This window comes from Salmo salar, chromosome ssa01 (assembly GCF_905237065.1).
Source record: "Salmo salar chromosome ssa01, Ssal_v3.1, whole genome shotgun sequence".
Lineage (NCBI taxonomy): Eukaryota > Metazoa > Chordata > Actinopteri > Salmoniformes > Salmonidae > Salmo > Salmo salar.
This window is the reverse complement of record NC_059442.1, coordinates 51,539,883-51,611,971: the sequence shown is the minus strand read 5'-3', so window position 1 is coordinate 51,611,971 and position 72,089 is coordinate 51,539,883. Positions and strand designations below refer to the sequence as shown.

Below are 72,089 nucleotides of genomic sequence, written 5' to 3'. Positions count from 1 at the left end.
AAAGCTGTGAACGATCTGAAAGACAAGGCACAAAGGGCCTTCTACACCATCAAAAGGAACATCAAAATCGACATACCAATTAGGATCTGGCTAAAAATACTTAAATCAGTTATAGAACCCATTGCCCTTTATGGTTGTGAGGTCTGGGATCTGCTCACCAAACAAGAATTCACAAAACGGAACAAACACCAAATTGAGACTCTGCATGCAGAATTCTGCAAAAATATCTTCTGTGCACAACGTAAAATACCAAATAATGGATGCAGAGTATAATTAGGCCTATACCTGTTAATTATCAAAATCCAAATTCTACAACCACCTAAAAGGAAGCGATTCCCAAACCTTCCATAACAAAGCCATCACCTACAGAGAGATGAACCTGGAGAAGAGTCCCCTAAAGCAAGCTGGTCTTGGGGCTCTGTTCACAAACACAAACAGACCCCACAGAGCCCCAAGACAGCAACACAATTAGACCCAACCAATCATGAGAAAATAAGAAGATAATTACTTGACACATTGGAAATAATTAACAAAAGAACTGGGCAAACTAGAATGCTATTTGACCCTAAACAGAGAGTACACCGTGGCAGAATACCTGACCACTGTGACTGACCCAAAACTAAGGAAAGCTTTGACCATATACAGACTCAGTGAACATAGCCTTGCTAATGAGAGAGGCCGACGTAAGCAGACCTGGCTCTCAACAGAAGACAGACTATGTGCACACTGCCCACAAAACGAGGTGGAAACTGAGCTGCACTTCCTAACCTCCTGCCAAATGTATGACCATATTAGACACATTTCCCTCAGATTACACAAACCCACAAAGAATTTTAAAACAAATCCAATTTTGATAAACTCTCATATCTACTGGGTGAAATACCACAGTGTGCCATCACAGCAGTAAGATGTGTGACCTGTCCCAAGTGGCAGAGCGGTCTTGAGGCCTCTACAGACCCAGGTAAAATCCCAGGCTGTGTCACAACTGGCCGTGACTGGGATTCCCATAGGGCGGCGCACAATTGGCCCAGCGTTGTTAAGGGAGGGTTTGGACGTGGGGGGGCTTTACTTGGCCCTTGCCCTCTAGCGACTCCTTGTGGCAGGCCGGGGGCCTTCAGGCTGACTATGGTCGTCAGTTGAACAGTGTTTCCTCCGACACTGGTGCAGCTGGCTTCCGGGCTAAGCGGGTGGGTGTTAAAAAGCGTAGTTTGGCGGGTCATGTTTCAGAGGATGCATGACTCGACCTTTGCCTCTCCTGTGCCCGTTGGGGAGTTGCAGCGATGAGACAAGCTAGCAATTGGATATCACAAAATTGGGGAGAAAAAAAGGGGTAAAAAAACTAAAACAAAAAATGTTGTGTGACCTGTTGCCACAAGAACCCATATTTATTTATGCATTGTCTCGGCTGTGTGCTTAGGGTCGTTGTCCTGTTGGAAGGTGGACCTTCACCCAAGTCTGAGGTACTGAACGCTCTGGAGAAGGTTTTCATCAAGGATCTCTCTATACTTCACTCGGTTCATCTTTCCCTCGATTTTGACTAGTCTCCAAGTCCCTGCCGCTGAAAAACATCCCCACAGCATGATGCTGCCACCACCATGCTTCACCGTAGGGATGGTGCCAGGTTCCCTCCAGATGTGATGCTTGACATTCAGGCCAAAGAGTTCAATCTTGGTTTCATCAGACCAGAGAATCTTGTTTCTCATGGTCATAGAATCTTAGGTGCCTTTTGGCAAACTCCAAGCGGCTTCTGTCTGGCGACTCTACCATAAAGGCCAGATTGGTGGAGTGCTGCAGAGATGTTTGTCCTTCGGGAAGGTTTCACCATCTCCACAGAGGCCCTCTGGAGCTTTTCCAGAGTGACCATCAGTTTCATGGTCACCTCTCCGACCAAGGCCCTTCTCCCGCGATTGCTCAGTTTGGACTGCGGACAGCTCTAGGAAGAGTCTTGGTGGTTCCAAACGTATTCCATTTAAGAAAGATGGAGGCCACTGTGTTCTTGGGGACCTTCAATGCTGCAGAAATGTTTTGGTACCCTTCCCCAGATCTGAGACTTGACACAATCCTGTCTCGGAGCTCTACGACAATTCCTTTGACCTCATGGCTTGGATTTTGCTCTGACATGGACTGTCAACTGTGGGACCTTATATAGGCAGGTGTGTGTCTTTCCAAATCATGTCCAATCAATTGAATTTACCCCAGGTGGACTCCAATCAAGTTGTAGAAACATCTCAAGGATTAACAATGGAAACAGGATGCACCTGATCTCAATTTCGAGTCTCATAGGAAAGGGTTTGAATACTTATGTAAATACGATATTTCTGTTTTTTTATTTTTAAAAACCTGTTTTTGCTTTGTCATTATGAGGTATTGTGTGTAGATTGAGGAAAAAACATGACTTAATCCATTTTAGATCAAGGCTGTAACGTTACAAAATGTAGAAAATGTCAAGCGGTCTGAATAGTTTCCGAATGCACTGTGTGTATATATATATATAGGCCACAGACTTCAATATATATATATATATATATATATATATATATATATATATATATATATATATATATATATATAGTATGTTATGAATAACATATATAAAAGACAATATCCAAAGATAAAAGTTTATTATCAATATCATGAATTAGGCATCCTATTTATAGGACTAATGTCACAACATCCACAGAATGGGGCGCCTCTCCTCGGTCGAGCGGCGCTCGGCGGTCGTCGTCGCCGGCCTACTAGCTGCCACCGATCTGTGTTTCAGTGTCTATTAGTTATGTCTGGTTTGTGTTTGCACCTGTTTTGTGTTTTATCATTAGTGGGGGGGTTATTTAGTCTGTCTGTGTTTAGCTAGGATTTTGTGCGGGATTGTTCGTTGTTACGTGTGGTGTTACTTATATTATCTAGGCATTAGGGTTGCCGGCCTGCGCCCCGTCTGCTTTTTGAACGGAGCTTCTTTTGTAAATTTTTCTGACTGTTATGCTCCCAGCCGTATGTGAAACTTACCCATGGATTTATTAAATTAAGATTGTTCCAACGGACCTCAGTCTCCTGCGTTTGACTCACTCCTTAAACTGTTCATTCCGCTCGTGACAACTAATGGTAACTACTTCCAAACGAACCAATCAAACATGGATGAATGACAGTATACCTAGCTTCACATTGAAATGATGGTCCTTTGGGCAAGTCAGATGTTAATGTACCCTACATAAACCCATCTTCACTCCGAATTTACTGTCACATACAGCTTGTGAAAGAAAAGTTAGTTTACATTCAACTGTTTGTTATTTAGGTTGTCTATGCAAATGAGTATGGAAGCTGATCAAGAGCGACATGTGTTGACATGACAGCTCAGCTGAAAGGAACACAGCTTGTTTCTAAAGCTCAGCAGGGTATATAGAGGTAGGCATCTGGATGGGAGACTTGTTTGCACTGAAGTGCATTACCCCTCATATGTCAGTAGGAGGTGGTGGCTTCACAATTTATTTCAATTTACCTTTTTATTTAGGTAGATGGCATGATGTTGATTTAAACATACCATTTTTCTTTCAACATTGAAACCAGGTCAAATAAAATGTGTCTAATCAAATATAAATTCAACATAATTTCCACCGCCCAATGTTTAAAATAGGATGAGCATTTTTGTTTAAGTTTCACTCCAAGTTCCAGTCCGTATTAGATAGAACATTAGTATTAGATGGAAGATTATGCCTGCCTGTGCGGAAAACAACCTGTGGTTACCTAGGTTACCTCATTGGCTCACAGCAAAAACTTTACCTTTTTAAAATGCAATTATCTTGATACAAAACTACATTTAAGAAAAGTACAACATTTAAATATATATATGCATATCTTTATTAAATATACTACTCAAAAAAATAAAGGGAACACTTAAACATCACAATGTAACTCCAAGTCAATCACACTTCTGTGAAATCAAACTGTCCAGTTAGGAAGCAACAGTGATTGACAATAAATTGCACATGCTGTTGTGCAAATGGAAGAAACAACAGGTGGAAATTATAGGCAATTAGCAAGACACCCCCAATAAAGGAGTGGTTCTGCAGGTGGGGACCACAGACCACTTCTCAGTTCCTATGCTTCCTGGCTGATGTTTTGGTCCCTTTTGAATGCTGGCGGTGCTTTCACTCTAGTGGTAACATGAGACGGAGTCTACAACCCACACAAGTGGCTCAGGTAGTGCAGCTCATCCAGGATGGCACATCAATGCGAGCTGTGGCAAGAAGGTTTGCTGTGTCTGTCAGCGTAGTGTCCAGAGCATGGAGGCGCTACCAGGAGATAGGCCAGTACATCAGGAGACGTGGAGGAGGCCGTAGAAGGGCAACAACCCAGCAGCAGGACCGCTACCTCCACCTTTGTGCAAGGAGGAGCAGGAGGAGCACTGCCAGAGCCCTGCAAAATGACCTCCAGCAGGCCACAAATGTGCTTGTGTCTGCTCAAACGGTCAGAAACAGACTCCATGAGGGTGGTACGTCCACAGGTGGGGGTTGTGCTTACAGCCCAACACCGTGCAGGACGTTTGGCATTTGCCAGAGAACACCAAGATTGGTAAATTCGCCACTGGCGCCCTGTGCTCTTCACAGATGAAAGCAGGTTCACACTGAGCACATGTGACAGACGTGACAGTCTGGAGACGCCGTGGAGAACGTTCTGCTGCCTGCAACATCCTCCAGCATGACCGGTTTGGCGGTGGGTCAGTCATGATGTGGGGTGGCATTTCTTTGGGGGGCCGCACAGCCCTCCATGTGCTCGCCAGAGGTAGCCTGACTGCCATTAGGTACCGAGATGAGATCCTCAGACCCCTTGTGAGACCATATGCTGGTGCGGTTGGCCCTGGGTTCCTCCTAATGCAAGACAATGCTAGACTTCATGTGGCTGGAGTGTGTCAGCAGTTCCTGCAAGAGGAAGGCATTGATGCTATGGACTGGCCCGCCCGTTCCCCAGACCTGAATCCAATTGAGCACATCTGGGACATCATGTCTCGCTCCATCCACCAACGCCACGTTGCACCACAGACTGTCCAGGATTTGGCGGATGCTTTAGTCCAGGTCTGGGAGGAGATCCCTCAGGAGACCATCCGCCACCTCATCAGGAGCATGCCCAGGCATTGTAGGGAGGTCATACAGGCACGTGGAGGCCACACACACTACTGAGCCTCATTTTGACTTGTTTTAAGGACATTACATCAAAGTTGGATCAGCCTGTAGTGTGGTTTTCCACTTTAATTTTGAGTGTGACTCCAAATCCAGACCTCCATGGGTTGATAAATTGGATTTCCATTGATTATTTTTGTGTGATTTTGTTGTCAGCACATTCAACTATGTAAAGATAAAAGTATTTAATAAGATTATTTCATTCATTCAGCTCTAGGATGTGTTATTTTAGTGTTCCCTTTATTTTTTTGAGCAGTGTATATTTTCCTTTATTATTTTCTCCTAACCCTACCACCCCTCCCCTAATTGGAGTAAACTAATGGACAACAACACTTAGGATTCTACTTCCAGTTTATACATACTATATCATGTTTATGGACACAAACTATTTTACAACAGCTATCCTTTGTTTGTTTTTAATCGCACCCTTCAGCTCCCATCAACCCCTCCCTTCTATCTCTGAAGACCATCCAGTTTGATGTTCTATTTTTCCAAATATTTTTAACTATGCTGTTTCACAAAAGTTCTGAACCTATATACATTTTACTGACACAGTATATTTTACATTAGTTATCTTGTAGGTTTTAACCCCATCCTTCAGCTAACTCAACCACTCTCATCTATCTCGTAACACCATCCATTTTCTATTTGCCATATATTTTTCAACTGTGCTGTGATGTTCCACAAAAGTTCTGATCCTTTCTATTCTCATAGTTTCTACAGATTGTAAATTAAAGATACATTTTTTTTGCTAAAAGTATTGATCGATTGACAATGACTTTTCAAATCCCCCAGGAGTGCTATCTGCAGAGATAGCTCCAGGTGAATGTTGCACTTCTTCAACCATTCATGGACCTGCGACTGAAAACAAGCTACATATGGACAGTACCAAAACAAATGATCTAATGGTTCCGGTTCTTCACAGCAAAATCTGCAGAGCTGGGATGGTTGTATCCCCCATATATATAACATTCTATTGGTCGCAAGAATTTTGTGTAATAATTTAAATTGGAAATTCTAAGTTTTCAATCCGGCGTTGTTTTGTGTATCAGTTCATAAACTATGTGCCATATAATCGGTACATCGAAACTCTCTTCCCAACTATTTTGCACTCTATATGGCACAGCTGTAAAATGTTTGTTCCTTAAATGAAACGGGTATACTTTTTTTATTTATCACAATTTTCTTTAACCAATTTTGTTTTTTAATGCAGGGCCAATAGACAAGTTCCTTAATCCGTCCCTTTTTTTCAATTTTCGCCTAAAATGACAAACCCAAATCTAACTGCCTGTAGCTCAGGACCTGAAGCAAGGATATGCATATTCTTGATACCATTTGAAAGGAAACACTTTGTAGTTTGTCGAAATGTGAAATGAATGTAGGAGAATATAACACATTAGATATGGTAAAAGATAATACAAAGAAAAAAACATGTGTTTCTATGTTTGTTTTTTATACCATAATCTTTGAAATGTCATAATGTATTATTGAAAGGCCATAATGTATTATTCCAGCCCAGGCCCAATTTAGACTTTGGCCACTAACTAGCAGCAGTGTATGTACAAAGTTTTAGACTGATCCAATGAACCATTGTATATCTGTTCAAAATGTTGTATCAAGACTGCCCAAATGTGCCTAATTGGTTTATTAATACATTTTCAAGTTCATAATTGTGCACTCAAACAATAGCATGGTATTCTTTCACTGCAATAGCTACTGTAAATTGGACAGTGCAGTTAGATTAACAAGAATTTAAGCTTTCTGCCAATATCAGATATATTTATGTCCTGAGAAATGTTCATGTTACTTACAACCTCATGCTAATCACATTAGCCTAAATTATCTTATCAGTCCCGTGGGGGGGACACCGATCCTGTAGAGGTTTTAATGATCTTATGTAAGGTATTTACTTACCAAGGTTAGGCGCTTACATGCATTATAAAATAGTTCTGTCCAGATTCATTTCTAGGCTACAACCAATTTACCTCTGCTAAGTGCAAGAGAGATTAACACTAACAAGTACAATAATATTGGTAATTTAAGTGTTAATGAAATATATATCATTACAATTATATCAAGCTTTAAATATTAAAATGAAAGATGAAATCACGCTTTGGTTTGATTAGATGCCACTGTCTTTCATCGATCATTGATTGTGAGATAAAATGCAAAAGGAAAAGCGCTGGATTCCTCCTTGTAAAAACCGTTTGACTCATCCCAATATTGTTTATTATGTTCTGGATGGTTGAAATCCACCCACGTGTCCGCTGAATTCCCATGCCAAGTGGACGATGTGGATGTTGAATCGCCCTCAGGTGAGCTCATACTTGTTGGACTCCCCATATGTTCCATGCAAACCTGTGATACGGGTAAGTACGCCTCATGGTGGGGGTGAAGGTAGTCAGGAATTTCACCGAAGTGATCAGCCATGCGCAAAGTCTCAGTCAGTGCCCAAATGTAGTTGTGCGCAAGACGCAACGTTTCAATCTTGGTCAGTTGGGCATCGTCCGGCAGAGCAGGAAGGATGCTTCTCAGAACATCCAATGCGGAGTTGAGACGGTGCATGCGATGCCTTTCCCTGTCGTTTGCCTTCGTCCTACGATTTACCCTCTGTCTGGGAAGTTTCATCCCCGTTTTTGATTTCATTCGATTTTTGTATTTTTCCCCATGATGTGTCACTTTTTTTCTGTAATTACTGATGTTGACCACAGTGAATTCTTCTTCGGGCTTGTCCTCTGGAGAACTTACGTCAGACGTCACTGCTTCTTTAGTTAGGCACCGCTTAACAGAGTCGCACAGCAATTTGGGTGACATTCTGCAAAATAAAATCATGATATGGCATTGAAACGAGATCATGAAAATAATGAGATTAGGCCTACATTAAATTATTACTAAAATAAATTGAAGTGTTTATAAACAAAATCCCAATTTGTAAGTCGCTCTGGATAAGAGCGTCTGCTAAATGACTTAAATGTAAATGTAAATGTAAATGTAGCCTTTACAAACATAAATGGAGGAAAAATGTATATGTGCCGTGACGTACAACATCACTTACCTATGACAGATACAGCTTGGGTTGAGTGGGAAGGAGTCGCGTGTCTTTTGGCTTCACTTTGTTGATGCACTGCCTGGCTGTATTCATTTGTGACAGGCGTCCGTTCTCTCATCGCAGGGTTCTTCTGTACCTTCTGTAGGCTATATAAGTGCTGCGGACAATGGAGAGTTGATGCGCAACTCTGCCATTTTATGTCCCCTTTATCTTATCTGTCTGTATAGAGTGCGCCTGGATCAACAGCAGCTGCCAAGTGCCTAATTTGCCAAGTACCCTAAGTTGCCAAGTTTACCAAGTAGCCTAATTTGCATTGCTTGGAGATGTATAAAGCATTTTCCTAATGATACATCTAAAATGAGTTTAAGCAGCTATATAGCAACGTTTTCGGGTGGTTCTTAATCTAAAACCAGTAAATACTGTTAGATACTACTGCACTGTTGGAGCTAGGAACACGAGGATTTCGCTACACCCGCAATAACATCTGCTAAATATGTGTATGTGACCAATACAATTTGATTTGATTTGAAATGATGTATGTACCAATAAAGTGATACATATTTAATTACTCCACTTGGATACAAACTGATGGTATGTGTTTTTCCTCCCAATACGCACACGACCAAAGCAAAATAAGAGTATTCCCTCTGCTATGCCATCGTTAATTTCGAGTTTCAGCACCTTTTCGTGCTTTTTTATCTGTGAGTGCAGAACATAATTGCTATTCAAATATCATCCACTACCCCGTATCATTTCATTCATTTTGGATAAATTGGACACAGATGGGTAGCCTACATAGGCCTATATATGGTGATTTATTCATAATGATTTGTTTCATTAATATACAGCACAACCGTTCTCAAATTTTCACTGTAATTTCTTGTATAATTCCCCCCAAATCTCAAACATCATTAAAAGTTCACATTTGATCACTGGGTTTGCTTGGAGACACTGTAGGGGCCGTGCGCCAAACTGTTTGGCACTTTAGTTGAACTGTGATAAACAACAGATTTCCTCTAGCAGTTATGATTTATGTTTCGAACAATTTGGCGCTTACAAAAATGACAAAAAATGCACATTCACAATAATCCATATGATACGGTATGTGTGCCCACAAAGAATTAATCCACAAATTTGCTTTCGAATATTTACATTTTGAAGGAGATTGCGCTTGGACAGGTGTTGTGCTGCGCGACATTACGCAGGGGCTCACGTCACAAACAATTACTGAAGGAGTGAAGCGTTTGGTTTGTGGTGACAAGACAAAGGTTCTATCTCTTTGTCTAGTCCATAAAAGCTTTGTGTATGCTTTGACATGGTAGTGATTCTGTGCGCTTTGACATCTCCAAAAAAACAGTATCACCTGAAAATCAAGAGCGCATTCTATTTTTATAAAATAAAAATACATTTTAAAATTAAAACATACTTCAATTGTATCTTCATTATCAAGATATATGTTCCCCATTCTGTGAATGATATAGAGAAAGCGTTTGGTAGCCCTGTAAGACAAACAGTATAGGCTATCATTTTAGATTGCCTTCAAGTGAACACAAAAGCAAACCTTAACTTTCTATCTAAATATGTATTTTGGGAGCACTCTGATAACCATATGCTTTCAATAAAATGGACAAATATGCCAAGTAGATAGGAGATGTTGCCTTGCTGTTATAAAAGGCACGAAAAGTCCAAAGTAAACTAAATATTACCGCTTTACAAATAATCTTTGATGCCAAATCCATATTCGGATACAATGGACAGGTGTGAGCTGTCAGTCTTCCCCCTTGATTTTTATCAGTGTTGTGTAGTGTCTTGCTTGTTATGCAAAGTATAGGCAAACATAGAAAGCCCAGTTGCTGTGGAAATGGGAGATATCGGGAAAGAGTTGGTACGAAAGTGATTTAACAATATTTAACAATAAACTAAGCTAGCTCGAGAGCAGGTGATACCTGCCCCAGTCTCGTGATTAACACTTCTACTACTTCACATCTGTTGTAATTATTTATTAAACGAAATCTATTTATTATTATTTTAGCAAACAGAAGTACCAGGTGGGGCTTTATTTTCGTCTTAAGCTTTTGTTTGAAGGACCTTTGGAGAGGGCAATCAAAGTCTAAAAACTCGCTGACCAGATTGTTGCCATCCATTTGGTACAAACTCGCGGCGAACCAATTGAATTTGTCCCCTCTTGTTCAGACACGAAAAAGGGCTGCATATAAAGAACAAAGGGAAACATCTTTAAGAAAGAAAAACTTAAAAAAAAAAACATTTAATTACAACCCGGAGGCCATATGTACACATTTTTGTGTGTATCCTAACAACGTCTCTCCTTTAGAAATAGTATGTGCGCCTTTGGAGACGCGTGCGCTTTGGAGAGAGGTGTGCGCATCTTGACCAGAATGACCCTGAGCACACTTATCGCAAGAAGTAATTCGGTTTTGATGTGCTTTAGAGATTTATTTTAACATGCTAATGTATTCCAATACCTATAGCTTTTGATGACAATACACCAATTATAGAGGAATAGCAAACCGACTCGTGCTTGAACATGTTCTTTGTGGTCTCAGGGTCAAATGAATACAGTTATTTTGTCTGCTTGTACAGGTTTGAGGCCCTGCGGTTTGAAATCTAAATGGAATAATGTTTTAACGAGTACTGGTCGATCTCGCTCAGCACGCAAGCAAACTGCAAGTTTCTTCCATCTTTATTATAACGAACTTTACGATTTTATCAAGGGGTTTCGTCCATAGTCAATGGACAAAAACATACAATGTGAAAAGACAATAACGATTTTGTTAGACTTTCCATACAACAAAAGTGTTCCATTACATTTGATATTTGATCCTATGAAACATATTCTTAACTGTTGGCCGTATTGGAGTCCTACAGTGGAATTAATAACTCTTTGTAATACTGAGCTGTAATAGTCTCTCTATTTTATTTACAGTACCAGTCAAAAGTTTGGACACACCTACTCATTCAAGTGTTTTTCTTTATTTTGACTATTTTCTACATTGTAGAATAATAGTGAAAACATCACAACTATGAAATAACGCATGTGGAATTATGTAGTAACCAAAAAAGTGTTAAACAAATCAAAATATATTTTGTATTTTAAATTCTTCAAAGTAGCCACCCTGTGTCTTGATGGCAGCTTTGCAGACTCTTGGTATTCTCTCAACCAGCTTCACCTGGAATGCTTTTCCAGCAGTCTTGAAGGAGTTCCCACAAATGCTGAGCACTTGTTGGCTGCTTTTCCTTCACTCTGCGGTCCAACTCATCCCAAACTAACTCAATTGGGTTGAGGTCAGGTGATTTTGGAGGCCAGGTCATCTGATGCACCACTCCATCACTCTCCTTGGTCAAATACTGTTGCCCTTACACAGCCTGGAGGTGTGTTAGGTCATTGTCATGTTGAAAAACAAAAAAAATAGTCCCACTAAGTGCAAACCAGATGGGATGGCGAATCGCTGCAGAATGCTGTGGTAGTGTCACGACTGTCGTAGGAAGGAGCGGACCGAAGTGCAGCATGTATGTCGTTCCACATTTTATTTACACTGTGAAACTATGCAATACATAAATAAACTGAAAGGCAAAAACAACAAACCGTGACGCAGAGGTGAAACATACACTGACTCAAAGATAATCTCCCACAAAACCCAGCTGGAAAAAAACCCTACTTAAGTATGATCTCCAATTAGAGACAACGAGGACCAACTGCCTCTAATTGGAGATCATCCCAAACAAAACCCAACATTGAAATACAAAACTAGAACCTGAACATAGAAATAGCAAACATAGAGAGAAAAAAAACCTGTCACGCCCTGACCTAATCTACCATAGAAAATAACATCTTTCTATGGTCAGGTCGTGACAAGTAGCCATGCTGGCTAGGTGTGCCTTGAATTCTAAATAAATCAACGACAGTGTCACCAGCAAAGCACCCCCACACGTCACACCTCTTCCTCCATGCTTCACGGTGGGAAGCACACATGCAGAGATCATCCGTTCACCTACTCTGCGTCTCACAAAGACATTGCGGTTGGAACCAAAAACCTCAAATTTGGACTCATCAGACGAAAGGACAGATTTCCACCGGTCTAATGTCCATTGCTCGTGTTTCTTGACCCAAGAAAGTCTCCTGTTCCTTCAGTAGTGTTTTCTTTGCAGCAATTCGACCATGAAGGCCTGATTCACGCAGTCTCCTCTGAACAGTTGATGTTGAGATGTGTCTGTTATTTGAACTCTGTGAAGCATTTATTTGAGCTGCAATTTCTGAGGCTGGTAACTCTAATGAATGTATCCTTTGCAGCAGAGGAAACTCTGGGTCTTCCTTTCCTGTGGCTGTCCTCATGAGAGCCAGTTTCATCATAGCGCTTGATGGTTTTTGAGACTGCACTTGAAGAAGCTTTCAAAGTTCTTGACATTTTCCGGATTAACTGACCTTCATGTCTTAAGTAATGATTGACTGTTGTTTCTCTTCGCTTATTTGAGCTGTTCTTGCCGTAATATAGACTTGGTCTTTTACCAAATAGGGCTATCTTCTGTATACAGTACCAACACTACCTTGTCCCAACACAACCGACTGGCTCAAAAGAAATTCCACAAATAAACTTTTAACAACACACACCTGTTAATTGAAGTGCATTCCACGTGACTATCTCATGACGCTGGTTGAGAGAATGCCAAGAGTGTGCAAAGCTGTCATTAAGGCGAAGGGTAGCTACTTTGAAGAATCTCAAATATAAAATATATTTTGATTTGTTTAACACTTTTTTGGTTACTACATGATTCCAAATGTGTTATTTCATAGTTTTGATATCATCACTATTATTCTACAATGTAGAAAATAGTAAAAATAAAGAAAAACCCTGGAATGAGTAGGTGTGTCCAAACTTTTGACTGGTACTGTATATCTGGAATGTTTATGGATTATGGCTGATATGCCTTGAAATTGACTGAGCTGTTGCCTACCAAATCAAACTAGGAGTAAGGGCCACTGTGAAAAGGACTTAATCATTATGACTGTAAAATCAAAACTTTTGTTGCTTTTGTAACCAAATCCTGCAAATTCAAATAACCAGGGGAAAAAAAATGCAAATAGATGTCATTTAATTGAATATATTTTATTGATTTGTAATGGAATCAATATCCTGTACTTCTCTGCGTCTCTAGCAATATGGTTGTTTACTGTCATGGGAGACTATTTACTGTCAAGTTGCTGTAATGGTGTTAGTAAGGCCAGTAGGTGGCATTATTGTTGTTCCCCTTTAACATGGGTCAGACAGGATGACAACGTCAGAGAGCAGTGGCGGATAGCCTACATTAGGATGGCACACATTGAAAGGTCATGTAGGCCTCTATGGTGTCATATAAATGCTCCTATCAGGCCAATACTATTCTGGGAATAGTATAACTCCCCATGTTATGAAACCCAGAATAATTTAACATAACACCAGCAGCAGTAACAATTGATGTGCTGTGAGCATTCCCACAAAATCAATTGACTACCGCATTATTCCAGCAGGCAGCTTCACATTGACAGTAAATTAAGTGAATTACTGTGCCCCAGGACAATTGAAATATTCCATGCATTCCATGAATCCTTTTGGACTTCTAAAAACATGAACTTTTGAAAGCCTTAATAGTTGTGGAAATGATTTAGTTGAATATTGAATAGAACATTACTCGTCCTTTCTCTCAAATTAGAATATTACCCAGTGTATGCCAATTATTTTATGCACAATTTTTAAAAGTCTTCTCTATTTGCTCAAATAGATGTTTCTCTCAGTGTACAATGTCAATTATTAGTTACACTATCGTCTATCTATGTCCTTGTGTTATTATACTGTGGGTATAATGTAATGAGGCAGCCAGAGGGCATGTGCAGGTGTGTAGCTATACCAGTTGCTCTTTGCTCCATCTCTGATTCTCCTCAATATCAAGTGCGACTATAGGCTATTTAGTGTGGTGTCAATCAAATTATTCATAGTGTCACGCCTGCTCCCGTTCACCCCCCCTGGCGCTCGAGGGCGCCAGGCTGCCCTGCATTGCGCACTCCTGCCACCATCATTTACGCACACCTGCCTTCCCTCGTCACGCGCTTCATCGATATTGGACTCACCTGGACTCACTAAATCACCTGTTTATTACTTCCCATATATTTGTCAGTTCCCCAGCTCTGTTCCCCGCTGCTGCATTGTTTGTCATTGTGTATCTGTGTTCTGACGCTGTTTCTGTCTTGCTCTTGGTCTGTTCAGAATTAAATGTCAACTCCCCGTACCTGTTTCTCATCTCCGGCGTCGGCTCTTACACAGCCTATAGGCTACAGGCTACAAAGAGCATGCTTGGAGAAGCACAGATCAAAGTTAGATTCTTAAGGTAGTTGCTGGGATGGTGTAAATAAATCTAGGACGCAGTACACACTGCAATGGATATTCCAACCCTCAGCCCGGCCTGCTCTGCCCTTGCTGATCCAAACCTTTTTTGTGTTCTGTCTATCCAATGCTGTGCTGTGTAGGCCTACAGAAGCTGTTCAAGAGGAGAGTCAAAAGTTTCTGAATTTTTTTTTGTTGGGAGGATTAGGCCCTATTCCAAAAATTGCAATATATTGTGCGCGGACTAGCCTATAGCCTATGTTCTGTTCACTTTGAGAAGGAGAGCACAAAGATGAGAAGATCAACTTTGATAGCTCGCTACTACTATAATTTATTTGAATAAAAACAACATGTTTCTTCATCTTACCCATGATGTATTTATCAGAGTTATTGACCTCACAATAAGCCATATTCGAGTAACTTTGTGGTCCTGAAACTTGAAGCAGCAGCTGCACAATCAATCGGAAATGGACAGTTCATAGTGCTGAAAGTAATTCATTTTGAGTAGGAATAATCCATTTCAATGTCTTCATTTAAATTATACTTGACTAACAACAAGATAGCTTTGTGTTGGAGCTTATTTCTTCCTATTTAAGAAGTAAGAGGTAGGCCTACCTGTTTGACAAACGAACTTAAGCTATAGGCTCCATAGTAGGCTGCTGAGGGGAGGACAGCCCATACAGTAATAATGGCTGGAACTGAGTAAAAGGAAGCCATGTGTTTGATGTATTTGATACCATTCCACTCATTCCACTTGAGCCCATCCTCCCAAATTAAGGTGCCACCAACCTCCTGTGATAGTGTCACATCCTGACCAGCAGAGGGCGTAATTGTGTTAGTCTTGGTCAGGATGTGGCAGGGGGTTTGTGTTTGTTAAATGTTGTGTGGGTGATTGGACTCCCAATTGAAGGCAGGTGTGTTGAGTTGCCTTTGATTGGGAGTCCTATATAGGAGTGTGTGTTTTTCTTTGGGGTTGTGGGTAGTTGTTCTTGCATTGCGTTTTGTGTGCCTGCAAGACTGTTCCTGTCGTTGTGAGTATTGTTTATTGTTTTGCCTGTGGATGCTTTACTTATGTTTATTAAAAAACTATGAGTATCCACATACCTGCTGTGCCTTGGTCCATTTCTGAAGACAGTTGTTACAGAACTACCCACCACCAAGGGACCAAGCAGCGGACGAACGAGGAGGAAGGATGGACATGGGCAGAGTTAAGGATGAGCGTTTCCAGGGCTATGGAAGAGTTAAGTCAACTCGAGTGGCAGCCCCAATAATTTTTTGGGGGGCACAAGGGCAGTTTTGCGGGGCAGGAATGGAGCCCCAGGCCAGCTCCTCGCACTAGCCCTGAGGTGCGTGTCTCCAGGCTGGCACGTCCAGTACCAGCCCCACGCATCAGGCGTCTAGTGTGTCAGCCCAGCCTCGCCAGTCAGGACCTGCCAGAGCTTCCCGCCAGTCAGGAGTCGCCAGAGCCGCCCGCCAGTCAGGAGTCGCCAGAGCCGCCCGCCAGTCAGGAGTCGCCAGAGCCGCCCGCCAGTCAGGAGTCGCCAGAGCCGCCCGCCAGTCAGGAGTCGCCAGAGCGGCCCGTCTGCCCGGAGATGCCAGAGCGGCCCGTCTGCCCGGAGATGCCAGAGCGGCCCGTCTGCCCGGGTCTGCCAGAGCGGCCCGACTGCCCGGGTCTGCCAGAGCGGACCGACTGCCCTCCGGGTCTGCCAGAGTGGCCCGACTGCCCTCCGGGTCTGCCAGAGTGGCCCGACTGCCCTCCGGGTCTGCCAGAGTGGCCCGACTGCCCTCCGGGTCTGCCAGAGTGGCCCGACTGCCCTCCGGGTCTGCCAGAGTGGCCCGACTGCCCTCCGGCCCAGCCCGAGTGACCCGCATGTCTTCCGGGTCTGCCAGAGTGGCCCGACTGCCCTCCGGGTCTGCCAGAGTGGCCCGACTGCCCTCCGGGTCTGCCAGAGTGGCCCGACTGCCCTCCGGGTCTGCCAGAGTGGCCCGACTGCCCTCCGGGTCTGCCAGAGTGGCCCGACTGTCCTCCGGCCCAGCCCGAGTGGCCCGCCTGTCCCCCGGCACAGCCCGAGTGGCCCGCCTGTCCTCCGGCCCAGCCCGAGTGGCCCGCATGTCTTCCGGCCCAGCAAGAGTGGTCCGTCTGCCTGGCGCAGCTATCGGCGCCACCGAAGTGGGCGACGCCGAAGGTGGAGCGAGGTCCACGTCCTGCACCTGAGCCACCTCCAGGATAGGTGGGTTGGGGAGGGAGGGTGTAGCACAGTGCCGTCGTTGACGGCAGCCACCCTCCCTTCCCTCCCTTATTGTTTAGGGGTTATTGTTTATTGGTTTTGTTGGGGTATTGGGGATTTTTTTTGTGTTTTCTTTTTTTTAGGTGCATTCCGGGGTCTGCACCTTGAGGGGGGGTACTGTCACGTCCTGACCAGCAGAGGGCGTAATTGTGTTAGTCTTGGTCAGGATGTGGCAGGGGGTTTGTGTTTGTTAAATGTTGTGTGGGTGATTGGACTCCCAATTGAAGGCAGGTGTGCTGAGTTGCCTTTGATTGGGAGTCCTATATAGGAGCGTGTGTTTTTCTTTGGGGTTGTGGGTAGTTGTTCTTGCATTGCGTTTTGTGTGCATGCAAGTCTGTTCCTGTCGTTGTGAGTATTGTTTATTGTTTTGCCTGTGGATGCTTTACTTATGTTTATTAAAAAACTATGAGTATCCACATACCCGCTGCACCTTGGTCCATTTCTGAAGACAGTTGTTACAGATAGGCTAATAGCCACGGGAAGTAGGGTTTCTGAGGGTGCTGCAGCACCCCCTGATAAATCACAATTTAAAAATAATTAATATAAAAAAATTAAATATAAATACCCATCTTCCCATGGCAATGTATAGGAAGTCCATAGATTTGTAGGCCATATCCCTCCACCCAACATACGCTCTTTTAGTAGCCTGCCTCCATGTCAGTTAAGAAAACCAGGACTTGAATTGAGGGCGTATGAGAGGATACGCAATAGGCCTACCTTTTATTAAATAAAATGGACAAAAGCACAGGCCTACCCCTTGCTAGTTTAAGATTTTGAAAAAATATACAGCTGATCTGATTATATTAAGTGATCTATAACAGTGCTTTGGTCTGCGATGCTTGCTGGAAACAACCTGTAAAATACCCGGAAAGACATGACTCCAATGCATATGGGGATATCATTGTTTCATTTCTTAGACATTCAGAGGCAGTGCTACAAACCTCTATAGCCGAGGTCCAAGGAGACAAAACATGTTCTTTGGTTGGGAAGTAATCTAATTCTGTCACTCTCAATTGATTAAGCAATTCATTTTCTGTACAATAGAAGATGTTTGAACCCAAGACAGCTTTTACGTTAACACTTGGTATCGGCGCCTGGCAATCAACTTTATTGTGCATTGAAGCCTCCCACTGTATTGGAGTGCCCCTGCCTGCCTTCTGCCTGCTGTGCTAGCGGGAAGCAGGGACGGCCGGTAGACTGTGTCCTTCGCCCCCGCCTGTCGGGGCACAGCAAGCTAGCACAAGGTGTCACTAACTAGCAAGCTAGTTAGCACACGGGAGGCGGGGTTGACCAGTAGACAGTGTCCTTCGCCCCCACCTGTCAGGCACTGTTTTCCCACTGTTTTTTTTAAAGACAGCGAGGGCAGGCAGGAGTGAAGGAAATTCAGATAATAATTACATTTTCCTTTTGACCCACATTCAGAAGTGTCAGAAAATAGTTTGTCACTTTCCGTTGACTATAATGTAATATGCAAAAATGTCTCAAGTATATTAGAAAACACTGTAAAACACTCCACACTAACTCATATTACATCAGAATCCAATCAATCAAATGTATTTATAAAGCCTTTTTTACATCAGCCGATGTCACAAAGTGCTATACAGAAACCCAGCCTAAAACCCCAAAGAGCAAGCAATGCAGACGTAGAAGCACGGTGGCTAGGAAAAACTCCCTAGAAAGGTAGAAACCTAGGAAGAAACCTAGAGAGGAACCAGGCTCTGAGGGGTGGTCAGTCCTCTTCTGGCTGTGCCGGGTGGAGATTATAACAGTTCATGGCCAAGAGGTTCAAACGTTCATCGATGACCAGCAGGGTCAAATAACAATAATCACAGTAGTTGTAGAGGGTGCAACAGGTCACCACATCAGGAGTAAATGTCAGTTGGCTTTTCATAGCCGATCATTCAGAGTTAGAGACAGCAGGTGCGGTAGAGAGAGAGAGTCGAAAACAGCAGGTCAGGGACAAGGTAGCATGTCTGGTGAACAGGTCAGGGTTCCATAGCCACAGGCAGAATAGTTGAAACTGGAGTAGCAGCATGACCAGGTGGACTGGGGACAGCAAGGAGTCATCAGGCCAGGTGGTCCTGAGGCATGGTCCTAGGGCTCAGGTCCTCCGAGAGAAGAGAGAAAGAGAGGGAGAGAGAGAGAGAATTAGAGGGAGCATACTTAAATTCACACAGGACACCGGATAAGACAGGAGAAATACTCCAGATATAACAGACTGACCCTAGCCCCCCGACACATAAACTATTGCAGCATAAATACTGGAGGCTGAGACAGGTGGGGTCGGGAGACACTGTGGCCCCGTCCGACGATACCCCCGGACAGGGCCAACCAGGCAGGATATAACCCCACCCACTTTGCCAAAGCACAGCCCCCACACCACTGGAAGGATATCTTCAACACCAACTTACTACCCTGAGACAAGGCCGAGTGTAGCCTACGAAGATCTCCCAAACGGCACGAACCCAAGGGGGGCACCAAACCTGGACAGGAAGATCACGTCAGTGACTCAACCCACTCAAGTGACGCACCCATCCTAGGGACGGGATGGAAGAGCATCAGTAAGCCAGTGACTCAGCCCCCATAATAGGATTAGAGGCAGAGAATCCCGTTGGAGAGAGGGGAACCGGCCAGGCAGAGACAGCAAGGGTGGTTCGTCGCTCCAGTGCCTTTCCGTTCACCTTCACACCCCTGGGCCAGACTACACTCAATCTTAGGACCTACTGAAGAGATGAGTCTTCAATAAAGACTTAAAGGTTGAGACCGAGTCTGCGTCTCTCACATGGATAGGCAGGCCATTCCATAATGGAGCTCTATAGGAGAAAGCCCTGCCTCCAGCTGTTTGCTTAGAAATTCTAGGGACAATAAGGAGGCCTGCGTCTTGTGACCATAGTGTATGTGTAGGTATGTACAGCAGGACCAAATCTGACAGATAGGTAGGAGCATGTCCATGTAATGCTTTGTAGGTTAGCAGTAAACCTTGAAATCACCCTAGCCTTAACAGGAAGCCAGTGTAGAGAGGCTAGCACTGAAGTAATATGATCACATTTTTTGGTTCTAGTCAAGATTCTAGCAGCCATGTTTAGCACTAACTGAAGTTTATTTAGTGCTTTATCCGGGTAGCCGGAAAGTAGAGCATTGCAGTAGTCTAATCTAGAAGTGACAAAAGTATGGATTAACTTTTCTGCATTATTTTTGGACAGAAAGTTTTTGATTTTTGCAATGTTACAAAGATGGAAAAAAGCTGTCATTGAAATAGTCTTGATAAGTTCATCAAAAGAGAGATCAGGGTCCAGAGTAACGCTGAGGTCCTCACAGTTTTATTTGTACAACCATCAAGACTAATTGTCAGATCCAACAGAAGATCTCTTTGTTTCTTGGGACCTAGAACTTGCATCTCTGTTTTGTCCGAGTTTAAAAGTAAGACATTTGCCGCCATACATTTCCTTATGTCTGAAACACAGGTTTACGAGTGGGGCAATTTTGAAATGTACAGCTGTGTATCGTCCGCATAGCAGTGAAAGTTAACATTATGTCACCAAGAGGTAAAATATAAAGTGAAAACAATAGTGGTCCTAAAACGGTATCTTGAAGAACACCAAAACTTACAGTTGATTTGTCAGTGACAAAGAGACAAACTGATATCTTTCCAACAGATAGGATCTTAACCAGGCCAGAACTTGTCCATGTAGACCAATTTGGGTTTCCAATCTCTCCAAAAGAATGTGGTGATCGATGGTTTCAAAAGCAGCACTAAGGTCTAGGAGCACGAGGACAGATGCAGAGCCTTGGTCTGACGCCATTAAAAGGCTGAATGATGTCTCTGAACAAAAAGTAAGTTTTTTCCCCCGTGCCATAAATCCATATTTGAATTAAGCTGTTTACAACAACATAAATATACCTGCAAGCAGCCATTCCGGGGTTCAAGCTTTGGACACATTGCATCTGGATTAGTTACTTCTGTAGTCCTTGCCACCCTTACCAAATATCAGAACTCAACATCGAACAGATCATGCAATATGCTTTTGATGTATTTTAGACCGTTTTCAATTATGTTGACTATTTAAATGTCTTCTTCTCCAGAACTGCGGAACCGATTGACACCAAATTTGTTACATAGCATCTATGGAAGCACCTCTTTAAACACATTATTTTCATTTTCCAAGACTCTAGCTCGAACAATATGGCTGCTATCAGAAAATGAGCATGCAATAATGGTTTTCCTGTCAAACAGAATCAAACTCTACAGCTTAGCTAGACTATCCCTGAGCATGTCAAACAAATCAAGAGAAATAAACATGTCCCCGTTATAGCACCACCCATATAAACATGTGCCCATTATAGCACCACCATGTGGTCGATCTAAAAGTGATTGCATATGTTCCTGGGGTCCAGCAAAATTAAGGCAGTTATACAATTTTTAAAACATTTGTAATAATGGAGCTGTGAGTTGGAAGCAGGTGCAGGTGAAAAGTTTAATGAAACCAGGACTGAGACAATTGCATGAGGCTACACGCCGGTACACAAAAATAATACCAACTGGTGAGTGAACATAAGAGAGTGACATACAGTTGAAGTCGGAAGTTTACATACACTTAGGTTGGAGTCATTAAAACTAGTTTTTCAACCACTCCACAAATTTCTTGTTAACAAACTATAGTTTTGGCAAGTCGGTTAGGACACCTACTTTGTGCATGACACAAATCATTTTTCCAACAATTGTTTACAGACAGATTATTTCACTTATAATTCACTATATCACAATTCCAGTGGGTCAGAAGTTTACATACACTAAGTTGACTGTCCCTTTAAACAGCTTGGAAAATTCCAGAAAATGATGTCATGGCTTTAGAAGCTTCTGATAGGCTAATTGATATCATTTGAGTCAATTGGAGGTGTACCTGTGGATGTATTTCAAGGCCTACCTTCAAACTCAGTGCCTCTTTGCTTGACATCATGGGAAAATCAAAAGAAATCGGCCAAGACCTCAGAAAAAAAAGAATTGTAGATCTCCACAAGTCTGGTTCATCCTTGGGAGCAATTTCCAAATGCCTGAAGGTACCACCTTCATCTGTACAAACAATAGTACGCAAGTATAAACACCCTGGGACCACGCAGCCATCATACCGCTCAGGAAGCGGAGAGATGAACGTACTTTGCTGCGAAAAGTTCAAATTAATCCCAGAACAACCGCAAAGGACCTTGTGAAGATAATGGAGGAAACAGGTACGAAAGTATCTACAGCCACAGTAAAACGAGTCCTATGTCGACATAACCTGAAAGGCCGCTCAGCAAGGAAGAAGCCACTGCTCCAAAACCACCATAAAAAAGCCAGACGACGGTTTGCAACTGCACATAGGGACAAAGATTGTACTTTTTGGAGAAATGTCCTCTGGTCAGATGAAACAAAATTAGAACTGTTTGGCCATAATGACCATCGTTATGTTTGGAGGAAAAAAGAGGTGGCTTGCAAGCCGAAGAACACCATCACAACCGTGAAGCACGGGGGTGGCAGCATCATGTTGTGGGGGTGCTTTGCTGCAGGAGGGACTGGTGCACTTCATCAATAGATGGAATCATGAGGTAGGAAAATTATAGAGGATATATTGAATCAACATCTCAAGACATCAGTCAGGAAGTTCAAGCTTGGTCGCAAATGGGTCTTCCAAATGGACAATGACCACAAGCATACTTTCAAAGTTGTGGCAAAATGGCTTAAGGAGAACAAAGTCACTGGGTCCCCACAAGGGTGCGTTCTCAGCCCGCTACTGTACTCCCTGTTCACCCATGACTGCGTGGCCATGCACACCTCCAACTCAATCATCAAGTTTGCAGACGACACTACAGTGGTAGGCTTGATTACCAACAACGACGAGACGGCCTACAGGGAGGAGGTGAGGGCCCTCGGAGTGTGGTGTCAGGAAAATAACCTCACACTCAATGTCAACAAAACAAAGGAGATGATCGTGGACTTCAGGAAACAGCAGAGGGAGCAGCCCCCTATCTACATTGACGGGACAGTAGTGGAGAGGGTGGAGAGTTTTAAGTTCCTCTGCGTACACATCACGGACAAACTGAAATGGTCCACACAGACAGCGTGGTGAAGAAGGCGCAGCAGCGCCTCTTCAACCTCAGAAGGCTGATGAAATTCGGCTTGTCACCAGAAACACTCACACACTTTTACAGATGCACAATCGAGAGCATCCTGTCGGGCTGTATCACCGCCTGGTATGGCAGCTGCTCCGCCCATAACCGGAAGGCTTTCCAGAGGGTAGTGAGGTCTGCACAACGCATCACCGGGTGCAAACTACCTGCCCTCCAGGACACCTACACCACCCACAGGAAGGCCAAAAAGATCATCAAGGACAACAACCACCCAAGCCACTGCCTGTTCACCCCGCTATCATCCAGAAGGCGAGGTCAGTACAGGTGCATCAAAGCGGGGACCGAGAGACTGAAAAACAGCTTCTACCTCAAGGCCATCAGACTGTTAAACAGCCATCACTAACATTGAGTGGCTTCTGCCAACATACTGACTCAACTCCACCCACTTTAATAATGGAAAAATTGATGTAATCAATTTATCACTAGCCACTTTATATTATATAATGTTTACTTACCCTACATTACTCATCTCTTATGTACACTGCTCAAAAAAATAAAGGGAACACTTAAACAACACAATGTAACTCCAAGTCAATCACACTTCTGTGAAATCAAACTGTCCACTTAGGAAGCAACACTGATTGACAATAAATTTCACATGCTGTTGTGCAAATGGAATAGACAACAGGTGGAAATTATAGGCAATTAGCAAGACACCCCCAATAAAGGAGTGGTTCTGCAGGTGGTAACCACAGACCACTTCTCAGTTCTTATGCTTCCTGGCTGATGTTTTGGTCACTTTTGAATACTGGCGGTGCTTTCACTCTAGTGGTAGCATGAGACAGAGTCTACAACCCACACAAGTGGCTCAGGTAGTGCAGCTCATCCAGGATGGCACATCAATGCGAGCTGTGGCAAGAAGGTTTGATGTGTCTGTCAGCGTAGTGTCCAGAGCATGGAGGCGCTACCAGGAGACAGGCCAGTACATCAGGAGACGTGGAGGAGGCCGTAGGAGGGCAACAACCCAGCAGCAGGACTGCTACCTCCGCCTTTGTGCAAGGAGGAGCAGGAGAAGCACTGCCAGAGCCCTGCAAAATGACCTCCAGCAGGCCACAAATGTGCATGTGTCTGCTCAAACGGTCAGAAACAGACTCCATGAGGGTGGTATGAGGGCCCGACGTCCACAGGTGGGGGTTGTGCTTACAGCCCAACACCGTGCAGGACGTTTGGCATTTGCCAGAGAACACCAAGATTGGCAAATTCGCCCTGTGCTCTTCACAGATGAAAGCAGGTTCACACTGAGCACGTGACAGATGTGATAGAATCTGGAGACGCCGTGGAGAACGTTCTGCTGCCTGCAACATCCTCCAGCATGACCGGTTTGGCGGTGGGTCAGTCATGGTGTGGGGTGGCATTTCTTTGGGGGGCCGCACAGCCCTCCATGTGCTCGCCAGAGGTAGCCTGACTGCCATTAGGTACCGAGATGAGATCCTCAGACCCCTTGTGAGACCATATGCTGGTGCGGTTGGCCCTGGGTTCCTCCTAATGCAAGACAATGCTAGACCTCATGTGGCTGGAGTGTGTCAGCAGTTCCTGCAAGACGAAGGCATTGATGCTATGGACTGCCCCCCCCTTCCCCAGACCTGAATCCAATTGAGCACATCTGGGACATCATGTCTCGCTCCATCCACCAACGCCACGTTGCACCACAGACTGTCCAGGAGTTGGCGGATGCTTTATTCCAGGTCTGGGAGGAGATCCCTCAGGAGACCATCCGCCACCTCATCAGGAGCATGCCCAGGCATTGTAGGGAGGCCATACAGGCACGTGGAGGCCACACACACTACTGAGCCTCATTTTGACTTGTTTTAAGGACGTTACATCAAAGTTGGATCAGCCTGTAGCGTGGTTTTCCACTTTAATTTTGAGTGTGACTCCAAATCCAGACCTCCATGGGTTGATAAGTTGGATATCCATTGATTATTTTTGTGTGATTTTGTTGTCAGCACATTCAACTATGTAAAGAAATAAAGTATTTAATAAGATTATTTATTTCATTCAGATCTAGGATGTGTTGTTTAAGTGTTCCATTTATTTTTTTTAGCAGTATATATACTGTACGCTATACCATCTACTGCATCTTGCCATGTGATGTAATTAAATGTATCACTAGCCACTTTAAACAATGCCACTTTATATAATGTTCTCATACCCTACATTGCTCATCTCACATGAATATACTGCATGCTATACCATCTACTGTATCTTGCCGTCTTGATGTAATGTATCACTAGCCATTTTAAACAATGTCACTTCATATAATGTTTTCATACCCTGCATTGCTCATCTCATATAAATATACTGTACTCTATACCATCTACTGCATCTTGCCTATGCCGTTCGGCCATCACTCATTTATATATTTTTATGTACATATTTGTATTCATTCCTTTACACTTGTGTGTATAAGGTAGTTGTTGTGAAATTGTTAGGTTATATTACTTGTTAGATATTACTGCATGGTCGGAACTAGAAGCACAAGCATTTCGCTACACTTGCATTAACACCTGCTAACCATGTGTATGTGAGAAATAAATTTGATTTGATTTGATTTGGTCAAGGTATTGGAGTGGCCATCACAAAGCCCTGACCTCAATCCTATAGAAAATTTGTGGGCAGAACTGAAAAAGTGTGTGCGATCAAGAAGGCCTACAAACCTGACTCAGTTACACCAGCTCTGTCAGGAGGAATAGGCCAAAATTCACCCAAGTTAAACAATTTAAAGGCGATGCTACCAAATACTAATTGAGTGTATGTAAACTTCTGACCCACTGGAAATGTGATGAAAGAAATGAAATTTCACATTCTTAAAATAAAGTGGTGATCCTAACTGACAGGGAATTTTTATTAGGATTAAATGTCAGGAATTGTGAAAAACTGAGTTTAAATGTATTTGGCTAACGTGTTTGTAAACTTCCGACTTCAACTGTATAAAAGGGAGGAAATGATGAAGGTAATGAAGACCAGGTGTGAATCATAATGATTAACAGGTGCACGTAATGATGAGTGCCAGGTATGTGTAATGATGAATCCCAGGACCGGTGGTTAGTATTCCGGCGACGTCGTACGCCGGAGGGGAGGAGCAGGAGAAGATGTGACAACATTACAATACATTCACAACAGATTTCACAACACATTAGGTGTGTGCCCTCAGGCCCCTACTCCACTACCACATATCTACAACACAAAACCATGTGTACGTGTCTGTATACTGCGTATGTTATCGTGTGTTTGTATGCATGTGTCTGTGCCTATGTTTGTGTTGCTTCACAGTCCCCGCTGTTCATTTAAGGTGTATTTTTCTCAGTTTTTTTTAACCTAATTTTATTGCCTGCATGAGTTACTTGATGTGGAATAGATTCCATGTAGTCATGGCTTTATGTAGTACAGTGTTTTGAACATGTACATCAAGTTTTGTTATGATTCGAATAATGATTCTGATTTACATGCATTTATGTGCCAGACTACACCCATGTAAATGTTTCTGGTCAATAGCTGCCATATTGTTGGAGAAGCCAGCCTGGAAAATGTTGCCTTGGTCCATAGCTGCTAAATATCAAGTTTCCTGCAGATCGGTCATTCGGTGCCAGAGAAGTAGCATTTTAAGTGTTTTTCACAAAATATAAAATGGTGGAAACTCCATCATGGCAGACTTTATAGTCCTTTAGGCAAATATTTGTCATGTGAGGAGAGGGACCAATGTACCGAATTTCATGACTCTAGGTCACGCAGGGTGAGAGGCATGAGCTTTCAAAGTTTGCATTTACAATTGCTTGTTATAGCACCATCATGTGGCTAATTGGCATGGTATTGACTTGGACTATGGGTATTTAACATCCTTCCTAGTTACACCCTCCTAAACGTTACCATCTCAGAGGAATTTGTATGTTAATTTTCCGTGATTGAAGAACAGGAACAATAGTAAATATAGCTGCCAGCAGCAATGTTGGGGTTCAAGCTGTGGGCCCACTGTGCCACCGTCAGGACAAATTGGACACATCACCCTAGGAGGAGCTACTTCTGTACTCCTTACCAAGTTTGCCAAATATCACAACTCAAAATTAAACAGATCATGCAATATGCATATTTTAGAAAACATGTTATAAAGTTGACTGCTTTAAATATCTTCTTCTCCAGAACCGCTGGACCTATTGGCACTAAATTCTCCAAGACTCTTGCTCAAGCAATATGGCCGCAACATGCAAATGGAATGATTTTTCTTGTCCAACAATGCCCCCATGCAGCCAAACTTAACCATATTTTTCAGATTAGCTAGAGTCATATCCCTTAGCATGTGAGCCAAATGTAATCACTCTGAGTCAAACAGATCAAGAGATATAAACATGTTCTCGAAATATGCTTGCATATGTTAAGCCTTGACAGTGTTGGAACACGTGTACCAAGTTTGGTTACAATACAAATATCTGTGTCTGTTTTATATGCATTAATGTACCAGACCATGCCGACATTAATGTTTATTGGTCAGTAGCAGCCATGTTGTTTGACATACTAGTCTGGAAGATATTGCATTGAGACCTTGGACCATACATGCCATATGTCAATGCTCATCCGGATTGACCCAGTGGTTCCAGAGATGTCATTTAAAACCTCTACAGGATCGGTGGGTCCCCCACGGGATGTTTGAGCTAACATAGGCTAATGCGATTAGCATGAGGTTGTAAGTAACAAGAACATTTTCCAGGACATAGACATATCTGATATTGGCAGAAAGCTTAAATTCTTGTTAATCTAACTGCACTGTCCATTTTACAGTAGCTATTGCAGTGAAATAATACCATGTTATTGTTTGAGGAGAGTGCACAGTTATGAACTTGAACATTTATTAACTAACCAATTAGGCACATTTGGGCAGTCTTGATACTACATTTTGAACAGAAATGCAATGGTTCATTGGATCAGTCTAAAACTTTGCACATACACTGTTGCCCTCTAGTGGCCAAAATCTAAATTGTGCCTAGGCTGGAACAATACATTAGGGCCTTTCTCTTGCATTTCAAAGATGATGGTACAAACATTTTTTTTAAACGCATAGTTTTTTCTTTGTATTACCTTTTACCAGATCTAATGTGTTATATATAATCTCCTACATTCATTTTACGTTTACACAAACTTCAAAGTGTTTCCTTTCAAATAGTATCAAGAATGGGCATATCCTTGCTTCAGGTCCTGAGCTACAGGCAGTTAGATTTGGGTATGTCATTTTAAGTGAATCCTTAATTAAGTATTATTCACAAAATTGTAAATGGTGGAAAATCCAATATGACAGACCTGGGTCCATTAGGCAAATTTGTTCCTTGTGAGAAGAGGGACCTATGCGCTGAATTTCAGGACTTTAGGTCATATGGGTTGAGGGGTGTGATCTTTCAAAGTTTGCCATTTTAATCACCTTTTATAGCTCCACCTTTGGACAAATTGGCATGGCATTGCATGAGAGGGTGTGGACTTTCGGCCTTTACCATCATGTCAAGTTCCACCCTCCTCGGCCTTACCATCTCACAGGAATTTGCATGTTAATTTTCCTCGCAAGAACTGGTATAATAATAATAATTGAAGCTGCAAGCAGCTGGGTTCAGCTGTGTGCCCACTGTGCCACGATCAGGACAAATTGGACACATTGGCCTAGGATGAGCTACTTCTGTACTGTTTACCATGCCTGCCAAATATCAGAACTCAACATCAAAAAGATACATCCGAACTCAAACTGTTGATGCAATATAATATGCTTTCGATGTATGTTGGACCATTTCAATGATGTTAACTACTTCAAACGTCTGCTTCTCCAGAACCGCTGGACTGACTGGAACAAAATGTGGTATACAGCATCTATGAATGGACATCTTTAAACATGCTATTTTCCAAGACTCTAGCTGAAACAATATGGCTGCTGTGAGCCAATGAGCTTGCATGAATGTTTTTTCCTGTCCAACAGCGCCACAATGTGACCAAACTCAACCATATTTTACTAGTTAGCTAGACTCATATCGATGAGCATGTGTGACAAATTGCATCACTCTAAGTCAAACAGATCAAGATATGTAAAAATGTGCCCGTTATAGTGCCACTGTGTAGTTGATATGAATGTGCTTGAGTGTAGAGTCTTCACAGTGTTTGGAACATGTGTATCAAGTTTCGTTACAATACAAATATCCATGACGTATTTAAATGCATGTATGTGACAGACCATACCCATGTTAATGTTTATTCATCAGTTGCAGCCATGTTGTTTGACATACTAGTATGGATTATAGTGTGTTTACAGAACTTGATCATAGATGCTATATATCAACTTTTATGAAGATCGGTCATTCGGTGCCAGAGTAGTAGCGTTTTTAAGTGTTTTTCACAAAATTCTAATTGCCGGAAAATCCATCATGGCAGACCTTATGGGTTCTTGAGGCAAATGTGTTCCTTGTGAGGACAGGGACCTATGTACCAAACTTCATGACTCTATATCACACAGGATGAGGGGCATGAGCTTTCAAAGTTTGCAGCACTTGGATACAAGATAATGTGATGGAGTCCTGACTGTTATTGAACTCAACCTGCAGGTGGCTTGTTGTAATTGAGTGGGTGTGTCTTGGTGGTGGCAAGGACACACCCAAGAAAACGCCCACAACAAACCACACCCCCAAGCCAACTCACATTTGGCTTCTGTCATGGCCACCAGCATTTCTTGAGGAGCAAGCCAAAAAACGAGGCCAAATCAACGGGTGCAGTTCCCCTTTAAACATAACATGTATGGTCCTTGTACTATAAGGAGTAACATTAGTCTCCTTTAGTCCATTATTGGGCTAGGTAGAGGTTAGCCCAAGATGTACTCTTAAGGAGCCTACTGTTACTCCTTACTCCTTAAGGTCCAAGGAACTTCTATGTTATTTAAAAAACTTCTTCAGGATTGGTGGGCCCCCTGCGGAACGGTTGAGCTAACAAGACAATTTCCCAGGACATAGATATATCTGATACTGGCAGAAAGCTTAAATTCTTGTTAATCTAAGTGCATTGTCCAATTTAAAGTAGATATTACAGTGAAAGAATACCATGCTATTGTCTGAGGAGAGTGCACAGTTTTGAACATGAAAAGTTATTAATAAACAAATTAGGCACATTTGAGCAGTCTTGATACAACATTTTGTACAGAAATGCAATGGGTCATTGGATCAGTCTGAAACTTTGCACATACACTTTGCAAATCCAAAAGAACGGTTGTTTTTATCTTTGTATTATTTTTTACCAGATCTAAGGTGTTATATTCTCCTACATTCCTTTCACATTTCCACAAACTTCAAAGTGTTTCCTTTCAAATGGTACCAAGAATATGCATATCCTTGCTTCAGGGCCTGAGCTACAGGAGGTTAGATTTGGGTATGTCATTTTAGGCAACAATTTAAAAAAAGGGTCCGATCCTTAAGAGGTTTTAAGGTGCATTACCACCACCAACTCGACTGGAGTGTGGACCTCAGTTCATCTTTCAATCACCCACGTGGGTATATGCTCCTAAAAACTGTTGAGGAGATGGGAGAGGCAGGCCAAGCATGTAAGATCCTTCTACTATAAGGATTATTAATGTTGGGCTCCTTTAGTCCATTATTGGGTTAGGTAGAGGTTAGCCCAAGATGTACTCTTAAGGAGCCTACTGTTACTCCTTAAGGTCCAAGGAACTTCTGTGGTATTTTCAGAGGCAGACTGGCGTGAATCGATTCTCAATTGTGATACGGTTCTAGAAAAGTAAAGGCCTTTACTTTCATGTCACATCAAAATAATTTCACAAATGCAAAATATGTACTTACTCAGTAGCGGTGTGTGGGTAAAATCCCCGGGGAAGCCATTCCAGGGGGAGAAAAGCCATATTACAACATTTTACATTTTAGTCATTTAGCAGACACTCTTATCCAGAGCGACTTACAGTAGTGAATGCATACATTTCATAATTTTTTTTTTCCTGTGCTGGCCCCCCGTGGGAATCGAACCCACAACCCTGGCGTTGCAAACACCATGCTCTACCAACTGAGCTACAGGGAAGGCTAAGTGTTACAACCTATGTGTTATGGTAATTGCATTATTTGCTGTATAACCTGTTAGTTCAATGATATGCCTTGACACCATGATATATAGGCTTAAAGCTGAGACAATAAAAAGACACAGTGGCAGAATAAATTCAACCACACCTTTGTTTCATCACAAAACCGGAGAGCAACATCTGTCTGGTGAAGTCCAAAAAACATATTACATGTAATAAACTGTTACATGACCTACAGCATGGTCCAGCAAGTTAATGTTCCCAACATTTTTAGACTACTAAACAATTATTTATTTATTACAATGGAGAGTTACCACAAGTCGCAAAGAAAACAAGAGCTGCCTCCACTAATCCAGCATCATTTCAAATTCAAAATGTTAACATAATCTAATCACCTATGCTTAGTCTGATACAATGACAACAAAAAAAATGCCAAAAACGATTTAGTACAATAAATGTCAGCTAAATATGATGTGGGTGTCCATGGTACTGATTTCTGTATGTGTGTGTATGCACTTGTGTGCATGCTTGCAAGTAGAAAAAACATGTTGACTCACCCTATTTGTAGAGAATCGCCAATGCCATCCTCTTTCATGTTGACTAAACGGTTTATGACTCTGTCATACAGTACACGTTTTAAGTTTTTGTTGTCCTAGGCTACCTGGCTAAAATGCTTGCTCACTAGCATAACTTCCTCTTCCTTTCATGGGCAACGATGCAGCAGGCCAGCTAGTTAACATTAGCCTACTATATCTAGCTACATGTTGAACTTCCTTCCTCTCAGGCCAGGGGCACGATGTATGAATTCATGGTAGGATCAGAATCGCCATTATAATCATTGGTCAGTAAGGAAAATTAAGTAAAACCCAAAAGTCCAAATCCCTATCTTCATCCATGGCTAATTTAGGAAAGGGCCGATCTCAATGCTGATTGACTATAATTGTTTTTTTTTTATTTTATCAAGGGAGGCCAAATGATCGCTGGCTTCCCTTACATTCAATGCTTTTTTTTCTTTTCTCCTTCAGGCTTCTTCTTCTTCTTTGGACTTTATATGGCGGTTGGCAACCAACTTTAAGGTGCGTTACCACCACCAACTGGACTGGAGTGTGGACCTCAGTTCATCTTTCAATCACCCACGTGGGTATATGCTCCTAAAAACTGTTGAGGAGATGGGAGAGGCGGGACAAGCGTCACAAATAGTTCCATATGCTCATTGACACGCAGGAGCAATGTGGGTGCAATGATTGAATAACATGTATGTGTACATTTATTTTGCAATGCTCGCGCACGGTGTGGTCAGCATGTTATGTGTAATGGGTTCCTGAGAGGCGCAGCGGTCTAAGGCACTGCATCTCAGTGCAAGAAGTGTCACTGCAATCCGTGGTTCGTAGAATGGCACACCCAAAGGGTGGCACACAATTGACCCAGCGTCGTCCGGGTTTGGCCTGGGTAGGCCATCATTGTAAATAAGAATTTGTTTTTAACTGACTTGCCTAGTTAAATAACGGTTAAATAAAAATTGTTAAATGTTTAAAAAAATGTAGATGCAACTGCGTTATGATCAAGCGCTATGTAGAGGTAGACACATTGGTAGACATATTTTCATAATGCATTGTAGTCAACGGCAAGTGATAACTCAGCAAAATGCGTCTGCCAATTTTCTCTGTAATGAAACAAAATATTTAAAAACGGTTTTAGTGATCAACTACAAATCACAGAAAGAGTGAAATAAGCCTACATATACCAATTGGTGAACTTCCCCTTTAAGACGGGACACGGTTGCTTGCTTGCTTGTCGCTTCCTGAATTTAGGTTACGATTGTCTGTGATATAGTGCCATGTTAATCAGCTCCTCGACCACAAAGCAAGCCATACAAAGATATTGGAGTGACTTTCGCTACCACTAAAAAGTGAAGAGGACCATTTGCTGAAGGCTTGCCTTGACACTAACTATGGACTATTGGGTAAGTAAATAATATACCCAGACGCATTCTCTTTCTCTAAGTAGCCTACATGGTATTGAATAAATGTACAATTAGCTTGAGCCATGTTGCTACCTCCGTGTGTCAAAAAGAATACGAGCAGTAGGTCTTGCTGACATTATTTACATTATAATCATGATGTTTACAGTATTGCTGCAACCTATAGCCTAGTAAAGTGTCTAGAACAGTGGAGTGAGAGAAGTTTGTCTACACAATCATATTGCTTGGCCTGGAGCGCTACAATGTTGCCATTGCTTGTGCATTGTTACAGTGACTATAGCACGTTTGTATTGACTCACTAGTTGAATAACACCCCCGGCATTTTATAATTATTTTGAGGTCGAACCTTTTTCTAGTGTGAGGATCGTTTTCTTTAGGGTAGTTTTTATTTTGTATATATTCAGAGAGAATAATGTGGCATAACAACAAATATAAATCAATCTGATATGGAACGATCAAGCATCATCAAAGACATCGATTTTTTTTTTTTTATGCAGATTTCTTCCAGAGGTGTTGATTCTTGTGAACAACATTTTCTCTTAACTGCCTCAACAACCATTCATGCTTGTCGGCATAGCCTTCTAGTTGTAGGTTTGATTTGATAACCCCTGCGTTAGCAGTATAATGTAGGGTGTTATTACATTTTTTTCTAGGTGAATAACTGGCCAAATACATTATAGAAATGGGGCAAAATTGTCATAAAATTCAGTGTTTTTATTATGGAGTATAGCCATCGCTAATGCTGTAGCTTGACAGGTTTTGCCCCACAAAACTTGCAGACAATCTGATTTGCAGTGATTGAAGAAACTGAGATTTCCACACTGAGCCTCATTGTATTGTACTGCACTGCACACTGCCTATCATTAGACTTCCTGTTTAACACAAACATACTATGTGGCTATAGACTTATACTGTAATACGGTGGATACAGATATCAGCAGCCACATGTTCGTCTTTGGACATCAGTACCTTCAACACTTTTTTTTTGTTGCTATGGAACTTAGCTTTTTTTTTATCACTTGCACAGCACTGTATTATCAAGGTCATAGTGAATGCAGCTCCCAAACCCAGACACTAAAGGCAAAGAAATTCCCCCCCCCATTCCGAATTCCATGGATTTGCTCAGTTTTGTAAATTCCCAGAAACCACTCTTCATGTGGTGTGTTGTACTCTACTCTAGGTCAAACCCCGAGTGTATTACGGTCATACAATGAATCCAGTCGACATTAAATGAAAAGAAAAGGAAATGTGTCAAAACCACTAAAGTGATTCTGCATAGTCAAATTCATAGTACAATGTGGAATGTTATGGATGTTACAGATTATAAAGGATATTTGCTTAAGTATTGCACACGCTCAGATGTTGGTACTTGATATGATTATTTGTATATGGTCTAATTTCCATAAGATACAGACCTAAGAATTCATAGAATGTGTTTGCCAAACCAGTGTCGATACTAATGTCATTAGAATCATTGGGTGGACCGTATAAGTCCAAACCGTGTAAAAAAAATATATATATTATTATTATTTTCGGGATGGAAAAACACTTCCAGTGTAAACTTAAACGACTAAAACCAGATAAAAAGTATGTAGAAAAGATAATGGGCATCTATATGTTTTATAATATAATTTTGTGAACTAACAATCACCAAAATAAAAGCTAGACAGTTGTGGAGGAGAAAACAATTCCAAAAACAATTAATTTAGCAGTATGGATTTTATGTTTGAGCAAAAAAACGCAGCATTAGCCATGACAAAATGCATTGAATTGCAGGAAATTGGCTTAAAAATGTCTCTACATCGCCAAGATGGGGGGGGGCTCTAAAAATATCTCCTAAATTCAGCCGCGCTTACGGGCCAACCGCAGACATTCCCACCCCCACCACCTAAGCCTCTTTTTGATCCAGAAAAAAAACTCTGTGTGTTTATCACACCATTTTTCCCCTTGATGTCTTCCATAGCAGTCGCCTCCTCCTCACACCCAGCACATTTCCAGGAGAAATATGACCTCCCCTTGGAGACAACAAAGGTCTCCTTACAGAATACTACCGGCCTGGGAAACCAGGGGCATGGGCGTCTGTCTACACAACAATAGGGAGAACAAAATAGCCGTGAAGGCCGGGCTACACCACTGCATTGCTCTCCTAATGCAAAGATGGCTGGAACAAATGTTTTGTAACAGGCAAAGTAGGTTATTTGAAAAATGTCAGAAAGAAATGTGTTGGATAACTTGGGAGCATGTACACTGAGTGTACAAAACATTAGGAACACTTTCCTAATATTGACTTGCACCCCCTTTTACCCTCAGAAAAGCCAAAATTCGTCGGGGCATGGAATCTAAATGGTGTCAAGCGTTCCACTGGGATGCTGGCCCATGTTGACTCCAATGCTTCCCACAGATGTGTCAAGTTGGCTGGATGTCCTGTGGGTGGTGGACCATTCTTGATTCAGATCGGAAACTGTTGAGTGTGAAAAACCCTGGTACCTATTACCATACCCTGTTCAAAGGCACTTAAATCTTTTGTCTTGCCCATTCACCCTCTGAATGGCACACACACTCCAATCCATATCTCAATTGTCTCAAGGCTTAAAAGTCCTTCTTTAACCCGTCTCCCCTTCATCTACACTAATAGAAGTGGATTTAACAAGTGACATCAATCAGGGATCATAGCTTTCACCTGGATTCACAAGTCTATGTCAAGGAAAGAGCAGGTTTTCCTAATGTTTCGTACACTCAGTATATGTGGCGACTGGTTCATGTACCTGTTGCATCAGGACTTGCCTTTTGCCCTGACGCATGATGACAAAATGTAATCTCTCCAGTTTATGGAAAATGACAACTGAGATTTGGCACTGGATGCTCAGCTCCGTTGTCTGTGCTACAGAAGCACTGAACTCAAAGGGTACTACAGCTTTTGCATACATATTTCAGAGTCCTGAGGAAATGTTTTTTTTTTTACACTATTTAAGATGGACAGTGAAGGCTAAGTTTATGATAAGGCATTCAGATTAGCTGCCCATCTGAACCATGGCTGGTCACATGGTACGGTTCTTTCGTTGCTCCCGACTCTGCTCTACTTGTCTAACCTTGGCAAACCTGTCGTAGAGCATGTTACACTGACAAGTAGACTGAGCAACTGTCGTCAGGGTGTGTATTGTCATTGAAAGGCAAATCTTCCATTCACGTTCATTCATTGTAAAATGTGGGTTTGTCATTATGCAATGACACACAGGCTCCGTCTGTAAAATGTCAGTACTCTTTATTACGTAAACCTTCTGTTTATGACATTCTGCCCTTGAATTGCGTTCCCATGCAAAACTAGACAGATAGCTAACAACTAAGTCTTCAATAAAACTCCCAAGGTGTGAATTTTCTTGAATTAATATGTTGAAAACGTTTATGTTGTGAAACTGCAAAATACAGAAAAGAATATACTTTAATATTCAATTCAAATCGACATATTGTAGCTGTACATTATACCTTTCAAGTTAAAGTTGCATAAATACAAAGCACGTGCCAAGGTACCATGCATCTGGCATGACGCCAAACCATATAGCTAATTGTTACTCATGGTAATTGGCTAAGTCCTTTCATTACTCTAATGTACAACCATCTCTGTAGAATAACAAAGCATATTACACTAGAAACAGTAACAACTTCAGTATTGTATATTTTACAACTCGTTTACATGACGCACGAGCAAAGTAGTACAGCTGACGGCAAGGCAATTTGTGTGAGTAAGGCAAGGCAATTTGTGTGAGTAAATGCAACCAACTAACATTGATAAGTAAGCAATTCTATCAATAAGATTATCATCACTAGCTAAATGCTTGAATCGAACTTACAAACCATTTTTTTTCCCGAGGCTGAAGCGTGACAAGAAATAGCTACACTGAAAGACCTGCACCGTAGCGTTGTTTTTAGCTGTTTTTATGCGTGCAGAACGTATTCTCTACTTCTTGTTTGCGTACAGTCTTTCTAAGTACCATAAAGCTCCACTAGGGGACGAATAACACCGTGGAACACAATGAAAATCCATCTTAACCACTGTAATAAAATGATCTGTTTCCTTCTAACAGGATGGCAGCACAGTCATACTGTTGCTATTTTGTTTGCTGTGACTTTACTAGACCTGGAATGATGTGCTTCCACTTTAGCAATTAGTCATTCAGTCAATTGAAGCCGAGCCTACATTTCAAACAAAGTAACTCAGTGTTCGCATTGCAAACAAATACTCTTGAGTTTAGCATTGTTAGTTTGCATGATGTCATGGGAATGCATCACCAGTACCTTATATATCCCCACCAAAGCATTACGTGATGTTAGTTTCAGTGGTTATGAATAGTGGTTATGTAAGTGTACGGTCCTGTGGACCTTAAGCTTTTCTCTATTTGATTACGTGAACCTTTATGGATACAATCTTTTATTGTTATCAAGCAGACAAGCATGGGGCTGTAAAAAAAAAACCCAGTAATCTAGAGATAATAGTGAAGAGAGAATAGATGTGCTCATTTTTACTGCTTCATAAAATTAATGACATTAAGCCTATTTCCGATTTAAAAATAGGCTTCATTTGTCAAATGCAAATATGATATGAGCAGTTAGTCAATAGTCCACACCTAAAACAGTGTTTCTTTTACATACTGTACTTTGTATTTGGAGTAAATTAGTGCCACTTCTATCAATGTTCACAGAGAGCGATGAGCTTTTGAGTCGATTGATAAGGAACTTTTGCAGCCGCATGTTATTGCACTTTCTCTGTATTATAATTTGTTTGGAGAGGAAAGGTTTCTCCTATCCATTGGCTACAGATGTTATGGGTGATGGGGGCAGAGTTTAGTCAGCTGATTCATATTCCTCTACCTCACCTGGTCCTGGAATATTAGCTATCTGTCAGTCCTAGTCTCTCTCTCTCTCTCTCTCTCTCTCTCTCTCTCTCTCTCTCTCTCTCTCTCTCTCTCTCTCTCTCTCTCTCTCTCTCTTGTGTCACGTTTCCACATAGCAATTGAAATCTAACCATAAGTAGACTTGCTATTGCTTGTTGGGCATTGTATTCCCACTTTCACATATATTTAGTTGGCAGATGGTGTGATGAACATGTCAATTGATTACAAGGTAGGCTAATTGCGTTGTGACTTTTCCATGACCATTTTGTGCATGGGATGTGAAGCTGCTGTGAGTCCTCTTGTGAATAATTGACTATGATGTGCGGGGACAGTCAGTGTCTCTGTACATGTTGGGACATGTGTCTAGTACTATATTGATCATATAAGGGGAAAATATTCAACCCAAGCAAGACACTGTAGGATGAAAGTTTTACTTTTGTATGATCTTTAAAACAAAGCCTATTTTTAGCCATCACCATATTTTATTTTTCTCAGCAGTTTTATCTATATGCATGTATAGTCCTCGGAATCCTCCATAAACTCCTTACACGTTGCATAGCAGTGCAGATGGATCTACAATTGTTAGATTGTTAATTTGCAGTGTAATCTCTCTGTGTTTCTAGAGTGCCTTGGAGGTGTACAAGGAGATGCTGTTGCTCTACCTGGAGGAAGGCAGGCGGCTTGTGAACACCAGCTGTGAGGAGCTGGAACCATGGCAGATCATTGGAGCTACTCTCATATCTACCTTGGGAGCAGTCTGGGTCAAAGGCTTCCTGTTTCAGCAAGAAAGTACGTTTTCAGATCCAGTGATGAGGCATGTGTTTATTATATGCATGGATAAAAACTGATGAGTGGGTGTTTTTGTGTTCTACATTATGGAGAGTGTTTTTTGATTTAATCAGACATGCTGCTTCGGGATTCTTTACCAGTCAGAGTAAGTGTGCACTTATTCACTTCCTCTCATGGATTTGAAAGGACTGGTGTAATAATATGGTATAAACTCTCTCTAGCTCATGCTTATGTCAATCCAATGCTTGGAAAATGTGTTGGGTGAAGTGCTCAAGTGTAGGCTGGTAGAAACGTAGAGAATTTAGACGCAGGGAAAGGTATGGCAGGTAATGACATTAAGGTCTGAAAGGCACAGAAGTATTTTTGGGTTGCCTGAAGGGTATGGCTACTTGTTTTTGAAGTAGCTATTTTTGTCTACACACAAGTGAGGAATCAGAAAAACCAGACTTTGAAGAATTCTTTCCTTTTTGGTTGTTATCCGTTGAGCAGGCTCAACTTGCACAACTGCTCAGATCACTTGTCTAGGGCAACCCTTAATGTCAATCCCCAACCTCAGAGCAGGCTCAACTTGCACAACTGCACTTATGACTTGCCCTGGGCAATAGGGCAACCCTTAATGTCAATCCCCAACCTCAGAGCAGGCTCAACTTGCACAACTGCACTTATGACTTGCCCTGGGCAATAGGGCAACCCTTAATGTCAATCCCTGTATGGCCTTGAATACTTCTTCCTGATACAATGGTGAGCAAAGATCAGCTGACAAAACAATCTCTGTGATCAGTTAAAGCACTTTAGGGAGAGTGGTTTTTGGTTTAATCAGACGTGTGCTGGCCAGCAATTTTAAATATGTCTGAACATTAGTTGCTATTTTTCTTCTTGCTCCATACTTCAGTTTGGCTCTCTTTGTACAGTACATGTGTTTTACAGCTATTACAAGTGACATAGCCATGTCAGACATGTTAGTGTTCCCACTGATGTTTTCTAGAATTCCACAGATTAGTGATATTTGTATTCCAAATCAAAGGAAATTACGATTTTTTTGTTGTTGTTGTTGATGGAATTAACTGGCTGTACACATAATCTCATTTGGCAGGATTGTTGGCAAGAAACGGTGTTCCAGTATTAGCCTGTAGGCCAGCTGTTGGCCTTTTTGATTTGTCTGCCATCTCCAATCAGCTGATTTTATTAATCAAAAAGTCCCCATTGAATTCAGCTTGTGGTTTTCTCCCGTGCTCATCTAGCATTCTTTCAACACAATCATCTCTTTCTTTGTTGCTTAATAGCCCTGACATCCCGAATCAAGAAGCGGTGCTTTCGACTCATCAGAAAAATACCCTTTGTTGGCGCGGCAGTAAGTTTCAAGCGGTTATTTTGTTCCTCTATTCTACAGATGTGCTCGTACTCTTCCTTGTCTAGTGTGGGATGAGTCAGTCACTAATGACTGAGTGTCGGCATGAGGGTGCGGGGGGGGAGACCTTTGACATAGTTTACATCATGGACTTGTGATAGTGTTTGGGTAACTGTTGGTCCTTATTGTCTAACCTAACGGAATGGCTAAACTGTATTTGGATTCAACTGAAGTGTGTGAATAGGCTACACTTTAATCAGATGGGTATATGTACATAACTGATTTTGCATAGCTTATTTTAAATGCTCTCTTGCCACAAATACTAGCCCAGATCTTCCTGGCATGCTATCACCCAGTGTTGTAGTACTCGAGACCACATTTTGAGTGTCTCGGTCTTGTGTCGGATACATTTGTACTCGGTCTTGACTATAGGAAAACACATTTGTTAAAAAAAAAACTGGAAAACACCTTTCCTTCGCTGGGCAGTCCGTTTGGGATTTTTTTGTGTACAATTTCAGTATACCCACTTCTCCAGGCACCACTACCCTGCATATGGCCGATGGAAAGACAGCAGTCACACACAGCATGATGTTAAATGATAAGCTGTCCATTCACTCGGAAATAATAATCCAGTAGGTCCCAATCATAAGAATACAAAAACACAACCTAAGCGTTTCCTAATCTAAATGTGCAACTATTACTTCCCATTCAAAAAAACTATTTCATGTTTAGCACACAGTGACCTAAAGTTTAAATGCAACCATGTTTCACACAAGTTATTTTCAAAGATATGGCTAACAGCAAGCGAGCTCCAATAAATGAACACAGGGATGTCCTTGTCCTTTTAACATATCTTTTTTTCACCATTCTGAATGTCTAAAGATTCCTTATGTTCTTCTGAAATTTGAACACAGAAATACTGGACATTTTAGACTCTGGTGGTGATTTGACAATTACAATCATGGTCTTGAATTGGACTTGCATTTTTCTGGTCTCGGACCCCTTGCCCCCCTCCCGGTCTTGACTCTGTCTCACCTACCCCTCCGGTCTTGGTCTTGACTCAGACTTGATTTACGTCGATCTGGTCCTGCTTTAGTTGGTCTCGAACACAACACTGCTATCACCTCTATTTTCACAAAAACAACTAGCCAGTTTTGATTGCTTTCATTGACTTTTCAATATTTTAAATGTTGTCAACGCCAGAGTGTTGTAGCCTAAACATTCTCAATGCCATAATGGGTCACTGCTTCTAGGAAATGGTTTGTGTTGTCTGAGCAGTGATGTGTGTGTAATGTGACTGACTCAGTGTGTCTTTGTGACAGATCCAGACCCAGCTGAAAAAGGCCTTGGATGACATGTCTGTCAGTCTTTGCGCACTGAAGGAGGGCATGAGCTACACCAAACAGCTGCCTGAACAAGGGCTAACACAAGCTGAAGTTCTAGACAGGATCAGCGAGTACGAAACACTGAGTAAGTGGCTGAGAGTTGTCCCAGGGCATGTTCTGGAGTGCGTATTTCTGTGTTTCTTTGTAGCTAAATGGGGCCGATGACCTACAGTGCCCTACTGCCTTAATATGTTTTGTATTGACTAGATCCTAGAAAATGAAACATTATCTAAGTTTCCATCCAATTGGTGACAGATTTTCATGCAATATTCTAAAATCTTTTCCCACCAGAGATGTTTCCATCAAATTCCCTGTTTGCAGATAAAAGGCTGTGTGTGATGACATAGTGCCCTTAAAAATACCTTTTGCTATTATATTCCCATGTACCAAATACATAAAAAAAAAAAATTCAAGGTAAATGCGTTTCCATTGCATTTTCAACCCTACTGATGGTTTTCTCACAATTGTTGCATAATATAGCAAGTGTGCCCACTCTGGTATTGGCACGTGTGCTCACGCTGTTGGCTAGAGCGCACATGTAGCCTAAACGATCACATTATTATGGACAAAAGAGCAAGATTATTTTTATTTGTCAACCATTAGCCAAGCATTGATGATCATGTCACCAGAATAAGACCCTCAATATTTATTTATCAAGGTCATCACCTTGCACTTTCACCACCCTGTGAAGTTCATCATAACTTATTTAATCTGTAGCCTAATGAACTGCATGCTTTCCCAACGAGTGGTAGTGGGAGGACCACACAACATGTCATAATGTGACTCCAAGTTTACTTCGATATGATGGTTATTATATCAATATATGCGCATAAAAGCATTTTCACCTACATTTTTTGGCATAATGCATTTTACAGAGACAAAAAGATCCCACTATAGCGTATTTTGTTTTGTCAACATTTTTCAGGCCTGTCATTACATTTTTATTTAATTTATTTTTTTATACAACATGTACTTACAAAAAGGTTGGATGGAAACCTGGTTAATTAATAAGTTGCTTTGGCAAGTTCTAGACCGCTTTTTTTCTTCTTCTGTGGAGCCATAATACAATTGAATGACAATATTATGGAGCCAATGACGTACAGTGCCTTTTTGTATTGACTACTTATATCCTAGAATATGTGACAAATGTGTGTCAGCTACACAGTGTGTTTTTAGCATTGTTTTCATTTGTAGTTGAGGTGGAGTTACAGTATATAACTGTTTCCTGAGGCATTGCTGTTGTCTGCTCTTCATAGATGAAGTGGATTGGGAGAAAGGACGAGTGTCAGGTGCAGTGTACTGGGGAGATCAGACACTTACCAAACTTTTGGTGAAGGTATGTCTAGTCCACAAACCAACCGTTTTTGTCTTGTTAAACTTCTGTGTGTAGCATTCTGAGTACCGTAAATTCCGGACTATAAGCCGCAACTTTTTTCCCAGGCTTTGAACCTCGCGGCTTAAACAATGCTAAACAAGGCTAAAATATGGATTTTTCCCGCTTTCAATTTTTTTTTATACAAAAAAAACACATTCTGTGACGTGCTCAGTTTTTTGGCGGCATGAAGCTTTCATTAGACCAATGAAATTGCCGAACGGGTTACGGTCAAACAACATTTTTGTTTACTGTTTAGATTAAATCGAGCGCTCTCAAACTTCCCATCATTCTGATTACGGTAGTCATTTTGTCACCCTCATCATGGCAAAGACACGGAGAAATGCATATGATGCAGCTTTCAAGTTGAAGGCGATTGATCTGGCTGTTGGAAAAGGAAATAGAGCTGCTGCACGGGAGCTTGGTCTTAATGAGTCGATGATAAAACGTTGGAAACAGCAGCGTGAGGAATTGACTCAGTGCAAAAAGACAACTAAAGCTTACTGCTCATTTTTTATTTTTTGTTACAGGGCCGTGTTTTGTTAAAGCCTGTGTAAAGTTCATTTGTTTCAATGAACCGGTAGGCACCTGCGGCTTATAGACATGTGCGGCTTATTTATGTTCAAAATAATATATATTTTTAAATTCAGTGGATGCGGCTTATATTCAGGTGCGCTTAATAGTCCAGAAATTACGGTAATACGTTTTCCCGAAATACGTGGAATTTAGAGCTCGTACTACAGTCAGAATCTGCCTTGTTGTTTGTATGACAAATCCCATATCTTACTGATTCCCTTTTGATATTCTTCCTTTTGTCGCTAGGTGTATGGAGACTTTGCATGGAGCAACCCACTTCACCCAGACATCTTTCCTGGTGTGAGGAAGATGGAGGCAGAGGTTGTAAGAATGACGTGTACCCTCTTCAACGGTGGGCCAAACACTTGTGGCACAGTGAGTTTACCTTCAGTACTCCCACAAGGCTCACTGACCCAGGGCTTGGGAAATGTTCTACTTGAGAGAATAATCAAAACCTATGCAGTGGCACATTCTGAACACTGATTGTTCCTGTTGTTTCTGCTTTGTTCAGGTCACCTCTGGAGGAACAGAAAGCATATTGATGGCATGTAAGGCGTACAGAGACATGGCCTATGAGCGCGGTGTGAAACATCCTGAAATGTAAGTTCACTGTCAAAATGTAGTCTCAGATTCTTTTTCTTTAAACTGGCACACCAGATGATCTCAGAACAAGCTTGATTTGCGTTGTTGAGATGTTGTCTGTCTCATAAATGGTAATATCACCTGTGAAATGCATTTTATATAGTACTGGGAATCATTTGTGTTGTATTTCCTCCCCTAATTTTACAGCATTGCACCAGTCAGTGTCCATGCAGCCTTTGACAAAGCAGCAAACTACTTTGGAATGAAGCTTGTTCACATCCCCCTGGACAAAAATACAATGAAAGTGGATGTTAAGGTGTGAATGTTTATTAGTTCCTGTACAAATGGTTATTCTAAAGAATAACTTCACTGGAAATTCTGTGAGTGCTCAACATGCGCTGAAAAGGTCAGAGTAAATGTACGTTTGTTGGTGTACAAATTCCCAATTGAACTGTAGCCTAGACCCCAGCCTAATCTAGGTAACGAGAATATGGTGTGATGTATGGCACTTCCGTTACTGACTGGGGATCACATCCTCAGTTTGGACTGTTCAAGATGAACATTTCAGACATGACCGCAGTAGTTACAAAAAACATGGTGGCAACAACTAGAATTACTCGTTCTTAGTGAGTGTATCATCACCATAATCATTTGTCTTAAAGCAATATTGTGACACCTTCAACTCCTTATAACTCCAACTTGTTTTGTGTAGGCGATGAGGAGAGCCATCAGCAAGAACACAGCCATGCTTGTATGTTCTGCACCCCAGTTCCCGCATGGAATCATTGATCCTATTGAGGAAGTAGGAAAGGTAAATTGTCTCCTTGTTATGTACTTGTAATAGTAAAAGGAAAGTCATAGTAAGTAAGTCTCTTCTTTTGTGGTAATACTTCTATGGGCTAGGTGGAACGGTAGCGTCCCACCTGCGGGACACAGCCAGTGAAATATCAGGGCGGCAAATTGAAAAACAACAAAATGTCATAATTCAACTTTCTCAAACATACAGTGGGGGAAAAAAGTATTTGATCCCCTGCTGATTTTGTACGTTTGCCCACTTACAAAGAAATGATCCGTCTATAATTTTAATGGTAGGTTTATTTGAACAGTGAGAGACAGAATAACAAAAAAATCCAGAAAAACGCATGTCAAAAATGTTATAAACTGATTTGCATTTTAATGAGGAAAATACGTTTTTGACCCCTCTGCAAAACATGACTTAGTACTTGGTGGCAAAACCCTTGTTGGCAATCAGAGGTCAGACGTTTCTTGTAGTTGGCCACCAGGTTTGCACACATCTCAGGAGGGATTTTGTCCCAGTCCTCTTTGCAGATCTTCTCCAAGTCATTAAGGTTTTGAGGCTGACGTTTGGCAACTCAAACCATCAGCTCCCTCCACAGATTTTCTATGGGATTAAGCTCTGGAGACTGGCTAGGCCACTCCAGGACCTTAATGTGCTTCTTCTTGAGCCACTCCTTTGTTGCCTTGGCCGTGTGTTTTGGGTCATTGTCATGCTAGAATACCCATCCACGACCCATTTTCAATGCCCTGGCTGAGGGAAGGATGTTCTCACCCAAGATTTGACGGTACATGACCCCGTCCATCGTCCCTTTCATGCGGTGAAGTTGTCCTGTCCCCTTAGCAGAAAAACACCCCCAAAGCATAATGTTTCCACCTCCATGTTTGACGGTGGAGATGGTGTTCTTGGGGTCATAGGCAGCATTCCTCCTCCTCCAAACACGGCGAGTTGAGTTGATGCCAAAGAGCTCCATTTTGGTCTCATCTGACCACAACACTTTCACCAGTTGTCCTCTGAATCATTCAGATGTTCATTGGCGAACTTCAGACGGGCATGTATATGTATTCCTGAGCAGGGGGACCTTGCGGGCGCTGCACGGTCCCCCTGCGGCGTAGTGTGTTACCAATTGTTTTCTTGGTGACTATGGTCCCAGCTGCCTTGAGATCATTGACAAGATCCTCCCGTGTAGTTCTGGGCAGATTCCTCACCGTTCTCATGATCATTGCAACCCCACGAGGTGAGATCTTGCATGGAGCCCCAGGCCGAGGGATATTGACAGTTCTTTTGTGTTTCTTCCATTTGTGAATAATCGCACCAAATGTTGTCACCTTCTCGCCAAGCTGCTTGGCGATGGTCTTGTAGCCCATTCCAGACTTGTGTAGGTCTACAATCTTGTCCCTGACATCCTTGGAGAGCTTTTTGGTCTTCGCCATGGTGGAGAGTTTGGAATCTGATTGATTGCTTCTGTGGACAGGTGTCTTTTTTTACAGGTAACAATCTGCGGTTTGGGAGCACTCACTTTAAGAGTGTGCTCCTAATCTCAGCTCGTTACCTGTATAAAAGACACCTGGGAGCCAGAAATCTTTCTGATTGAGAGGGGGTCAAATACTTATTTCCCTCATTAAAATGCAAATCAATTTATAACATTTCTGACATGCATTTTTCTGGATATTTTTGTGGTTATTCTGTCTCTCACTGTTCAAATAAACCTACCATTAAAATTATAGACTGATCCTTTCTTTATCAGTGGGCAAACGTACAAAATCAGGAGGGGATCAAATACTTTTTTCCCCACCGAACGACTATTTTACACCATTTTAAAGATACACGTCTCCTTGATGTAACCACATTGTCCGATTTTCAAAAAGGCTTTACAGCGAAAGCAAAACATTAGATTATGTTAGGAGAGTACATAGACAAAAATAATCATACAGCCATTTTCCAAGCAAGGACATGTGTCAATAAAACCCAAAACACAGCGAAATGAAGCACTAACCTTTGACGATCTTCATCAGATGACACTCCTAGGAAATTGTTACACAATAGATGTATGTTTTGTTCGATAAAGTTCATATTTATATCCAAAAACAGCATTTTACATTGGCGCGTGACGTTCAGAAAATATTTTGCCTCCAATACTGCCGGTGAATCAGCACAAAAATTTACAAAAATACTCATCATAAACATTAATATTTTATCAAACTGATATTCAAAGAATTATAGATGAACATCTCCTTTATGCAACTGCTGTGACAGATTTCAGAAAAGCTTCACGGGGAAAGCACACTTTGCTATAATCTGAGTACTGCGCTCAGAAAAATACACCAGGCAATACAGATACCCGCCATTTTGGAGTCATCTAAAATCATAAATAAGCCTTAGAAATATTCACTTACCTTTGATCTTCATCAGAAGGCACTTCCAGGAATCCCAGGTCCACAATAAATGTTGTTTTGTTCGATAAAGTCCATAATTTATGTCCAAATAACTCCTTGTTGTTTGCGTGTTCAGTAAGCTACTCCAAATGTAGGAAGCACGCCGAAAATGTCACGACAAAAAGTCATATTTACGTTCGTTGAAACGTTGTAAAACATCAATCTTTAGGGCCTTTTTAATGTAAAACTTCAGTAATATTCCAACCGGACGATTCCAATGTCTTGAAAAACGTTATGGAACACAGCTACCTCCTCACGTGAATGCGCGTAATTGTGGCCTGTCATTCTCTCGGTCGTCAGACTCCAGGAGGTCTTGTTCGCTCTCTGTTGACTGCAAAAGCCTGAAACACGTTCTAAAGACACGTTCTAAAGACATCTAGTGGAAGTCTTAGGAATTGCAATCCACTTCCTGGTTGGATTTTTTTCTCAGGTTTTTGCTTGCCATATGAGTTCTGTTATACTCGCAGACACCATCCAAACAGTTTTAGAAACTTCAGTGTTTGCTATCCAAATCTACTAATAATATGCATATTCTAGTTTCTGAGCCAGAGTAGTAACCTGTTTTAAATTGGGTACGTTTTTCATCCAGCCGTGAAAATACTGCCCCCTAACCCAGACAGGTTAAAGGCCCAGTGCAGTAATGTTCCTGTATTTTATATACACTGCTCCAAAAAATAAAGGGAACACTTAAACAACACAATGTAACTCCAAGTCAATCACACTTCTGTGAAATCAAACTGTCCACATAGGAAGCAACACTGATTGACAATACATTTCACATGCTGTTGTGCAAATGGAATAGACAACAGGTGGAAATTATAGGCAATTAGCAAGACACCCCCAATAAAGGAGTGGTTCTGCAGGTGGGGACCACAGACCACTTCTCAGTTCCTATGCTTCCTGGCTGATGTTTTGGTCACTTTTGAATGCTGGCGGTGCTTTCACTCTAGTGGTAGCATGAGACGGAGTCTACAACCCACACAATGGCTCAGGTAGTGCAGCTCCTCCAGGATGGCACATCAATGCGAGCTGTGGCAAGAAGGTTTGCTGTGTCTGTCAGCGTAGTGTCCAGAGCATGGAGGCGCTACCAGGAGACAGGCCAGTACATCAGGAGACGTGGAGGAGGCCGTAGGAGGGCAACAACCCAGCAGCAGGACCGCTACCTCCGCCTTTGTGCAAGGAGGAGCAGGAGGAGCACTGCCAGAGCCCTGCAAAATGACCTCCAGCAGGCCACAAATGTGCATGTGTCTGCTCAAACGGTCAGAAACAGACTCCATGAGGGTGGTATGAGGGCCCGACGTCCACAGGTGGGGGTTGTGCTTACAGCCCAACACCGTGCAGGTCGTTTGGCATTTGCCAGAGAACACCAAGATTGGCAAATTCGCCACTGGCGCCCTGTGCTCTTCACAGATGAAAGCACATGACGGAGTCTGGAGACGCCGTGGAGAACGTTCTGCTGCCTGCAACATCCTCCAGCATGACCGGTTTGGCGGTGGGTCAGTCATGGTGTGGGGTGGCATTTCTTTGGGGGGCCGCACAGCCCTCCATATGCTCGCCAGAGGTAGCCTGACTGCCATTAGGTACCGAGATGAGATCCTCAGACCCCTTGTGAGACCATATGCTGGTGCGGGTGGCCCTGGGTTCCTCCTAATGCAAGACAATGCTAGACCTCATGTGGCTGGAGTGTTAGCAGTTCCTGCAAGAGGAAGGCATTGATGCTGTGGACTGGCCCGCCCGTTCCCCAGACCTGAATCCAATTGAGCACATCTGGGACATCATGTCTCGCTCCATCCACCAACGCCACGTTGCACCACAGACTGTCCAGGATTTGGCGGATGCTTTTGCCCAGGTCTGGGAGGAGATCCCTCAGGAGACCATCCGCCACCTCATCAGGAGCATGCCCAGGCGTTGTAGGGAGGTCATACAGGCACGTGGAGGCCACACACACACACTACTGAGCCTCATTTTGACTTGTTTTAAGGACATTACATCAGCCTGTAGGGTGATTTTCCACTTTAATTTTGAGTGTGACTCCAAATCCAGACCTCCATGGGTTGATAAATTGGATTTCCATTGATTTATTTTTGTGATTTTGTGTCAGCACATTCAACTATGTAAAGAAAAAACTATTTAATAAGATTATTTCATTCATTCAGATCTAGGATGTGTTATTTTAGTGTTCCCTTTTTATTTTTTTGAGCAGTGTATATATTTCACACTAGGAGGTTGGAATAATACTGTGAAATTGTGAAAATAATGACAAGGGCCTTTTTAGTGTAGAGGCTGTTTTGATAAGGCCGCCTGAAATTTCAGCCTATTTTGATGGGATGGAGTTTTGGCCTTCCATGGCGACATCCCCATATGGTAAATTAGGTAGAGTTCCCAACCTCTCTGCCAATAACAGCAAATGTTCAGTTTTCCACTGACTACTCCCACATAGTTGTAGCAAAATTATTGCTTGAGAAATTACTCTTTGCTAAAAAAATATATATATATTTTTTGACAATTTTTCTTGAAAACAATCACAGTAATGTGCTTAATGTTACCCAGAAATAATTTGATATTGAACCAAAAATGTCTGTGTTGAATCTTTAACATTAAGTTGCTTGTATACCATAGTACACTAATTACTACAGTAACAACATTGTTGTAGCATAGTACTTTACATGAAATTACCTAATCCATCCCACATGGTGTTTTTCAGCTGGCTTTAAAGTACAACCTCCCTCTGCATGTGGATGCTTGTTTGGGAGGGTTTCTCATTGTGTTCATGGCCAAAGCCAATTACCCACTGGCTCCCTTTGACTTCAGGGTAAAGGGTGTGACCAGTATATCTGCAGACACACACAAGGTAAGAGGGTGTGGATCCCAGGCTGTCTTACCAAACATTTTCTTCCTCTTGATTTTCGATCATAGGATGCTCATTGTTCCATAGACTTGTCGTTTAACCAGTTATGGTGTTGACTAAGAATTGTTTTTTGATCTACCTCTACTCTCCAGTATGGCTACGCCCCCAAAGGTTCATCAGTGATCCTGTATAGTGACAAGAAGTACAGGCATTACCAGTACTTTGTGGCTCCAGACTGGCAAGGGGGCATCTATGCGTCCCCATCAGTGGCAGGATCTCGGCCAGGCGGTATCATTGCAGCGTGCTGGGCTACCATGATGCACATGGGAGAGGATGGCTACGTAAAGGCCACCAAGAAGATAATTGACACTGCACGTACCATCAAGACAGAGTAAGAGACCCATCTTTTACTGTAGTCATTATCGGCAGAACCTTGATTTCTGGCTTTCTCACTGAACAAGACTTGGATGTATGGTAAAGCGAGACTATTATAGGTACAATCCGAAACATTATGGTAGTTTTTCTCATCAAGATATGAACATTTTAGTAATTTAGCAGACGCTCTAATCCAGAGCGATTTACAGGAGCAATTAGGGTTAATTGCCTTGCACAAGGGCACATTGACAGATTTTGTTTTCACCTAGTCGGGCAGGGATTCGAACTAGGGACCTTTTTCAGTTGCTGGCCCAACCCTCTTAACTGCTAGGCTACCTATGTGGATTCTCTTTCTTTTGATTCCTAAACCGTCTGTCAACCTATATATAAAATGTTGTTAAATTTGACTGTTTATAAGAGCTCTTGGCAAGCACATTGTGATCTCACTATTTTTGGATGAGATAAACATGTTTTGTTTTTGTTTATTTCCGGACAGAATCCGTAAGATAAATGGGGTGTTTGTGTTTGGAGACCCTGAAGTGTCCGTGGTGGCAATGGGCTCTGACGTCTTCGACATTTTTCGTTTATCCAACGCACTGACTTCAAAGGGATGGAATCTCAACACGCTACAGTATCCATCCAGGTATGTTTTCCTCACCTTTTTCTCGTCTTTGAAATTTAGTCATACTTATCAGTGATAATGTATACATTTCATAGAATATTGACTATGCACTTTATTTTGAAGTAATACAAGCAAGCAAAGACCCCCAGGCATGTTATCACCATGTTTAATTTTTTTTAAAGTACTTTTGTGTTTTTAAACAAAATTCTCTTTCCCATCACAGCATCCATATCTGTTGTACTGTACTGCACACACATGAAGGTGTGGCCAAACAGTTAATCAGTGACGTCAAAGAGCAGGTGGCTCTCATTTTGAAAAACCCCAATGAGAAGACCACTGGAATGGTGATTAATGCTGACTCCGTTACCTGGAATACACTACACAGCAGTGCACCATATTAATCCATTCATTTTATGTCATAAATGGCTCTACATTCATGTGTTCATGTTCTAGGGAGCAATCTATGGCATGGCCCAGTCCATCCCTGACAGATCCATGGTGACCGAGATCTCCAGAGGCTTCTTGGACTGCCTCTACAGCACAGAGGAGCCCAAGTCGTCTCAGCCTCAGAAGACCCATATGAATGGCAACGGCAAGGCCCACTGAGTCAGGAGTAGGAGTAGGCTGGCTGTGGCCTGGACACACACCTGGGTCATGTTCATTAGGGAACATAATGGTAAGCGTTGTAAAACTTTTTGCAACGGAAAATGAAAAGGAGCATTTACTGGATAAGTTCAAGTAGTCCCTCCATGTTTCAGTCCATTTCCTTCAGGTCGGTGACTAATGAACACGGCCCTGGTTACCAACCTGCCTCACCTCTGGTCCACCCACTACATCACTCAACATTTGCCTTATCCTGCCCACCTTTTATCTATCTACTCACCTTTTTTCAGATATGTTCTGAAGCACAAGCCATTGTTTTTAGCTATCTTGAGGAGAATTCTTCAAATATGTAGAAAGTGAAAGCACCTATTGTAAAAATATATAGAATAGTTGCTCAAACCATTGAGGGGTTTTGGTCTGGTTGTATTAATTGTCCCCCAGGATGAAATCAGGGATGGGACTATTGATCTGTCTCCGTCCATTAGTACATTCATATGTTAGTCACACGCGATATCTCAGACAGCACTGCCCTGATTTTGACTAAACTTGTGTGAATGAAAAAACACTTAATGCTACTCTTCTGACACCGAATGAGCGATCTGCATGAAACTCAATATGTGGCACCTATGGACAAAGGTCTCTCAGCGCAATATTTTCCAGACTAGTACCTAAAACAACATAGCCACTATTGAGTCTAGCTAACCCACGCAATATTTTGATGAAACTTGGGGGAATTATCTGTCTTTTAGAAAAGTTTGTGGTCATACGCACATCCTTAAAAACGTAGGTGCTGGGCTAATAAATAATACGTGTAAAGAACAGGAAAGCCTGCACACTGTTAAAGCTCCCAATTCACAGCTTTATTGACAACGTTTCGATCCAAAACAGATCTTCATCCAGTCAAACAGACTGAGTGCTCACATCCCAAAATATACACATTTCACCTCCCGTGACCATTGCACACGACGCATGGTGGGTGTGGAACCAATTCACTTTTGCGCATAGTCAATCATTATAATTAATCCCAGAGGTACTCATGGTCATAAATGATTACATGCATACAAATTAAAACGTAGGCAACAGTAAAAAGATGACTTTGGAAACAGTTGGAATACCCACCATATGACCATTATGTGCAGGACGTGCGGTGGCCGTAGATATAATTACAATGACCTATTTCAAAAACAACTTGCCTACCTCTAATAATTTGATATCAATGAGATGGGCGCATGTAGTAGTTACAGCAAATCATATGTACAAAATGACCAAGTGGAGACCTGGATGGCAAGACAAATTGAACGTAACATATTCATGTAAGAAATGGTCTGATATCAAACTCTTGGTCCAGACCTCTTGGAGACATGGTGGACAAACGGTGAATTCAATACAATTCTCTTCTCAGTAATAGATTATCAGTATGTCCGCCGCTCCTAGTAGCCTTAACATGTTCGATACCAATGTATCTCAGAGATCTGATGTTGTGACGAGCCTCCATGAAGTGCACAGCCACAGGGTTTCTCTGATCAAGGGTCCTGATATTACTCCTGTGTTCTGCTATCCTTGTTTTCTGAGATCGTTTTGTTTTTCCTACATACCATACACCACAAATACACTTTATCAGGTATACCACATTTGTAGAACAGGTAATGATACCCTTAATCTTAATGGGGTGAATGTGCATTTGTTAGTGAAATTACACTGGATACATCGGCCACATCTTTAGTACCTTCCTAGACAATGCGCCGGACGGTAATTATGTGACACACGGTGGAAGATCAGACCTCACCACCATTTGGCTGAATTGGAGGCGCGTCTGAAGAGTACCCGGGAAGGTTCTTTAAATGTCTTTTCCAGTTGTAGGTCAGTGCTCAAGATGTGCAATTTATTTGTATTTCTTTTTAAGATATGGTTGAACTGTTTGTCAAGTGGGGAATATTGAAGGAAGAATTGGAATTGTTAGTCGGGGGTGGGATGGATTGGGAGTGAGTGTCATCCTGGGTCATATTTTTGTAACGGTCCCATGCAGCCATTCCTCTGGGTTACCTTGCTGTCTGAAGTGCTCATCCAGACCGTGTGCTTGTTTGTCATAATCACTCTGTGTACTACAGATCCTGTGTATGCAACTGTACAGGCTTGCGAAAGTATTCAACCCCCTTGGCATTTTTCCAATTTTGTTGCCTTACAACCTGGAATTAAAATAGATTTTTTTTTTGGGGGGGGGGGGGTTGTAGTATCATTTGATTTAAACGACATGACTACCATTTAGAAGATGCTAAATATTTTTTTATCGTACAAGAAATAAGACAAAACTGAAATCTTTAGCGTGCATAACTATTCTTCACCCCCCCCCAGAGTCAATACTTTGTAGAGCCACCTTTTGCATCAATTACAGCTGCAAGTCTCTTGGGGTATGTCTCTATTAGCTTGGCATATCTAGCTACTGGGATTTTTTTCCCATTCTTCAAGGCATAACTTCTTCATTTCACTTCACCAATTTTGAATATGTCCATTATATGAAATACAAATAAAAAATCCACTTAAATTACAGGTTGTAATGCAACAAAATCGGAAAAACGCCAAGGGGGATGAACACTTTTGCAAGGCACAGTATTGGCTGGTAGGGAGGCTCTTAAGGGTGTAGGGTGGAAGCCATCTCCGCGTAACAGGGAATCCCTGTTCCGTCGGCTTCCTATAGGCCTGTGCTAAAGCCACAGACCTATAGCCTTAGATCTAGCATTTACAAAATTACTCATTGGCCCAAGGGAGGCACTACAGTAATCAACTGTATGTACATTAGTCACATGCGATATCTCAGACACAACTGCACTGCATCATTCGTGGGGGATGACATGTTCACTGTTGCCTTGTTTAACACCTGATTCAAAAAAAGCACATCTCAATAGGTGGTTCAGGTAAATCATGACATAGCTAAAGGTGGGCTTTCCTATTTTTCTCTATTGCTTCTCTACTATTCCTCAAGCAAGGGAGAGGCTGATCACTTTTTTTTTTACCCTTTAGTGTGTGTACATTGGGATATCGCTTTAACAGTAAAATTTTTTTTTTTTAAACAATCGCCAGAGGACATCTTTAATACTCAATGTTCCAGGTACAACAGCGTTGGTCAGTCTCTGTTTTAACTTAAAAGCACTAATGTCCTAGTGAAAGAAATAATTACCCAATGAACAGGAAGGAGCAATGTTCTCTGCATGTATTTGTAAGGACAACATACTTGAATCATTTAAGACTTGAGCCCATTTTGAATTTAACATTACCTTCCTAGGCTCTTGTACTATATTGTATATATTCATGTATTCCTAATTGTGGTCAGTTTGTGGCTAATTGCATCCTTCAGTAATAATTTAGACTGCAAGAAATCCTGGCTGCTGTAACACACTACCTAGTATACTGTACACTGCCACTATGTTAAGAATCTGAGACTGCAATCCTCTGATTTGACAACATAAATTCATTACCCCCTGTGTTCTTTGAGACAATGGTTTAGACCTTAATTGACCTCAAAGGACAGAATACATACTGAAATAATATCTTTAAGTTGTAAAGTCTCCATCTCAGTTAAGTTATGTGTTCTTGTAGCTAATTAATTGATTTGGCTTCTCATTTTATCTACCTCAGTTTCTGTTCAATGCAATTGTGTTGCTTGTTCACAGTCATTATAGGTCTAAAGAATACCGGAAAAGCCTGCCTCAGTTTTTCATATGTGGCATTTGATAAACCGCAGTGTTCTTAAAAAGCACTACTGGTATAAAACTGTTTTCAAAATTTAAAAAAAATAAAATAAACTACTGTATGTACACTTGGTAGGCCCCCCAAAACACAGTTCAAATCCTTCCTTTCATTGCTTTCACATTTTTGCATCACTTAATCATATCCTTTCTTTCGTCTGTAGCTAGGTTTCTATCCAATTGACAGATTTCCATGCGAATATTTTTTAAATTAAAGAAAATACTGCATTCCCACTTTCCCACCAGTGCTGTTTCCACCGAACAGACCTGTCGCGGATAAAAATCATTGCGTGATGACGTAGAGCACAAAACATTCTATTCTTCGCTGAAGTTTGACCGAATTTTTTATTTTTTTAAATCTAAAGTTCAATATGTTTCCATCGCAATTTTCAACTCTACTGATTAGTTTTGTCACAAACTGTTGCGTTAATTAGAAAATGTGCCGGCTCTGGTCTTGGCACTTGCGCTATAGCCAACAGCTCACAGATCAAGTGCGGGTAGCCTAGTCTACATGACGATATTATGCATGAAATGTTTTATTTGTCAAGCATCGATTATCATGTTACCAGACTATGACCATCGACATTTTAATGGAAAGGAGCATCAAGATCACCGTGCACTTTCACCACGCTGTGATGTTCATCACCATTTATTTAATCTGTAATTGAATAAACGGGATGGTTTTCCAAGTCGTAGTGGGAGGACCACACACTATCATCGCGTGACTCCAAGTTACTTCGATGTGATGGTTATTATATTTCTACTTGGCGCATAAAGGCGTTTCCACCGCCGTTTCTCTCGTCATACATTTTACAGACACAAAAATATCACAACATGCCGAACGAACAAATGATCTGTCGTATTTATAAAATTGTACCGAAACTTAGTTTTTTTATACTTTTACTTTACTCACAAAACTGGGGATAGAAACGTGGTTTGTGTCGTTGGTTTTACCTTCTGGAGTCATAAGAAGGGAAATAATCTGATATCAGTGTTATGATGATGCGATGGCTTTTAAATCATACCATTGCCTTTTAGCCCAGTCCTGTTGTATAATTCTTAAGCATTGTCTGTGCGACCACTGTGTTTTATTCTTATTAATCACTGTGATTTATCTACAACGATTGTGGTTTTGGGTAAATACTAATTTGTGGGTCAATCATGGTCCTCGAAGGCTGCGGTGTCTAGTTTGTTCTTTGATTGGTTTTCTAGCTCAAAATCAATGCTTGATTTATATAGCAACTATGAAAACCAATAGACGGGGTGGCCCTCAGACGAGTTGAGAACAAAGGCTGGATTACCTGAAAATATACAGTACCACTGAACAAAATTGTCAAAGATCTAACCATGGGTAGTTTCTATTTTTTAGGTGGAGCAATCAATGTGGAAATAACCACTAATATGTTGACATTTTAATAGCCAGGATGATATTCAATTGCAATAGAAACATAAAGGTAATTTAATGTACATTGTGTTAGTACCTGAGAAATTGCTGCTTACCTCACCATAGTCTAAATTGTACAGTAAGAATCTGTAAAATGTACAAACGTACAGTGTAAATCTTAACGAAGCGCCTTGCCCTCAAGGAGGTAGGGTAAAGCTCATGCCTTCTGTTGTCTAAGGGCATAATCTTCACAGCAATAAATCACATTCACCTGTATGCCTTCAGAAGCCAGATTAATGAGGGCTGTTGGGTAATGCCAATGTACAGAATCTCAATGTAGATTGTATTTATGTATCGATCAGCCTTAGGGATTTGGCTTTGCAACATCAAGTTCAGTGAGGTCCAGTTAATTTATACTGTACATGTACATTTTAATATCATTAAATGTTTTTGAAAATCCAAAAATAGTGGCATGAATTTGTAGCTATTTGTACTATTGTGTAGTTTCTTGCTACCCTTCATTATTCCAGAGAAAAACCCTTTGTAAAGAATTTGTTGGCCATGGTTACACTCCTTTCAGCGCAACAATTGATTCCAAAATACTTTCAGCACACAGGAAGCTGAGCACCATAACATTTTCAATAAACCTACAACAGCTGTTCCATTTGTTGTTTTTAGAGAAATTCATTCAATGTGATAACCTTGTTTATAATATGATTTCTAGGAGGGGTGAAATATTGAGGCTGACCCCCATTTGTCTGCAGGCTACACTTTGGACAAATGAATAAACAGACACTTACTGGTTATTCAAACAACTATTTGTCACTTACAAAACATTACAGAGGACAACCGTTTCAGACACAGACTAGACAGACAAATCAGTGTTTTATATAGCAAATATGTTGGAATGAGCGAATAGATTTCAAAGGTTGAGAGTCCGAGCTAGAGTAATATGTACATTAGACACTTGATTTTAAATTACCTGATTCCGCTCAGCTGGAGACAGAGGAATGTTTGATATACAGTATATGGTATTTTTACTAGCTAATCACTGGTTGCTAATAAATCCACTTTCCACCAAAGCAATTTTTTAAAGGTATATTTGGCTTCATCAGTTTAGCAATAAACACCACACCAGCAAAATGTTTGGGAATTAAGTGACCTGTAAACATTAAATATTAATTGGGATTCTGTGATGCAATTTCCTGTTTGATAATTTCCTGTTAAAGGTTAGTCATCTGAATGAACGTATGGAGAGCGATGAATAGGCAGGCTCTGCTCTGGGTTCCGCCAGTACGAATAAAAAATAAAATAATGAAATGTATGCATTCACTACTGTAAGTCGCTCTGGATAAGAGCGTCTACTAAATGTCTAATTGAAATGACAAGCTGAAATGGCAGCAGGACACGAATTGTTTAGAGGACCGATGCTTGGTCAACGAAGGTAGCCAAAGTGATGTCTCTCTGAGAGAGGCCCCCACAGTCATGTGTGCTGAGTGTGATTTGGACCTGGAGGAAAAGGAGAAGATGGAGTGAGGATAAGGATGAGAGACCGCAGGAAAGACATGGTAAATGGAAACCAGAATGACAGGAATGGGTGAGAATGAGACATACAGAGGAACAACTAAATAAAAAGTCAAGTCACAACATACCTTTTACAACTAGTGATGCTAACAGGTTTGTCTATATCTATTTTACCCCAGGCAGTGGGCCTTGGGCAGGGGCTTATTGAAATACCTTGTTGTACACGTTAAACCACTCAGGGTGATGGTCCATCTTCTCAGCTTGTAGTGCCACCCTGGACATGAAGCCAAAGGCCTGTGATAAAGTAGCAGATTATAATTCCAAATCCTTATTGTCAGTCAAGTAATATGCATTGTATAGCCCACAGCCATTTATTAGCAAGTTTCTTATTTTGTTTGGTCACGTGATGTCACATTGTCAGAAAATAATCTGTGCCTGTATTCAAAAAGTATCTCAGAGTAGGAGTGCTGATCTAGGATCAGTTTGGACTTTTAGAACATCATGAATAAGATAGCATGGACAGAGAGGACCCGATGTTAGATAAACAGACACTTTATATGGGCCTTGAGCCCTAGTTTGAGTATATTGTCCAAGCCTTTCTGACCTGGTTAAAGTCTTTGAAGATGAATTCTTTGTAGATGGCGTCCCTTCCCACAACCTCCACCCATTGGGCGTTCCGTAGCAGGGGGAGTAAGTGGTCCCTCTCCTCCTCACTCAAACCCTGGATTTTACTGGCCTGGAAGAGCAAAGCAAACCGGATTCCAATGTAAAGGGGGCAGTTGCACAAATGTAAACTGTGATTGGTTACAAAGAAGACCATCTGGAATCAATAGAGTGTTAGCATAGCATTCCTGAGGCCTGTTCAAAAGGGTGCAATGTTACAGAACGTTCAGATAGAAAATGTGTTTTGTAGAACAAGACATGTACAATTACCTGTTATGTAGAATTGGGAATTGTGTCAGCTTTATTAATACAATTTATTTCTGCAACATTCTGAACCGTTCACCCTAACTGCAAACACCCTGGTTTTCAAAATGGGGGAGGCTTCATTGCTTTCTCCATATCGCTTCAATAGATTTCCCATAGAGATAGAGGACTCATGTGCCCAAAAGTCCATTTTAGCATGGGTCGAGGACTTTCACCATTTTGATGTAGTCAACTGGGTGGGACTTCCTATGGGATAAGGAAGGATCACACAATTCCATCCAGGTCACCAGGAGGGATCAGCCAATGAATTATACTTGTGATGAAACATTCCATAACTGCAGATGGCAGTAAATCACCAACCTTGTCTTTATACCTGTTCAAACAACACACTCTAGCTGGCAGTGTGCACGCTTTCAGTTTGTTTGCCAACTCATAGAAGTAGTAGAAGAAAATGGGCTACTTCAAAATTGAGATAGCATCAAAGGCGCTGCCCATGCTCTCAGACACCATAATGGGACAGATATAATGATGCAATGTCTAAGTCTATGGGAATTCCACAGCGCTTTACACATGATGTGGTATCACATGCGCTTTAAACTCAGTCAATTCTGAAAGGTAAGTCAAAAAGGAGGCTTATGTCAGCTGCAGTTGTGAACGGAAAAGGCACAGGCTATGGAGTGCAATAATAAGCAGATCACTCATCTTCAACTAATTTCTGTTATAGATTAAAAGGCATGCAACTGAATGAATGAAGGGGGGTATTTTTAGAGGATTTGTCAATGCCCCCAAATGAACCAACATGGACACATGTTGAGCCAACATGGACACAAAGCAAACATATGTCACAATGAAGTAGTCGATACTGCTGATAAAGTGGAACGAAGTCAACAGGTATCTTAGCAACAGGCTCATCTGTTCTGAGAAACGCTGACAGATTTTGGGGACAGCACATTGAGCACAGGCATACAATAACCTGAGGCTTCAACCTCATTCAATGATTGGCTGCATAGAGACTGTGTCAGGACAATAATGTTTTATTGCAAAACAATGTATACACTTTAGGTGCCACCATGTTATAATATTGAGTTAGTATTCTGTTCGTCAAATATTCTATTTGGCACGATCAAATCAACAGTAAAAACCTCATATTGCTTCATCTTCAGTATCTATTGAAGACAACACAGCAACATAACAATACAGTGTGTCAGCCAGAATACAGTTGGCACTTGGCTATAAGCAGCGCCCTCGGATAACGTTGATGCAATTCACTCACCATGGTTTTTTTGGCTGTTCTCAGAGAGACAGAGGACTCGGCTTCTGCTCGTTTCACTTGCAGTGAGTCAATCTGCTATGGTAGCTAGCAGCTGGAATGCAAGCGGGGGTCCTGTTTTAGCTGTCCATGCAGAAGCCTGAAGAGAAATGCCCTCTTCTGGTTATACTGCCCAGCTTGTCTTCAGCATGGCAATCATCATAAATCCTCTGCCGTTGCCCGTCACGACGTCATTTCGCTAGCCAGTCTTTATGAGGGAAAATTGGAAAGAGCATCCATGTGGGATTGTTTTCTTTGTGAAAGGATGAGCACACATTATGTTCTCATATACACAACAGCACTCGCTGTCAACAAAAATCACTGATTGGTGTCATTCACGTGAGTGTAGGTTAATAACGTTCAATGGTTTACTGTGATGGAGACGTAGACTTGGCTAAATGAAGACCCATATGTCTGAGCGAGTCGACGGTTACCTCTGTCCCAACTGTCATGGTCCAATGCAGGTCAAAGTTTAATGAGTTGCCCTACTGTGAGATGACCCCTGTGAACTCAGCCCTCACAGGGAGCTCTCAGGGAAATTAACTGGTTAATGAAATGAACCGAGGGAGAGGATGTGACAAGTGATAATAAATGGCTGAATGAGTGTGGGAAATGAATACGCTGCTTCAGGGGTTTGGTTTGATTTGCACTGCAAAGGATTTGTCCATGTGCATACATTGAGTGGCTGGAACTTGAGGTAGATGAGTAATGGGGGTTGTTGTACTGATAGAGGGTTGTTTGAGCTCTCTTCTTTCCCCCCAAATGATATCACCTTAGAATGTGGCTCCCTCTCATCTGTATATCCTTTGCTGTAAGACAGACCCTGGGATGGTACACCGATAGAATCACAATACCAAAATATCCATGCACACATTCATGTTCATATTGCATGGGATTTAAAATGTGTGGGTAAAACATTTAGGTAACATGTACTATGAATACCCCCTTCATAATATACTACTCAAAAAAATAAAGGGAACACTTAAACAACACATCCTAGATCTGAATGAAATAAATAATCTTATTAAATACTTTTTTCTTTACATAGTTGAATGTGCTGACAACAAAATCACACAAAAATAATCAATGTAAATCCAATTTCTCAACCCATGGAGGTCTGGATTTGGAGTCACACTCAAAATTAAAGTGGAAAACCACACTACAGGCTGATCCAACTTTGATGTAATGTCCTTAAAACAAGTCAAAATGAGGCTCAGTAGTGTGTGTGGCCTCCACGTGCCTGTATGACCTCCCTACAACGCCTGGGCATGCTCCTGATGAGGTGGCGGATGGTCTCCTGAGGGATCTCCTCCCAGACCTGGACTAAAGCATCCGCCAACTCCTGGACAGTCTGTGGTGCAACGTGGCGTTGGTGGATGGAGCGAGACATGATGTCCCAGATGTGCTCAATTGGATTCAGGTCTGGGGAAAGGGCGGGCCAGTCCATAGCATCAATGCCTTCCTCTTGCAGGAACTGCTGACACACTCCAGCCACATGAGGTCTAGCATTGTCTTGCATTAGGAGGAACCTAGGGCCAACTGCACCAGCATATGGTCTCACAAGGGGTCTGAGGATCTCATCTCGGTACCTAATGGCAGTCAGGCTACCTCTGGCGAGCACATGGAGGGCTGTGCGGCCCCCCAAAGAAATGCCACCCCACACCATGACTGACCCACCGCCAAACCGGTCATGCTGGAGGATGTTACAGGCAGCAGAATGTTCTCCACGGCGTCTCCAGACTCTGTCACGTCTGTCACGTGCTCAGTGTGAACCTGCTTTCATCTGTGAAGAGCACAGGGCGCCAGTGGCGAATTTGCCAATCTTGGTGTTCTCTGGCAAATGCCAAACGTCCTGCACGGTGATGGGCTGTAAGCACAACCCCCACCTGTGGACGTCGGGCCCTCATACCATCCTCATGGAGTCTGTTTCTGACCGTTTGAGCAGACACATGCACATTTGTGGCCTGCTGGAGGTCATTTTGCAGGGCTCTGGCAGTGCTTCTCCTGCTCCTCCTTGCACAAAGGCGGAGGTAGCGGTCCTGCTGCTGGGTTGTTGCCCTCCTACGGCCTCCTCCACGTCTCCTGATGTACTGGCCTGTCTCCTGGTAGCGCCTCCATGCTCTGGACACTACGCTGACAGGCACAGCAAACCTTCTTGCCACTGCTCGCATTGATGTGTCATCCTGGATGAGCTGCACTACCTGAGCCACTTGTGTGGGTTGTAGACTCCGTCTCATGCTACCTCTAGAGTGAAAGCACCGCCAGCATTCAAAAGTGACCAAAACATCAGCCAGGAAGCATAGGAACTGAGAAGTGGTCTGTGGTCCCCACCTGCAGAACCACTCCTTTATTGGGGGTGTCTTGCTAATTGCCTATAATTTCCACCTGTTGTCTATTCCATTTGCACAACAGCATGTGCAATTTATTGTCAATCAGTGTTGCTTCCTAAGTGGACAGTTTGATTTCACAGAAGTGTGATTGACTTGGAGTTACATTGTGTTGTTTAAGTGTTCCCTTTATTTTTTTGAGCAGTGTACATTATAAGCACACATATAACTCCTTATGTGACTGTTTATGTTGTCTTATCCTCTCAATCTGAACCCAAAGACACTCCAAGTCAAATGAGAGGAACTACTCTACACGCATGCATGCATACTGCCCTTTAAACACAATTTGTATCTGGCTGTCATAAAGATTAGTGGCAGTGGAATTGTTTTGTAGTAGGAAATGGAGCCCAGAAGAATTCTAACACAGATGCTATTTTTTGCTCCTTACAATCAAGCTAAATGAAGGAAAGCATAATGCAAAGTCGTATTCAGGTGAGTGTTCTCATTCAGGGGTAAGGGCGCTAGAGGTGGTCTTATTTTGATGTCCAACAGAGAATGTATAAGACTGTGTATGCATAGTGGAACAGCCAATTCAATCCACGTGACTGTATATACAGTACCGTGGCTTCACTTTATCAACTGTAACCAAAATGAGTTTTTACATATTAGATCATTTTTTTCAAGGCAGCATAAAATTATGTGTCAGTTTACTTTTCTGTATTTACTGTACCACTTTTTAACCAACTTTTTAAATGTGTCACAGCTTTGCCATATCTTAAAGTACAATGAAATGTGTAGATTTGACATTGAATATAGTTTAAAAGAGGAAAGAGAATTTGCAAACTATCATTTGTTGTCAGTTATGACTAATTTCACTTAATTTACTGCATGGTCATCTTCATTATATAGGCATGCTATTTACAGTGTTTTAAGCCTGCTTTATCTTTATGATTCAGATAAAGCTTTTAATGTAATTGTAAATGACTGTATTCATATTTTTATAAATTCATTGTTTTTAGGACTGCCAGCATTGAAAATGGACCAGGCATAGCTTACGGTCCATAACCTGCTACCAACCGAAGTTGATGTCCACGACATCTCTGATTACTGTTACAAGGTACAGTGTCTGTCTATAAATTCTACAAGGTTGAATAGGGTCAAATGATCAACTAGAGATTTACAGAGAGGTAACAATATCATTATGTAAAAATGCAAAAAGACAAGTTTCATATTTTAGCTTCGTTCACAGGTGTAACAATGCTCAGATATTGAGCACATAATTAAACATAAGACTGGCATAACATCTACATAAGCAATACATATCAACTGCCGTAGGCGTTGTGCCATCAATGAGCGACATACATGACTTAAAACATGGTATACATAGACTTGAATTAGTATACTGAACATTCCAGATAACATAATGATTTGTAAGTAAATCATTACACATTCTAGTTCCTTGTGTTTTTGATAATTAGAGTCCTCTCTCCTCTCTCAGTGGATTGGCTGCAGATCTGTAACCTTCCCAGATCTTGACACAGAGCAGAATATACTGCTTTGGCATTCTGATGATTGCATTTGCAATCCATGAGATTATTTACTGGGGTGGGAGTGTAATCCTGACCTGCTTTCTGAGCCTGACTGATGCTTCTGCTGAAACTACCTCGCCACGTATTGATCAGAGGCCCTTTTTGGGGTTAATAGGAGCTGACACTCCAATAATGATGGAAAGAGCCATTAAGCCTGCGAAGATACCGGTGGAAACCTCAGAAGGCATGTTACGGCAGTGGCTGTATTTATAAACAATCAGAGCGTTACAAGACATCATGGAAGAGCATTGACATTTGGGGGTCACCCTTAAACATGCTCCAAGGGATCTGGTTTCACAGGACAAGGCAGGTTTATCTTCTCCTCTTCAGTTGAGGTCTAGTCTTGGACTTCCTATAGATCAATGCTGAGGTCCCTAACCAGAGTGAGCCACTATCGATTTCCTTTCCCCCCTAAAAAAAAAAAAAAATCCAAGTGATAGCTAGTATGTCATCCCCCAGTCGATCAATAGGAGCTTGTAATGCACATTTTTTGGGGGGCGGGTGAAACTGGAGACATATAGGGTACAGCTGAAGGCTGCACTACTGGCTTATGGACGCTAGGTGTCCCCCACGAGCTACATTGATTCCTGTGAGGACCCTTCAGAGGGGATGGTGTGGAAAGGACCATTTACCACTAAGGGAAATTCATACTAATGTGTACTGCAGCAATGTCGAGTGAATGTGTGACAGATGCAAAGGACAAACAAATGCATGCTTTTTGATGATCACTGAAAAAAACGTAATGATGAGCTTGTCGTTCGTTGCTTTTGTGTCTTCCCCCTATTGAGTGCATTGTTGTTGATACAGGCGTAGTCTCCCATCAATGTCACCTGCTACCATACTGAGCATGTCAGTCCAAGTATCACTTATTTGCGTGTGTAAACAAAAACCATTTCCTGTCATTTTGAAAAAAAATATTTAGAACGGCATCCTTTATTTTTAACTTTGGATAATTTTTTAACTATAGATAAATCATTTTACTGAAAATGTCCAATCAACTGGACAAGATGATTTAAGATATGGACTTTTATGTACGTTTTATGTAGTTTTTGTGACATCACAATTATTTAGTACAGTGGATGATAACAGTTTATAATGGCAAATGCCAACAAAAGTGAAAGTAGACAGTACTAAAGTACTTGTGAATCCTTCTAGGAGTAAGGCTAAGCCTGAGACTTTGATCCTCACAGTTCCTAATTGAGTCAGCAAAGAGGAGCCGTGTTGTACACTCCTATTGAGAAGTAATTCTCTCTCCTCTCACGGGACAAGATGTGTATCGATTAGATAAGACAGTCTTTCTTGAAGCGGATAAAAGAAAAGCTTTTCTGTTTGTTTTGGATGGTGCTCTGCACAGGAAAGGGATTGTGGGTTATACATTAGGGAGCGTGGAGGGATTAAGCCGTAATGGGATTTTGAAAGCGTCTCTCCATAATGTACACTCTACTTAACAATATTTCAGATTATGTTGTAGATCAGACTTTTAAGGCCAAGTAGCCATTATCTGGCAGATATATGGCTAGTGTGACAGCACCCCCCACAATATTATGAGCTTCCATTAGCTTCACTGTCTGGTGATTATAGTCAGGCCCCATAGGGCCCTCACAGCTTTAAGTAATGGGCTGGTCATCAGCAGAAGCTAAAGGCACAAGAGCAGGTTAGAGTTAGCCTTTGCAATTTAAAAGTTAACTTTAACCCTATCAGTCTCGAAACCCCCGCAAAAATAGTATTTTCATTTATCTGACTTTCATTTATCTGCATGTCCAGCCCTTATATTTAGCCTCACAATTAAGTGTTTTACTATTTTATTTCAGGACCACCAGGGCTGCAAGTAGAATACAAAACAATTTGACATGAACAGTTGCATTCATGAGTTTTATTGACAAATGTCAATAAATCAAAAAAGGTCAGGAGGAAGCAAAAACATAATATAAATTAATTTCTATGAATGCTGTGTACAGAAATGGTTTACTCTGGGAAATTAGTTTGGAGTTAGTGAGCACATTACAGTATTATAGACACTATGTTCTGGGCTATAAAATGTATAAAATCCATGAATATTACAGTGGACATGCAAGTCCACTCTCTGTTATTAGTACTGTATTATACTTGTATTTATTTAATTTAAAAAAATTATAATCAGGAAGTCATACTGAGACCGTCTCTTTTACATGAACCCTGAATTACATAAATGACACACATCAAAATATGAATACAATGCAACCAGAAAGGCCAGGTGTACGTTGGGCCATAGGACACAGTCCCGAGAGAGGCTGGCATTTACCCTCTGGATGGTGGCAGGGTGGACATCTCACTTCTGGAGAAGGGTAGATACTACAATCTTAGCAAGGGGAATGATGGCGGAGGCTCTCTCTATCAGTCCCCTTAGTGATGTGGTCACCCTCTCCTGTTGGGCATGCAGGTCATTGGTCCCCGTGTGAATTATGATATGGCTAAGGGAGACAAGCTGGGCTACAGTCAAGAGCTCCATAGCACTCTGTTGTGGTTCACCATAACTTTGCCACCTTTTTATTAGAGAAAAGTTTATTCTCTAATATAAACTTTCCATTGCAGTCCGTCATTAATATAATGTCTGGTTTCTCGTCAGGTCTGTGGAGTGATGGGAGGAATTACGGGCCGTGAGATGGGGATGGAGGGGGTCAGCTGGGTTGGCGCATTGGTTGGTTGGGTTGGTTGGTGTGTTCTGATTTAACTGTTGGCTTGGTCCTGTTTTTTGGGGTGACTCTTTGTAGAGTGGATGGTGGTGGCGGAGAAATTCCTGCCTTAGCTCATGTAGCTCCATCTGCAGGTCCTCCATCTGGCTGGTGGCTATAAGATGCTGTGCTACTGCAGGTGTCACATGTGAGAGACACATGCCCAGGACTGTGTCTGCTGTGGGCAAGGAAGGGAGTGGGACACTGGGGACTACATACTGGGGCACAGAAGGAGTGGAGGATGTTGTAGGTAGTGGACAGTGGAGAGGTTTTAAGTTGAGCAACAAGAGGTTTTATTTGCTCATAATAGTGGAAACATTTATCCAGACTGGCCCCCGAACCTTGAACCATCACAGTGTCATTATTATAAGTATTAATGTTACATTTTGGAGGTGGTATCAATGTACGGTTGCCTCATTGATCTGTTTTCTGACATTTTAAGTTTGTTGGTCTTGTGGAGAGCTGTTTTAGGATGAAGTCTGCCCTCAGAGTCTCTGGGGATTCTATTAGCAATTTTTTTAGAATTTCGTTTTTCCTGACTCACTTGTAACATTTTCAGGATATGTGATGGCAAGGTCTCTGCAAAAAATGCTTAGAGAATACATCCATCTTCATCTCCATGGTGACCTATTTAAACAATGCACTCTGCTTAGAATGATGTCCATGTGCCTATTGATGAAAGCCCTTATTTAAATAATGTGCCTATAGATAAATGCACTTTTTAGGAATAATACAAATAAATATATTAAATGTGTTTTTCAATGAAAAAACACATTACACATAAGATACTCTCTCAATATTCAGAATGTTCCCACCTCCTTTCCAAGTGCTCTTTTGTTTGTTTGTTTGTTTGTTTGTCTGAACTATCTTCCAGAGATCCCTCAGAAATCCTTCCTCTTTCGCCCTCTGTTGGTTTTGTGTTTGTTTATCTATGTCCTAATTCTTGTTGTTGTCCTTGTTGGGTTTACAGTCCCCATTCCCATTCCTTCCTTGTGTTGCCTGATGATTCGGTAGATGAGCCATGCAAGAACCAAGTCGATCAATCTCTCAACGTCTCTCCAAACTGTTTCCACAAAAGAAAAGTTTCTTCCAATTCTTCTAGATGTGCAGAACACAACAATACACTAAAATAAACTGTTCACATATACTAAAATGATTTAACAAAACATTGACATTTAAGGAGGAGCTCATGGAATTGGTTGCTAGGAGACTTGTGTTGCACATACAGTACCTCAGACCATTACATTTACATTTACATTACATTTAAGTCATTTAGCAGACGCTCTTATCCAGAGCGACTTACAAATTGGTGCATTCACCTTATGATATCCAGTGGAACAACCACTTTACAATAGTGCATCTAAATCTTTTAAGGGGGGGTAGAAGGATTACTTTATCCTATCCTAGGTATTCCTTAAAGAGGTGGGGTTTCAGGTGTCTCCGGAAGGTGGTGATTGACTCCGCTGTCCTGGCGTCGTGAGGGAGCTTGTTCCACCATTGGGGTGCCAGAGCAGCGAACAGTTTTGACTGGGCTGAGCGGGAACTGTGCTTCCTCAGAGGTAGGGGGCCAGCAGGCCAGAGGTGGATGAACGCAGTGCCCTTGTTTGGGTGTAGGGCCTGATCAGAGCCTGAAGGTATGGAGGTGCCGTTCCCTTCACAGCTCCGTAGGCAATCACCATGGTCTTGTAGCGGATGCGAGCTTCAACTGGAAGCCAGTGGAGAGAGCGGAGGAGCGGGGTGACGTGAGAGAACTTGGGAAGGTTGAACACCAGACGGGCTGCGGCGTTCTGGATGAGTTGTAGGGGTTTAATGGCACAGGCAGGGAGCCCAGCCAACAGCGAGTTGCAGTAATCCAGACGGGAGATGACAAGTGCCTGGATTAGGACCTGCGCCGCTTCCTGTGTGAGGCAGGGTCGTACTCTGCGAATGTTGTAGAGCATGAACCTACAGGATCGGGTCACCGCCTTGATGTTAGTGGAGAACGACAGGGTGTTGTCCAGGATCACGCCAAGGTTCTTAGCACTCTGGGAGGAGGACACAAGGGAGTTGTCAACCGTGATGGCGAGATCATGGAACGGGCAGTCCTTCCCCGGGAGGAAGGTTCAGCTTGAGGTGGTGATCCGTCATCCACACTGATATGTCTGACAGACATGCAGAGATGCGATTCGCCGCCTGGTTATCAGAAGGGGGAAAGGAGAAGATTAATTGTGTGTCGTCTGCATAGCAATGATAGGAGAGACCATGTGAGGATATGACAGAGCCAAGTGACTTGGTGTATAGCGAGAATAGGAGAGGGCCTAGAACAGAGCCCTGGGGGACACCAGTGGTGAGAGCGCATGGTGCGGAGACAGATTCTCGCCACGCCACCTGGTAGGAGCGACCTGTCAGGTAGGACGCAATCCAAGCGTGGGCCGCGCAGACCACAAGTCACCTACTTGGTTAATGTAAGCCACAATGCTTCCAGAGTGGTTTGTAATACAGTGATGATTATTCAGTATTAATTAAACTAATATACATGACAAAGTCATTTTAGGATCTAATTTCCATGTCCAATACCATTTTTGAGTTTAAATGTATCCAGATTCTGTAAGCTATTTAGCTGACAATAAAGATGACTCTACATATGTAAAGGGTTTAAATTACTTTCGCAAAGACACAATTTCCTTCCATATCAGGATAAGGAACTAGGGCCAACGCACCATACCCACATTTACCCCCCCATGTTTTGTGAGTAATATGGGTTTTTAATGAGTGACTGACAGAGAGGTTGTACTTTTTCAGAAGTGATCTAGTGCATATTCTTTGTTCGGAGTGGATGTCATAGTGTCTATTCAACCAAAGATGAAATGGCCACTCATTGTTTTTCCACTCTACGACAGACAGAGAGCACCGTGTTTCCTGTCCCCTCTGCTTTGAGGCCTCTAGAGGCCCGGAGAGGGAGTACACGTGACAATAGCACATTAAAGTGTTCATTAATGCAGTGGTTTAAACTTCACTGTTTCTTACTAAACAAGACAGTAGTCATAATAAACCAGTGTAGTAATTGTAGATTTGTGTTGCTGATACAAAAGTATCTGTAGGTGATTCATAGGATTTCACAGATTACATGATTAAGATTTGAAACCTATCCAAGAAAGCAACATCACTATTCTGTCTGTGCCTTGCCGCTGACACATATTAGTCTACTGCACATAGGTATATAGTGATCCCCAAAAGCATTCTGTATCATTGATGACATTCCACTCCATTCAATCCATCTTTGTTACCTTGTTCTGTTACAAAGTAGCCTAAGAGAATGTTCATTTTTGGATGCCTTAAAGCTCAGATTACCTAGATTGACTGCTCTGTGATGGATTGGTCTAGTGTTTCATATTAGGGCTGTGTTTCTCCCTCGAGGGACCCCCTGTGACACTGGTTGGGTGACAGAACGCCACTGGGGAGCCTAGAAACAGACGATAGGGAGAAAATCATTTGAGCTGGCCTGGAAGTGGTAGTCAGATCCTGGTTTGATAGAGAGGTATATAACACTCCTGACATGGACATCCAGACAGGGCTGTGATGTAACCTAGGAAGTTGTTGTCTGGTTTCTCTGTTCAGTTGGAAAGGCTTTGGGTCTTTTAAACTTTATGTATTCATCATTCATAGTTTTTTTTAGGATGATTTAAAAATATGTTTTTTTACATCTTCCAAATTTACAAGGGAGGTCCATTCTCCGCTTCCCATCTGCACAGGCAGACGCTTACCTTTTTGATTGTGTTGCTGTGACGATCGTCAAAAGGAGTAGACCAAGGTGTAGCGTGGAAAGTGCTCATATTTATTGTAACTCAGAACACAAACAAAATAACAGACAAAGAAAAAACTAACGTCACTTTCTGCAGGCTTACTGAGCTGACAAAAACAAGATCCCACACTGAAGGAGGGAAAAAGGGCTGCCTAAGTATGATTCCCAATCAGAGACAACGACACATAGAATGCCCACCCCATGTCACACCCTGACCTAACCAAACAGAGAAAAACAGCTCTCTCAGGTCAGGGCGTGACAGTACCCCCCCCCCAAAGGTGCGGACTCCCGGCCGCAAACCTGAACCTATAACTCAGAACACTCAAACAAAATAACAAACAAAGGGAAAAAACGAACGTCACGTTCTGCATGCTTACTGAGCTGACAAAAACAAGATCCCACACAGGAGGAGGGAAAAAGGGCTGCCTAAGTATGATTCCCAATCAGAGACAATGATACATAGCTGCCTCTGATTGGAAACCATACTAGGCCAATCAAAGAAAAAATAAAACATAGAAATATGACACATAGAATGCCCACCCTATGTCACACCCTGACCGAACCAAACAGAGAAAAACGTCTCTCTCAGGTCAGGGCGTGACAGTTGCTGACACTCATTGCTTGCCTATGTGTCATTGCTCCCTAACCAGAACAGGTACTGTATTTTATTCATTTTACAGAAGACTGTCTAAATGCTCCTTGTTTTCTGTTTACAGGAGGTGCTGTATGACAAAGCTTATCAAGACCATTTGCTGCAAAGGCCCACAATATGCAATGGATGTTAGTAATAATATTCATATTCACTTATTGCAATGCAAATCTCAAGTTAGGATTTAAAGGGAAAGTGCAGTCAAAAATGTGATTTCCCTGTGTTTTTGATATTGAGATAAAACAAAGTTGCATTGGATCTTTAAACCTACTATGTTTTCTATACAATACATTATGTTTATACATGCAAAACATCACTCATCTTAAAGAATGCATTGTCCTTTGGAATCAAAACTCATCTAGCTTAGATTTACCAAATGCATTGAAATGTTTTCATCAACTTATTCTATGACGTTTGAGAGGCATTTGAAATGACTGAAAGCCTCCAGACTCCAGTCAA

General features: G+C 41.8%; 2 protein-coding genes across 4 annotated transcripts; one reads left to right on the top strand and one right to left on the bottom strand.

Moving 5' to 3' along the window:
* The first annotated feature begins 32,888 nt into the window (after window positions 1–32,888).
* Window positions 32,889–55,375, top strand: LOC106604578 (sphingosine-1-phosphate lyase 1). 2 transcript variants are annotated; one of them, XM_014199365.2, is made up of 14 exons: window positions 32,889–33,048; window positions 38,579–38,744; window positions 40,028–40,095; window positions 41,415–41,562; window positions 42,734–42,813; window positions 43,672–43,800; window positions 43,937–44,025; window positions 44,215–44,323; window positions 44,720–44,818; window positions 49,943–50,089; window positions 50,239–50,477; window positions 50,958–51,104; window positions 51,307–51,427; window positions 51,537–55,375. In XM_014199365.2, the coding sequence occupies exons 1-14, from the start codon at window positions 33,037–33,039 to the stop codon at window positions 51,687–51,689; spliced, it is 1,707 nt and encodes a 568-aa protein (XP_014054840.1). In that variant the 5' UTR covers window positions 32,889–33,036; the 3' UTR covers window positions 51,690–55,375. The 2 variants fall into 2 exon arrangements, with proteins under 2 accessions (XP_014054840.1, XP_014054831.1); XM_014199356.2 differs by lacking the exon at window positions 32,889–33,048 and adding an exon at window positions 38,031–38,184.
* A 2,238-nt stretch (window positions 55,376–57,613) lies between these two features.
* phs (Pterin-4-alpha-carbinolamine dehydratase) lies at window positions 57,614–60,598 on the bottom strand. 2 transcript variants are annotated; one of them, XM_045722133.1, is made up of 4 exons: window positions 59,271–59,495; window positions 58,942–59,073; window positions 58,551–58,631; window positions 57,614–58,322 (listed from the first exon to the last, which is right to left on the bottom strand). In XM_045722133.1, exons 3-4 carry the CDS (start codon window positions 58,617–58,619, stop codon window positions 58,230–58,232), a joined length of 162 nt encoding a protein of 53 aa, XP_045578089.1. In that variant the 5' UTR covers window positions 58,620–58,631; window positions 58,942–59,073; window positions 59,271–59,495; the 3' UTR covers window positions 57,614–58,229.
* Window positions 60,599–72,089: the final 11,491 nt, after the last annotated feature.

Bases quoted from the DNA above. Each gene is read 5' to 3' on its own strand.
- phs (XM_045722133.1), bottom strand. From the start codon at position 58,619: ATGTCCAGGGTGGCACTACAAGCTGAGAAGATGGACCATCACCCTGAG. The intron at 58,323-58,550 runs GTATTTCAATAA...CTTTTCCTCCAG, and splicing joins GGTTTAACGTGTACAACAAG to GTCCAAATCACACTCAGCAC.
- LOC106604578 (XM_014199356.2), top strand. From the start codon at position 38,161: ATGAACATGTCAATTGATTACAAG. The intron at 50,478-50,957 runs GTAAGAGACCCA...ATTTCCGGACAG, and splicing joins GCACGTACCATCAAGACAGA to AATCCGTAAGATAAATGGGG. The intron at 51,105-51,306 runs GTATGTTTTCCT...TTCCCATCACAG, and splicing joins ACGCTACAGTATCCATCCAG to CATCCATATCTGTTGTACTG.